A 72,089-nucleotide genomic window follows, 5' to 3' on the forward strand; every position below is an offset into this window, starting at 1 on the left:
TTGGCTTTGCGGCGATCTTTGGTTTGTGGGGAGCGAACTGGAAATTTTTACATTACGGCTCGTTGTCAGTTCTTTCTTTAAAGGGAGTGCAATTCTACAGATTGTCTTGAAGATGCGTGTATATACTATTCTCCACCACTCTCCCCCTATTCGGCTTTCCGTTTAAAAAAATTAATGTTTATGCTTAGTTTCTCTTTTCGGTGTAACAGTCGGAAACCTGATTTCCCGCACGGTACTAACGAAGATCTATTTGGTCCGAGTTTCGCGTCTTTTTGTTTGCTCGAAGACCTATCGGTTAGTAAGTTTTTAAATTTCTTCGAATTTGTTTAGGGTTTAGCTTTTTTATCCCTTTTAATTATGAACTTATCTACTTATTCTCATATTTTATCATCCTTAGCCACAAAAGACCGTGGACTACTGATCTCTCAACAAAAATAATGCCTCATCATCATATCACTTAATGATTAATATTAAACTAAATATTTAAAAGAAATATTTGATTATATTTTCCTGGGACTTATTCTAAGATTTATTAAGCTACTTTATGGAAGTCTGAATCATTTCATTTCACTGTTTCTTTGGAGAAGGGGATCTTTTTATCAATTTATTTTTAACATAAAATATATGGTGCGATTTTTTAGGTAACATCGATATGTTTATCCCATTGAGTTGGGAATATTAATCTAGATGTCCAATCAAAACGTCGGATTTCAGGATTTCGCGAAACAAGTTTAAAAAAAAAGAATACTGCCGTCTGCTCCCAAATGACGAGGAAACTTTATCATTCTACCCGTGGTGCCGTCTATCTCTCAATGGTTCGTTCAAATGAGACGCGTTTTCCGGCAAAAATATTTTTTTTTCAAAAATAATGGATGGCGCCACGGGTCATATGATAACGTTTTCTTGTCATTTTAGAGGAGACGGCACGGCACATTCGTAATTTTCAAAAACTTGTTTCGCGTTGAGCAGATTTGATTGGATCTCTAGATTAATATTCCCAACTCAATGGTTTATCCTTAAAATACAATACTGTGACCACCTTTTTAGTCAGTATCTCTTTAGGAGGAGGAGATCTTAAATAAGTTTACTTATAGGCCAGTGCAATTAGAGTTTTATACGGGGAATTTTAGGTAAAAGCTGGATTTTGGCATATAAATAGAACTTACCGTAAAAAAATATACTGAAAGTCCCAAGCTGAAGGACGCTTGTGTTCCAAGATGGCGGCCATTCAAGATGGCCGACGCGCGATTTACTTTATTGCCTATAACTTCGGTTCTAATTGTCACAATGATTCGTACTATATATAAATTAAAAGCCACTTTGGAAATTCCACGCTTTTTAAATTGACCCACCCACTTTTCTTTTGACAATTTTCAATATTATTCAAAACCCACATACAAATTAAAATATTTGTGTCGATTGACAAATATAATTAAAACATATCTTTCATTCGAGATATTGTGGAAGAAAATCCAACTAACAGGAGGAAAGATATTTGAAATTTAATGTTTCGAAATTTTAAAAACAAGCTGGTCAAGACCCAAATAAATAAAGCCGGTTGATAAATTAATTAACGAATTAATCCTCCTAGAGATAACAATGACGAAATAAATGCAAAAATTGATATATCTATGTTAAGTCTTTAGCATTCAAGTTCGCGTCGTCGCCATTTTCCAATATGGACGCCAATTTACAAAATTTTTGTAATAAATATATTTTGGCAACGAATTTGCTTAAAATACAATTTCAGCTGCAAAAGCATTTTTTTCTGATTTTTACCAGATAAAAAATATCGAAGGATTCTTGCGGCGCCATTTTCCAAAATGGCCGCCTGATATTTTTGGAAAATTGATTAAATGTATTTGTCAATAATGCAAGTTTATTGACATAAAAAACTAATTCTATAACATTTGTTTGAGTTTAAATGTTTTAAATTTCCATAACCAAAATTAGTGCACTATCTAAAATTTTGCATTATCCTCGTCGTCATAAGAAATTGAACCCGCTTTGTTGCAACTGTTCCCACGACTGTGTGCGCACAGTGCTACGCACACAAGTCCACCTTTTTTGCATATGCAATTCGTTTTGCACGATTTTTCGCAACCACAAGTAATCAGCCTCAGAAGATTGTCTGGAGCTGATGAAAGAGTGCTTACAATTGGTCTTAAGGTACCATTGGATGTCCGTTGCCATCGCCATTCTTCAGGATTTAAATCGATACCTTTCCATTTCCGTACTTGTAAATATACCCTGTAGGAGTGTTGTTGTGCTACAGCACTTGTTGGGGGTAATTTTGCTAGCTCAAACTATGATTTGAGAGCTAAGCGTGCTAAAGAACGATTATAAAGCCGCGTTCACACTAGACACTTTGGAACCGTTTTTAAATGGTTTCGAAAGATAAAATTGACCATTTTCGGTGTCAACTGTATTAATAGCCATACGATAAATACATTCGGTAGCAAAATTTTCCATTCGATCTTTTGAAACCGTTTTAAAACGGTTCCAAAGTGGCTAGTGTGAACGCGGCTTAAGTGTAGTACCTGCAGTCGTTTAAGGTGTCCAATTTTTTACCACCGTAAAACGAAACTAAAAACCTTTCTCAAGCTATGGCTATATCACTGTGTACGTAATGTGTAAATATTGAAACTGCTTTTTGTAATTCTTTGTAAATTTCCAAAGGTTTTAGAGTGGCTTTTTTTACCCTTTTCATATGAGGTAGTGTCACAACCAGTTATCGCGTGAACGAAAAGAAGATGCTCTTTAAGATTACCTAGTCGGTTTGGAAGATTATAAATTTTAATTAGTGTATTATAAATAGATATCCGAATCGGTAAGTGATACTAAAAGTACGAGCGCATCCGTGTCTTCAGAGACTATGGTGACAGTGTGTCAGAATTTATAGCCCGGTGTACCTAGCAACAGGGGCCATACCACCGGAGGCCGATCATCATAGTGCCCTACGCCAGCGTCCCCAAGCCCGGACAGGTGACAAATCCAGCATGGGTAGTAATACCCTACTACTGATGGTCACACCTTAGACGCAAGCCACTCAACCCATCAGAAGGTGCAGCAACGGGGGGAACAATCCCCACTTCGCACACAGCAGTGGGATTAAGAGTGGATGCTATAGCAACTCCAGCCGACACCCTACCTACGTAGGTAACGAGTCAAACCCTTTGGATAGAGCTCCTAAAGGGGGTTTACGGGCACACAGCGGTCCATATAACCCGGCACAGCTGGCACCGGAGATCCCAGTGGGCTCCAAAAGGCCAGGAAACAGGACCACCGTGCCCTCAAACGGAGGCCCGCCGCCCCACAGCAGGCTACCCAATCCGCCGAGGCAGCCTGTTTGCCTGGACCCTTTCCGTTAGCCTGAGTTTAAGCTCAGTTTCCAGCCCAAACCTGACCGAAGTCGGAGGTGGAGATAGGACCATTTGATCAGAGCTAACAGCTCCCAGTGAGCCACCGCCCTTATGGGTTACAAGAGCTGGACCCCGACTCCCCGGTAAAGCCACCAGTTATTGCACACTCTAACCCATTTACGGCCAGACTATGGTGACAGGAATATTTTTTTTTGCACTTCGCTAATTGCAGTAACCACAATAAGTCGGTCAGCGTCCTCTTGTGCTCCCCCCCCCTTTCGATGGCCGTTAAATTTAAATGAGGCTCTGAGCGCCAGACGTCACTAGCGTGCCGGGAAGACGTCACGAAAATCTACTCCTTTTAAAATTCATTCCCGTTAAAAATCGCAAAACCTTGGTAAAAGATACCCAGCTAGGTAACGAAAATAAAAAAATCCGTCGAAAAAATCATTCGATAGTAATTTTGCCGCTGAAATTGTATTTTAACGACTTTCGCTGCCAAATATAAGCGTAAATTACCGTCCATATTGGAAAATGGTGATGACGACGAGGATAAAGCAAAATTTTAGATAGTGCACTGCACTAATTTTGGTTATGAAAATTTAAAACATTCAAACTCATACAAATGTTATTCGCTAGCGAAACGGGTATAGGCGGCGCCACAGTCGCTACCCCTGCAGCTTGGTTTGTCTGCGTACCTTGTTGATCAAAACAAACGATTAATATGGCGGATTGTAGGCGCCGAGGTGGCATAAATTGCCTTTTTGTAGTAATACTGCCTTTAAAAATATTACAATTCGAGTAAATGGTGAGAAAAGAACGTTGGAGTTATCGTTTCACAATTTTCCGAAATGCAAAAATCTTTTTAATGTGTGGTTAACTAATATAAAATCAGGGAAGATGCCTAGTTAGTGGGCACAGATTTGCAGCGCCCATTTTAAAGATAAAGACTTTTTAGAAAGAAAGGTTGAGACACAAATTTTACTTGTTATTACTGATTTTAAAGTTAATATTATTAAATATATATCATAATAACTGTCATTTAGATGAAGATAATTCAAGAGACGCATGAAATGCAGTGCCATTCCAAGCAATAATTTACCATGTAACTAAATAAAAAGAGAGGACCCTACGTTTTGTGAATCGTTTTAAAGGTGATCTGTTTTATTATATACTGCAAAATAAGGAAATGCTAATGAATTAAATTAATTTTAGGTCAAGCCGTTCGATTGTCATTATCGCTGGAAAATATTACATTGAGGCCCACAAAATTATGCGTTAAAAGGGCATATTTTTCTATTTTGTATTGGACCCCAATTTTCCTATCTTTGCCACCCTGATGGTTCGGTATGAGTTTTGGAGTTGATTAATAACATTTCGAGCTATTGCCGCAGATCCCAATATGATTAAAAATAATACTGTAAATTCAAATGGTTTTTATTTTTAATACTTATTTGCATATGTTAACATTTTATTCACTTCTATTGTAATTTCTAATTAAGTGGTTTCTTCAATGAATTTAATTGCTTTTAACTTTGAATTAATTCTATAATACATTTGTTTTTGCCTTTTTAGTTAACATGGCTTTGAGTAGAAAATTCATAACATAAATAGTTCAGTTCATTTGTTATCTACAAATACTAACTGGCCAAAATTTAAAATAGGAACTAATTTAACATATTAAAAATATAACTTTCCTTGACTAGAAGTGTAAATTTAATTATAACTTTTCTTTAACTAAAATCTAAAATAAAAATTATATATTTGGACAACGTTTTTCTTCAAATATTGTCAGTCTCTCTTAATATCAATTAAAAATAGCCCTTGAGAGAATAGACAAAAAAATGAAAAGGCCTAGCTGAATTTTTCCATAGTAGCCTCTACAGTCGTTAGCCAGTAGATTCCTTCCGTTCCAACTTAGTTATTTTGTGCCACTGCCTCTTCAATTGATATTATCTTCGCTACAAATGGACTCTCCACAAATATTTCACCCCGACTAAAAGCTAGAAATAAATTTTTGAGACTAGCTAAGTGACCAAATAAGAGTACATAACCCTTTTTGAGCCAGCCAAATTTAACCCTCGCAACTCTAACCATTTTATTACCGTACAATACCGAAGGCACAGTTAGTTCTTTTCCTTCATTTTACCCCACTTCTAAAGTCAGAAAGTTGGGATAGCTCTCAGTATCTTTATATATAAAATAGACCAGCAATTTACTGCATGTTTGCAAAAGCCTGAATTTCTAGAATAATAAGTAAAACAGGTTACATTAAAGAATTGGGTTTTAATAAAAAATATATTTACCCACTATTGCATGAACAATGGACACTTTCAATGCTGTGTTTTCCATCACCAACTTCAAATTTTAACTTTGGTTTTAAGCATCCGCACACCTTATTCTATGGATCAAGAGTAGACTACTCTCCAATATACTTCAAAATTTCAAGCATGGAGCGATTCACTAATATACCAAATAAAATTATTTAAAATACATTATACATTATACAAAATGCTGAAGCTACTAGTCTATGAAATTAGAACAATCTGGGCTTGTTCTAATGTGAAGATAATAATAAATTTCCTACATACCTTTAAAACTTTCAAACTGATCCCGTGTATGAATTCTCCAAGGCCTACTCATAGTGTTATTAAACTCGAATATGTATACTTATATTTACGAATTCAATACCTATTGACAGTTCAAAATTAATAAATAAATGTCGTATATACACCTTTGTTAATACAAAACATTCGAACACGCTTTAAAAAATATGCTAAAATCGTTAGTAAAATGTTTTAATTGATGTTATAAAACGCGCATTTTCGCATAACGCCATTACCCGTATCACCCAAATATAGTTCTAGGCAATGTGACTAGGTGGCGCAGCTGTAGTTTTCGGTGGCGAATAGAATTAGTTTTTTATGTCAATAAACTTGCATTAATGACAAATACATTTTAATCAATTTTCCAAAAATATCAGGCGGCCATTTTGGAAAATGGCGCCGCAAAAATCCTTCGATATTTTTTATCTGGTAGAAATCAGAAAAAAAAATGCTTTTGCAGCTGAAATTGTATTTTAAGCGAATTCGTTGCCAAAATATATTTATTACAAAAATTTGTAAATTGGCGTCCATATTGGAGGATTAATTCGTTAATTAATTTATTTTGGTCTTGACCAGCTTGTTTTTGAAATTTCGAAACATTAAATTTCAAATATCTTTCCTCCTGTTAGTTGGATTTTCTTGCACAATATCTCGAATGAAAGATATGTTTTAATTATATTTGTCAATCGATACAGATATTTTAATTTGTATGTGGGTTTTGAATAATATTGAAAATTGTCAAAAGAAAAGTGGGTGGGTCAATTTAAAAAGCGTGGAATTTCCAAAGTGGCTACAGATAGGTAATACCATTATCGACAATGAAATATAGTGCATGGCTGTAGCTTTTAATTGATATATAGTAAGAATCATTGTGACAATTAGAACCGAAGTTATAGGCAATAAAGTAAATCGCGCGTCGGCCATCTTGGAACGCAAGCGTCCTTCAGCTTGGGACTTTCAGTATATTGTTTCTAATGGTAAGTACTATTTCTACTCCAAAATCCAGCTTTTACCTAAAATTCCCCGTATACGGCCCATTTTTATTTTATCTGTCCTGGCCTATTAATACAAAAATAAAAACACTATCCCTTCAGGAGGGATTTAAAAAAAAAGTTGTAATAAAAATGCTTCTCCATCGAAAAAGCTAAAAATTACGAAAAGTTAAGGGGTAACTGTCGTTTCCCAAGGCGGCTAAAATGTTAAAAATATCCAATTAAATTTTGGTTTAGAAAAGTAATTTTAAATTTTTTTACTGTACCGAAGTAGCAACAGATGGCGATAGCCCTACCACTTTAACGTTTTAAATGCGTTAGTCTATATTTATTATAAACCTTTCCGTTATTAAAGCAATTGTACAATAATATCAATGGCAATCAAGGGTACGCCGTAGGTTGAGTAGGAGTGTAGTTCCAGCTTTTAACGGGTAGTGCGCAGAGCGGCAGTTTTATACATGTACCTTGTTTAAAAAATAAATTTATACAACAATCTTGGAATTTTATTAGAAATATTTTAAAAACTTTTATTTTATAGGAAATAAAATGTTACTTGAACAACTGAACGGAATTGAATTGTTTATGCTGTTAAATTTATAACATTCAATTTCCAAAGTGTAAAATTAAAATTTGTATATAATCACGGTCAAGTTTTCAAAATTATTAAGGGTCCCATCAGCCTTCGCTTTAAACGGATAAAAAAATGTCCTTGTATATATAGGCTGAAAAGGAAAACTAATTCTAATAGGAACACTTTTGGGCATCGGGTTTGTAAACTTCATTTAAACTCTCGCTCAAATTCTTATCCATTATTGGCCGCAGCGACGAACACGTGCTTGGATACCATTTTTGTCAGTGAAACTGATCTTCAATGGCCAAGTATTTCAAGTTTCCTTGACTAATAATAATCTATTTTAAGTCAATGAATATATTTCATTTAAAAACTTAGCAGTGAAAACTCTTCTATCATTTTGCTATCTTGGATTGCGCCTTGTCGTTTTAATTAATCGTTTGTGTGGACTAGTGTTACGTAGAGACGATATTTCAGCACCGACCAGGATTTATCATAGAAAACATAAAGAGGAATCACATCTTTAGCTTTAAAGGAAATAGGTATTTGGAGCACCAACACTTTAAATATTGGCCGCTCAATTATATGGCTTCCAACAGTGGCGTAGCCCGGGGGACACGTATGGGTTGTACTTTGATATTCAATGGTGTCCCCCCCCCCGGAACAAAATCCTGGCTACGCGATTAGCTTTAGATATTTCTGGCGCTAGTTAGTGAACTCTTGCCCAAATTGTTATGGCTCTTCCATAAAGAATGCGTTGAGGTTGAGAACCTCCAACGCGTTCTTTATGGAAGACCCCATAAATTTCCTTTATTCCCTTCACGATCAGCGATTATCAGCGCCGTGGGAGGCAGCGGACAATATTGGAGCCCTCGGAGGGCGACAGAAATACCAGAGGTTATATTCCCTTTAGCAATGCTTTTAAATATATCTCTTGCTTCTAAGGCTCTGGGTTTGCGCCAAGGTTGTACATTTTAAGATACCGGAAAATAATACGTCTAAAGTATAACGAAACGAAAAATCAGCTGAATTGCTATTACTCTTCTATATTTCCTATTGATTTATGGAAAAATGAATAAATGTCTTTGACATTTCTTTAGGCGTACATATTCTCTAATATAAACCAATATTTTTTGTGTGAAGGAAATGTTACATATTTTATCGGTATTCGCTCTTAAGCGAAATGCTAAATAAGTGAAATATGAAACGCAATCTGAAGGAACGATGATGCGCTGAAGTCTCTATCTTCCTGTATCCAGTTTCCCAAAAATAATTTGAATATTCTCCCTGATTCCTGATTACGCTACTATGTTCAAAGCTGAAACAATTTATAACACTTCACAACATTATTAAATACTTAAAAAAATTCCGCGTTTTATCAATGGGTTTTAAACTAGAAAGGTAAGGTTTTCCTTTAATTTGAAAATATGGGCACTTTGTATAATAATTACTTTATGTTTAGGCCTAAGGTGGTGCCTTGAGTATTAGCCTAGCTGATTATTATTATTATTATTATTATTATTGGGTTATATAAGCGAATTAACATTACTTTAAGAAATCTTTTATTAATAATTAAATAAATAAATGACCCTGAATAGAAAGAATGAAATCTTTCGTTTGTCCAAAGATTAGAGGTCGGCGTTCGATTAACTTTTATCCATGGATAAAATAAGTTCGGCGATATTTAAATAATATTTATTTAAATAACCAATATTTGAATAATAATTGTAAAATGTTTAAATAATCGAAAGTGGATAAGCCTATTAATTAAACAAAACAAACAATTATTTAAATAAATACCATTTTAATTCAAATAAATGCTTGGTTGCGTAAAAAACATAATTAAATAAGTTAAAATTATATTCGTTTTACCAAATTTTGTTAAATAAATCGGAAATTTTGTGGATAATGAATAAACAATTCCGAGCACTACCAAAGATAATAATATCGTAGCCTAGTAGCGTAGGCAGAAATAATTGCTTCGTTAAAAAAACGGCCCTCAGAAACCGGCTTTTCGAATCTAGGGTACGAGAACTGTATTATCTTTGATTTCACGCAACAGAGACAGTTCATTTATTTTATCATAAACTGTTCCTACCAAATTTCGTCTCTTTTATAAAACTATCCCTTAAAAAAAAACAGATTTACATTTAAACAGAGGCATTTGATTGAATAGTTACCCTTTCTTTCAATTTGTAGCCTTTTCCCCGTTCAGAGAAATGATAATCATTAAACCTCTTATTTGTTTTTACACGAACAATTAGCCTTTTCAGTTTACATAGAGCAACGTAGTGGCAAATGCAAGAAGCTCATAAACTGCTGGATTTTCGTCTGCTAAGCAGACGCTTTATTGAAAAATCGTCTGGTTAGCAGACGAAAATGCAGCAGTTCATGAGCTTCTCACATTTGCCACTACGTGGCTCTATGTAAACTGAAAAGGCTAATTCATTTATCTTATAAGAGAATAACTATTGGTAGAATCTGTTTACACATTTTAGCAGAAACACTTGACATTTAGAAACAGAAAACCCGTTACCTCATATCAAACAAAAAATCGTGTACCGCCGAACAGTAACATCACCAAATAATTTTATCAGTCGGCCACAATTTTTGTGACTTCTGCAGTCTGTTATGATCTTATTTGACTTTTTTTTTTAAATTGAGTCTTCAACAAAAGGGTCTCATGGATAATATAACACTTTTTATTACAAAAAGCTGCGGCAAGCTTTCGACCGTCCCAGCGATTTTCGTCAGGCATACTAATTACAAAAACGTTTACAGAAAACGTCCCGACAATATTGGTTTTTTACATCAGCAACATTCATTTTTTTTATTATAGCTCCCCACAGTTTCGCCTCCCCGTTCCCTTCTTCTAAGTTCAACTGCCCTTCTCCCGTACAATTGTTAAAAACACCTTCGATAAATTTTCGTCTAAAATAGTCAGACTCCGAATAAAAAAGTTCTGGATTTTCCCAATCTATTGTGTGTTTAAAGTGTGTCGATGTGTCGATCGTTTTTACTACACGCGTATTTGTGCTCTGGTAATCTGATTTTTACGGACCATGAGTTTCCCCAATATACGAACCATCATTAAGTCTTACTTTTAATTTTATAAACAACATCTTTTTATCAAGTTTGTGAATTTTCGGTTTAAATTTACTTAGTTCTTTTTTTATTGTTTTATTCTTTTTACATATTAATTTATTTGACTTATAATTTATTTGACATATTAATTATTAAACTTATTAAGACCAACTTTTGACTTCAAGATACGCGTATTGACCTTAAATATTAATTTTTTAATGACGTTAAATTTCCATTGGACCCAGGCCCGTAGCCAGAAAAATTTCGTTAAGGGGGCATTAGCTGTTGGTGAGGGGGCAAATTTTTTTCGTTACCTAATTTCGAAAATTAACATAAGTGGTGCCGTGAAATGTTTTTGGTGTTCTGAAGTAGACCATTCTACAATTTGTATTTTATTAAGAAATAGTCACCTATAAATAATGATCTAAACCATAGACAAAGACAAGTGGTCCAAAAGGAGAATTTCAACGAATAGAAGTTTAAAAAACTAATAAAAATGAAGGGGCAGATAATATTCTTTGAGGGGGAATGGATTAAATTGAGGGGGCAGGTGGAAGCAAATAAAAATTTCATTTGAGGGGACAACATTTATTTTTGAGGGGGCATTGCCCCGAATCCCCCCCCCCCCGTGGCTATGGGCCTGATTGGACCGTAAGTACTGTTTTCTCGAGACCCAGGTAGCCTTCTTTGGGAAAGATGTTCAATCAGGTTCTATTCATTGAGAGGTGCAGCCCTATGGTCAGAAGCGTAGGCAGTTCCTCGTGGAAGAAAGACATTGAAGTAGAAAGCGTTGGGGAACTAATATGATTTTATGATATCCAATTATGCTTGACGAAACAAAGAAAGAACACTACGACGCTAAATCGTTTCACTCTTTGCATATAATTATACTATGTCATTTATTTATTTATTTATTTATTTATTTATTTATATTAGGGTATTTTTAAAATTAATATGCAATTCAAAATATTTATATGTAGTCAGAAGTAAATGAACTGAAGTTATCAGACTGCTATACTCCACATGTTGGAGCCGTTTTCCTTATGAAGTTACATTTTACCTCGAATTTGAAATTTTGCGCCCTCCTTGGCCGAAATAGAAACGTTTTGGTTTTTGTGAAACCATTTTTTATACATAGAAATAGCTAAACCCACAATTAAGAAGTACAATTTATCGCGTTAAAAGACAGGGATGAAAATTAGCTTTCATTTGATTCGATTTTCTCATCATTTTCAAAAGGAAAACGCCCTCCAATTCTGAGCGCTATTTCGATAACTGCAGTTCATTTACTTCTGATGTAGTACCATAAAAAAGGCGATTAATGTTCCAAAATAGCTGACCCAAAACCACACGGTGGAATTTTGTTCCCGGCCAGAGTTGCTCTGAAACAGAGAACCTTCTTTTACCTCTCCAATCTTACTTAATTTTCTCTAAATTAGTTAATTAATTTTAATTTAAATACACTTTTTTAATTTTTTACGTTCTGCTGAAGGATATCATATTGGGCAATAATTCAGTTCCTGTGGCTAGTATTGACTGCGAGCCATCACGGAGGCCTCCATGGCGTGGAAGCGGAGCAGTACGTGGACCTCTACCCGAAGCTCTTTCCGTATCGAGCCGGAAGTGGCTATCACCCGCCGAACATCCCTCCCGCTCTCTTGGATGAGACATATTCGGAAATTCTGACCACCATGAGACTGAAAGGAAATCTCGAAGAAGCTATTGCTCAGCAAAGTAAGTTCATTCACGAGTCCCCCTTCGTGGACGCGCAAAGTGTTTCTAATTGAAAAGCGTAACTGGGACATCCAATTTTAAATTTATCTGTTGCTGGTACGATTTTAAGTATATATAAGTTATATTTCGTTTAGCTTGGCGATGCTTGTTCGCGGCTACCGAATTAAGTGTTAAATTTGTTTAATTATCCAGTTTCGATTTGTTGTTAAAATACAACCATGGTTATTCAACTTTAGAAGGTTGGACTACGACGTTATACTAGTGGTAGAAACGAGTATCTGATGAAAGGAAGCATTTTATTTGTTAGCCGCTCCCTCTGTGGCAGATAAATAGAACCTCGTGAAATAAAATAAGAAAATAAGGTTGGGTAAATGTATTTTAATAAAATGTATTTACTTTTATAACTTAGAAAGTAAATAAATATTTTCACTTAAGTCTATCTTTATGTAAATAACTTAGATGGCGCTCCTGCGCAATAACAATGAAAGAAGGGTAATTTCGGGAAAGCAACTCCGATTTATAAGCGAAATTTTAATGCTACCATAATCCAACCTCCTAAGGTAATTAGAACAGTGGTTTTCAACCTTTATTTTCCGTGGAACCCTTCGTTACCAGGATCAAAATCTGCCGAACCTCTGAAATTTTAGGAAATATTATTTAGGGGGTCGGTGGGCAAAGCCTAAGAATTTTTACGAACCTTGGCAAAGCCCACAGCGTTTGGAAAACCAATTTTGAAAGGCAAAACGCCCCAGATTTCAAATATATTATTTTTTAAATAATAAAGACATATAAATGTTATTATTATAAATAATAATATTTATAAGTAAAAAATCGTCGGGTGTGAAAAGGGGTCCACTGAATAAAATATTTATGGTTGATTGGTCACCAGTTTCACCTTTCTATCCTCATTCCTCACAAGCCATCCACAATCCATACTCGAGCCAAAGTAATTCCACTAGGATGGATACTCACTTCAAAATGAGAAATGCATCGCTATAAAAATCTTCGTTAAGCTCAGTTTTCACTATCGCGCGTCATAAAGCATTTTTCTTGACGAGCTTCAAAACTTTTGTACGTCACAAAGTTGAATGACGCGCCCTTACGTGCCCTAGTGGAAACCAAAGCTTAGACTTAACACAAGTTATTCGTGTTGTCGCTCTTACCATCACGGTGATTTGCCCTTACAAGAACCATATAAAGAGTAACTTGCAAGTCCAGGTTCTCTACATTAATACTTCCTAGCGGAGCACGGATTGTGGTTTTATCGTATGGTCTTAAATGACCTCTTGACAATCATCTTGGCCACTTTATTACAGATTGGTTTCCGCCCTTTGGAAAATGGTTTCTTATCACACAGGCTTCTATTTGATTAACAAAGCGGATTGAAAAAATTGTCACGCTTTTTTTAATTAAGTCATTTGTGAGCTTAGTCACGAGAAAGTCTGAGAGATATTTCACAGTGTGAAATATTGAAGGACTTTTTTGGGAAATATTTATATTTATATTTTAGGATGGTTTTTCTCAAAAAGACCAAATTCAAAGTATTGTTTAATATTTTGTTTGTTTAACGTAATCTTGAATATTTATAGATGGATATGTCCCGTTAAATATTTTGTCAGCAACTGCGAGACACAATGCGCATTATTTAGCCAAACCTAAATATTTGTACGAGGTCGAGCAGTTTGAAGATCATCTGGAAGAACTTAGCAAAAGAATTCAAAACAAGTGCGTCTAAACAGATTTTATTAAAGAACCATAAATTGTTATTTTCTAAAAAAAATGACACTTATTAAAAGATAGTGAAGCCGTAACGTATGAAATTGACACAAAAAGAGATCCAACCAGGATATTTTGTGGAGAGGTCAGCGAACTCGATCTTCTATTTCCGACCGTAAAAAGATCTCGCTGTGCTACATAAAATAAATTATATAAAGCCAGTTATTTTATGGTATCAATATAGCAACTTTGTGCTATTAATTATTTTTATTAACATCCTAATATTTAATAAACAACTTCCACACGCGTAGTCAATAGCGTTTACCAACTTCCTGCCAGAACTCCGAAACCATTAACTCCATAGTTATTATGGGGCACGTAAAAATTCTAAGAATGCTCCCCGTGGAAGTGATAATTCTCACTTCTCAGAATTTTGACGGTCGCTCTCTCAGGACGTGACGTAATCTCTTCTCACGAGTTCTCTTGAGAAGAGTGAGAACGACTTCGAGAATTCTCACTTGGTTCTAGCTGCCATTTTGAGAAGAATGAATTATCATTTGACACTTTTTAGCGAGTTCTCGCGGGGATAAACTTTCGGAAGAACTGTTTCTTAGAATTTGAATGCACCCACGGTAACCAACTATTGATAAGCCAACAGCGCGTCATAAACGTTGACCGCGATAGGACAATACAGCGTCTGATGGAGGTCGATTTCGCGGAGGTCACGTGCCAAAAGTGGGTAAACGCTTCGTTAGAAAACTGGCAATCAGAAAGCTCTCAGAATTCGAATCTAGGGTACGGAGTTCTATATTATCTTTGGCTAGATTGAGTGACGAAACATAGGAATATTTTCCCATCTGTGTACTCCTTTTCCCCAACAGCAGCAGACTATGTTTGTGACGAACGGTATCACGACAGAGATAATCAAATATGCTCACCTCTAGATAAAAAGATACTGATTAAACTAAATTTGAAGCAAAGACTTTTTCATTAATAAATCGAATGTGTGTCTTTAGAGTTGATCTCTTTCAATGACGACGGCTAACCAATTTCTAACAAATTTTATTCATTGTACTATATTTTACTATATATATTATCATTTATTAAGAATATTACCAAGAATGTATTTATTTTTATTTAGGGAAAATGACTACGCGGAAACCATTTTGAGCGCTGCTCCAAATCTACTTCATGCCAGCTAGGAGCAACAAACACAAGGAGAACGCAGCTGGCCGTTAAACACGCTAACGCAGGGTTGTGTACAAATTTCATTGGATGAGCCTTTACTCTTAACGTTTTACGGGCGACGGGGAAGACCATTTCGGAATTTTCACCTTCCGACGACAGCAACCGCTAAAGCGTCTAACCAATGAAAAATGTACGCAAGAAAATGCGCGACTTTTGACGGTTTGCGTTCTCCTTGTGTGGGGTGCTGTGCTTGTTGCTCCTAGATGCCAGAAGAGTAAACTCCTTCTCATTATAAAAAGTGAAATTAGCCCCTTATCTCATTGGTTCCCTAAAACTGACGTTTGCACACGCCGCCGGTAACTGTTCCTCCCCCTCGTGCCGGTGAAAAATCCGACCATCATGATGCCCACGTATCATCTCAACATAGTCAATTTCCCATATTAGAAATAAAAACATTATTGATATGACTATAAGATTAAATGTGCCAATAATTGAACTTTTCAGGCTCAGCTTGAACAAAGAAGAAGTGTATTACTCACTTCCGAAATTTTCGTTGTACGGAATCCGCGGTGGCATGGCAGCGCTAGAAACGTGTCACAAAGTTCGTAGTGTCTCCTGTCAGCTGAGTAGATACAGAACGATGGACGGAACTTGTAACAACCCGAATAATCCAACTTGGGGACAAGCGTTCGCCTGTTTTCAGAGAGTTCTCGCACCCGAATACGCTGACGGTAATGTATTCAGTAACTACATTTTGAAGGCGATAAACATTTGGGTGAATCGGATTGAGCTACAGATCTGTTGAGAGTCCTAACCTTGCAAAATCATGCGTTCTAGTTATCCGGATATTCTTATCCATAAAACAAGGGCTTAGAGACGATAAAATGAATGGGGTTAAGTGTTACTTTAAAAACTGAACGCTAGTTAGGGAGGTAAAACCGGATTGGATTCTATTTGTGCATCCACAGAAACCGTTTTTTTACTGTCGCCGAAAAATAAATATCTGTGATCAACCATGGGTCAACGTAAATCACGATGACGCCATCTATGTAGGCTGACCGTCATATTTCGGAAATAAAGGTTTGAAAAAAGTTCTAACTTTGAACTAGTAAAATTAAAATTAAAATTATGAATTGAATGAAGTCGCAAAGCGATGATGATGGCAGCTATGCAGTCACGAAATATTCCCCTTTTTTCTTACCCCCAAATTCCAAGGCCGAGAAGATGTTGGAATTTATTTTACGGGCTATTTCAGTGCGTGTTTTTTAGGTTCAAATCCTGAAAATGGATATACAGGGTGTCCACTAAAAAACGATACATGGCGAATATCTCAGAAACCGTTTTCTCTAGGAATTTAAAATTTTTATGCTACGTAGCTCGTGCAGGGGGCCAAAGAAGAATGATAGACATGGTTCAAGGTCATCCAAAAACTATCTCGAGAACCGTAAGTGTTAGAAAGTTGGTTTCAATTAGAAAAGTGTTCCCCGTCACGTTTTGTGCCTACATAGCGTGAACATGATCGGATTCGACCAATAGTAAGTCGAGAAAATTTTTACCAAAATCACAAAGGTCGTAAAAGGGAAAATTGCAAGACAGCGCTAATAACTCCAAAACAAGTCGTGCTACATAATCGAAATTTGCTAGACAATCGCATCATGGTAGGATATTTTAATATTTGGAAAATTGTATGACCTTGAACCATTACCTTCAAGGTCATACTAAAATTATCTTGAGAACCATTACGTTTAGAGCAAAAATTCCAATTAGAAAGTTGTCCTTCGTCACATTTTATGTATTAATAACTTAAAATTATAATTTCTAATTGGAATTTTTGATCTAAACCTAATGGTACGCCTTTTCACAGTGGCGTAACTAGGGACCCGCAGAGCCCACGACCGCGGGGGGGGGGGGGCATGACATTGTCACAAAATAGGGGCCCCTTTCGTCTTAAGAATTAATTTTTTGCTACGAAAATTGTACTAATGCTTGGTAACCAATAAAAAAGATTTTTTTTATAAAGGGCCCTTTTGATATCCTGCGGGGGGGGAGCAAACGTTGTCGTTACGCCACTGCCTTTTCAATAACGCAAGGAATGTGGGAATTTTTATTTTTTTGGGTCCACTTATTGTATGTTTTTTGTGAAACAAAGTCCCATTTAAATTTTTTCTATGGAAAAGTTTTACAGAGGCATATTTAAATATGGTAGTAGTAAACAAAAAAGTAATTATTGTATGTTCCTCCCTTTAATGTATCAGTCAAATCATCCCGTTATCTCATTGGTTCCCTAAAACTTACATCTTCTAACAAAATTCAAACAGACTGGGGGGCCGGGTAAAAACTACCCTATTCAGTGATTTTAGTCTCACATGACCAGACGTCATCCATGCATAAAGAAAAAAAACCGCACTAAATGGTTGCCATAACCAAAGCTACGAAGTTAAATTAGTATATTACTCATGATGACCGTTGATCGTTTGAACAATTACTTTTCCCCAAGTGTAAATAAGTATATTCTTGAAAATTCAGATGATTTAAATTAATAGTAACTTGATATTTGTTAGGGTTCGGCATTGGTAGCATTTTAATTTATAAACTTGGTAGCAAACGATATTATTACCTTGTCAAAACTACCTCGCCACCTTCATTTGACTGTCTTTGCAGAGATTTTGGAAATTTTATCTAATTTGATAATAGCAGACGCTTGATCCTAAGCGCTATCTCGAAAAAGCATGATGCCCCAGCGCCACCTAGACTCGTAATTAATAATATTATTGGAAGAGTTTTTAGTGCCTCGCATGTGTAAAACAATTCAATGCAGTAGGTTAGGAACGTTTGAGAAGTGAGGAGGGGCCAAGCAGCTTAAACCCTGTGGTCTGGGGAGAACAGTCGCCTGGCGATCAGTAAATCTTTTTTAAAAATCAAATACCGGAAAAGATTTAGTATCTTTTGTATTTCAAAATTTAATAGATGGATTTCAACAAGAATTGATCTATTTATATATAGAGAGAATGTTTATATTCCTTTGATTTTTACCTTCGCTCCCGTTGCAGCTCCAGGATAAGAACCAGGCCCCTCCCCTTAAAATTCAATCAACTCCAGGCGGCGCATTATTGGCTCCCTAAATATTACATCCTCTTGACGCGATTGACATTCGCGTGAGCGACGCGTTATATAAGAACGCCTCCTTTTCAATTTCCTCCCCCCTTTGTTGATTCCCCTGGTTCATGATGCGTCGCGACTGACAGAATATAAACATTATCTCTATATATAAATAGATCAATTCTTGATTTCAGTCTATCTTTAACACAAAAATAGGAACGATTTCAGTAAGTTTCAATATATATTATGATGCTCAACCAATGTTTCTTAAAAAATTAAGAACCGTAGGTTAATATTATCTCTATTTAGCCTCTAATATTTTTATTTGGAGAATTTGTAGTTTTTAGCGACCAAAAAGTTGGAGGGGATAATTACATTATAATACTTGGTAGAGGCATTTCCTCCCTTTCATTCCCGGTTCCTACGACTCTGATCCAATGTCTGGCATTTGATTTGATAGGCGTATCAGTGATGCGTACCTCAGTGGATGGCTTTCCACTGCCAAATCCGCGTCACATTTCAACCACTCTTCACAGACATCAGGACCAACCTAACTCCATCGCAACTCATATGCTGATGCAGTGGGGTCAACTGGTGGATCACGACATTACCTTCACCAAATCGTTTCTCGCAGGTAATAATTAAAACGTTATAAGTTTAGGAATTGCGATCAATCTTAGTATTCAAAATTCAGCAGCTGCCTCTAGCAAAGATAATATAGAACTCCGTACCCCAGATTCAAATTCCTAGAGCTTTCCAATTGACGGTTTTGTAACGAAGCCATTACCCACTTCCATCACATGCCCTCCAAAAAATCGATCTCCATCGGTTGTTATAGTAGACGATTTTCATATCTAGAGTATGAGCTCTATAGTAAACTTTCCTCTAGTGAGAAGAAGTCTTTAAGACCCTTTCGGAAAGATTTGATTAGAGTAAACAGCTCTCTATTATTACTGATAACCTCAACACGTTTTCATCGAAAGGAAAAACCGAAGACCTAGAGGAAAACCCAAATAACCGGGAGTCGTTCCGAGTTTCCATCCAATGACTGTCACGCTAATTTATTCAAGTATGTTACTTACCTTGAGTTTACCCCTAGCGATATCGTTGAAGATGAAAGGTTACAGATCTCCTGAAATATTTTAGCTTAGAACTAAAGAATTATGGGTCCTCAAATTGGTACTCTCACAATATCGTGCCAATGGTCGTTTATTTCACAAAATTAACTTTAGTCACCTGACCATCGCAATCCCTTAGTCTTTACCCAAAACCCACCCACAAAGTTAGAACAGAGGAAGATAAGCGGACAGAAGGTAGCGGTAGACGTCGGCTCGAACTCAACCTTTCACACATTCACGACTCGAACGTATTCCTTTATTTCTTATTATCAGATAACTTGTAGGATGTACTACATTCACGACATTGATACGGACGTTACTTTTAAAACTGTAGCCTCCCGGGCTAAGTTTAGACTTTTTGGTCGAGTCGAGGATCTCTGCCTCCCAACTCGAGTTATTTTTGTGTCACTCTCTCAAAAAAAAGCAATGTTCTTTGATTTGGTCGTTCCAGCAGGGCCTCCAGTCACGTGGCGTCATAGGTAAGTTTTACAAAGAGGAGGAATTATTTTTAACCAATCGAAGAAGTGAGCCGGGTCGTATAGAAAGTCAATGTATGTGCTATTTTATGGTGGAATATCTAGGCTTTTACGGTAACTGACAGCGGTAATATAAGAAGAAACGACACTCTCCCACAAATACTTTTAAAGTCTTCCCCCAAAACTTTAAAATGTTCAAAACAAGGTTATAAACAGAGATTTTTTGAAAAAGAAGAAATTGGGTTCGAGCATCCCAAGGGTCATTCATTAACAGGAGGTGGGAGAAATAAGGGAACCACTTAGGACCGTGCCAACCTGAACGATTTTCATTTTATATATATCAAAAAAAAACCAACTGTGATAAAAAATAGTCGAACTAGGCATCTTTCATTGCGAGGCAAAAGCGCATTTTGAACACTTTCAACTTTTCGCTATTTAGGTGGTTCGTCTGTACTAGATTGCTGTAAGCCGTACCAAGGAACAAATTTGACATATTCCGATCCCAGTTACCCTATTCCGAACATGCTCCTGCACCCCAGATGCGCCCCGATCCTCATCCCAGCCAATGATCCATTTTACCCGAGAGTGGGTGTCAACTGCCTCAACTTCGTGAGATCCGCCTCGTGCCTATCATGCTCTTTAGGTGAGTTATCCAATTCACCCAGTTGAATTGACGCGTCATTAATGGCTGTTCCACGACAGGGGCCCGGCAACAAACGAATCAAGTCACTGCCTTTTTGGATGGCTCGGGAATTTATGGGAATTCCATCGAAGAACTCAGCTCCCTTAGAGACTACAACGATGAAGGTTGGTAACTTGGTAATATAGCAATGTTTTTCGGAAAATGATAATTGAATTATATCAAAGTCGTCTTAATCATTTCAACTTTATAGCTGGTATGTAAAATATTCGTTCATAAAAATGCTTCTAGTGAATAGGATTCTTCGTACTTCTGAAAACGTATGTTAGGTTATTCCACCAATGAAAAAGTCAATTACAAATTTTAAAGAGGAAATTTGGCTTTATTAAGCCTTAAATAATAATTGTACCAGATGTGGGGGGACGCTTACCTTACTTCCGTTTCCTGTCAATTTTAAAGATAATGCGAATTTCGTTGCGTCATAGAAGTATCTTAATTTAAGAACAAAGTTATTGTCAGGAAAATTAATTTAAGACACACTTACGAATTATTGTGTTACGTATGTTAACATAATGGACTAATGAATCAAATTATGTTAAGTAATATCTTTTTGAAACACTATTTATCACTTCTATTCACGCAGATATATTGAGAATGACAACCAGTCCCGGCTTCCAATCACACTCTTCTACTGACCAGTATTTCTAATGATATCTTTGATTTTGCAGCGAAAATGGCCGTGACTCTGACTAGCGCTGGACCCCTTCTGCCGCGATCCCGGTCTCCAAATCGAAGTCAGTGTGGAAGTAGCCATCATGCTTTTCCTTGTTTCACCGCGGGTAAAGTATCCGCATTTTACGTACCTTATGGTTGCAGTTGGGGCTAAAATTCGAGATATATTTGGAATGACAGCATAATAGATTGAAGTTTAAATTAACTAGTCTAATTTTAAATCGAAAATAATCTGAGGCTAATTTATCTTTGTTTAGCACAGGCACAGGGGTGGCGGAATGGTTAACACTTTCACCTCGCAACAAGAGGAGTCGGGTTCGAATCCAGCTTGTGGCACTGGGTGAAAACTCGAAACAACTCCTTTTGCAAGTTATCTCCCCACTGGTTTAAGGGATTGTCTCCAGAGCTCCTCAGTTTCCCCTTACATAAAAACTTGTTGAGGGTAACGGTAATAGTTAGTGTAGGGAGCTGTTGGCTCGCGTGGCATGAAGGGCTTGCCACCACCCTCCTACGCATTATAACCTGGCCACCTGAACTAATGGCTTTAAAAGTCGCTTGATTACTGAGGCCTTAGTTGGTGCCTTGGGTATTAGCCTAGCTTATTATTATTATTATTACCATTAACCAAAGTAAAAATTACCAAATTTAATTTTATAAATTCCGTTTTTTCGAAAACTTTATGAGAACAGTTGTATTCAATATTTAGAAAAGTAATACGTGTTATTTGGAAAATTGTTTAAAAAATTAAATTTCAATCCTATTTAACACACCGCCAAATATGTACTCCGGTATAGTACGATCAAACTGTTCTCCCCAGTGTACACAGTGAGTTGTTTAGTAGAATCTTCTTTTAACCACTCATTTTCGGAAAGGCACACTCATCCATATTTTGCATAAGCCGGCATGAATAGTGGCTCCAAAATACTGTTCACCCTAAAAGGTCATCAGCAGCGTTTAATTGTACTAGATTTCTAGCGAGTGTAAAAGCGCGGTCGGCGCCTAGTGTGGGTAATAAAGTAGAACTTTGGAAGATCAAATATTGAAACTGTGTGATTGGATATGGTTTCAGGTGATGTCCGAGTTAATCAACACCCCGGACTGACATCGCTAAACACTCTTTTCGTGCGCTATCACAATCTTTTGGTGGACCGTATGAGACAGGTTAATCCGCATTGGAGCAACAAACTTTTGTTCGAAGAAATAAGGTAAATAGACCCATAACGTTTAACGCTCTAACAAGGGATTACCATAGGGGGTTGGATTCCCGGAGCCAAAAAGACTTGATTTTGCCCAGTGTAGTAAAGACCTTAAAGGGATCCACTAGGCTCGTAAGGGGATGAGAGTGTGGGTGAAATTGTCCTACTTCTAATCGCGGAATCCAACATATATTTTTTGGTAAAAAGTCGTAAATCGGTCTCGTACTACAGCGCCATCTTTATACTAATGTTTTATGAAATTTTATAAAACACGTGGTGGTTCACGTGGTGGTCCGTTGTCGACGGAAATACTTTGTGCGATTATCCGCAAGTCTTTTTGGAGTATTGTATTTGCGCCATGGAAAGTTGTTCATGTACAACCAATTGCCTCAGTGGAAAGAGACGAAACGTTTGCCCTTGCCGAAAAATAAATGTTTATTGTACCCCTGCTTGTTCATGTGCGAAAAGGGTGGATTGTAACAACGGCAAAATAAAAAAACAGTGAAATAAGTTATTTGCAAGTGGAACTGCCTGCACTTAAAAAAAGCAGGATCGCTAACGAAAAACCGAGTCAAGAGAAGAAAAAGCAGTTAAATATAGCAAGAAAATTCTCAAAGAAAAGAGAGCAGATAGTCAGAACGCAGTGATCTTTGAAAACGAATCAAAGGTAAATGTAATATTTTTAAAAGCAGTAAATCAAACTCAAATGAACAAATTATTTTATTCGAATTGAAATGAAGAATGACAGTCTTCAGTTAGAAATACCGATACATAGAAATAGGCTATCATACGGTAATCAACTGACCTATGACAACTGCGTAAAAAGACCAAAGATAAGTTAAATAAACCTGCACTTAAAATGTATCGTTTATTAAATTGGCATTAATATTATATAACAGAACGAAACACTGGTTCTTGGAAATGGTGGTGAGAACGGTAACTTACCAACCAATGACAACTACATAGAAACACCGAAGGCAAGTTAAATAAACCTTCATTAAAAAATTATTAAATATTATCAGAAATTCATGAACCGAAATTATCAACGTCCTATTCCTCTAACACGGGAGGCAAGTTCCCCCCCCCCCCCTATTTAGTAAGGAGGAGAAAACACCCCTCGAAATTCAGCCTCTCTCGATTTCACCAAGGCTACTTGAGTACGCCACCTGGCTATTGATCTTTCCTCTCACTAGATGTCGAAGTAATCTACCCGTGATGCACTAGAATTTTTCCTCTCCCGCGGGCGGGCTGAAATCCGTTCGGTTTTTATTTCCTCCCTCCCCTTGTACTATGGGAAAATGCCCCCCAATAGAAAGGAGGTCGTTGATAATTTCGGTTCATGTATTTCTGATATTATATTTACGTAGCAATATGAGACAATTGTTGATGTAAAAGTCTCCGAACTGACACTGTCTGTAATGCAAAAAATATTGCATACATTACAAGAAGAAAATCCACACATTTTGCTTCGAAGCTACTGAGAAGAACAAAACGAGCAAGCTGTCAAGTCCACCAAACCAACTGCGAGCAGTGTTGAACAATGGCAAAAAGAAATGGATGAGTTCTTTAAAAGTGTGAACCACCAAGTCCACACCACTCACCAAATCCATCTGACGCTACAATAAAGTGGGTTAAATGTGAAAAATGCGTGGCTATGGACACTCTAGTTGAACGGAAATGTTGTGCAAGAAGAAGGAATACCGGCTGTATCACAGATTATAGAAATTTTGAAAACCTAATTTTAGATAAAGAAAATCTGGAAATTCAATTTATGATCAGACAATATGTGGTAAATTTGGATGACGATGAAGCTGACCGTAAGAAACGCTACCGCTATGCAGAATACAGACAATGTACTTATTGGCAGTGGCTTTAAAAATAGAAGAGTAATTCCTTCCTGTGTTGTCCACAAAATTTGATCAAGATACCCCTATTCCAATAATCACCACACTGGATACCAGGAAGGCTTAGATGAATAGTTTTTAATATTGTATTTAAAAATTTTTTGGATTAAACATGAAGTTAACAATGCAATGATGGTATTTTTCCTCACAAAATTATTTCTTCAAAATTGGAACAATTACCATATTTAGAGTGTCTTTCCCTAGCGCTAATCAGTTCTGCTCGCTCCGGGCAAAGTGTTTTGGCGATATTTTTCCTATTAGTTATATCAGCAGGATTAGGTGGGAACATTTCTTTTACTTTTCTTTAGCATGTTTGAGATCTGTTGGCACTTTAACCGGTACGATAGTCCACTTTGAAGTTACTTTAGAGTTCTTCCTTTTCATCCTAAGCAAGAATACCAAGTTTCATATTTGTGCAGAGAATAAATAATCATATCAAATCTAAATAGCTCCAAAATATACCTTGGTTCACCATTCTTATTCAAAGAAATAGGCATGAACACTTTGTTATTATAATTTAAGACAGCAAGAACATTCCTAGCTATATAGCCTTGCCATCTAAAATATAAATATTACCATTACTTTTTAAATATCATAATACGTTGATTCGTAAAATTCAGCGATGATAAATTAAGTATCTCTACGAATTGAAAACTTATTTCCCCTATATTAATAGGGGGAGGAAATTTTAAATAACTGAATTTCATAATCACCCGATTAGGTAAATACTTTCGGCATGCCACCCAAATAGTTTACAGTTATTCTGAGCTACTTTTGCTAGTGCTAAATGTAAAAATTTGATAATGGCCTATCTTTGAACAGCGTGGGGCAGGCAAATAATTTTCACCAATTGTGCATGAATAAATGCTTACGGATAAATAAAAATTTAACCTCTTAGATGCATATTTTAGGAGGAGGCTGTGGTAAGATTCAAGGGAACCAGTATGTCTGAAAGAATTGTAATTTGTCAGCAAAAAAATCTTATTGCCTAATTTAAAAAACTTATAATCACCTATAGTTCGTGTAGTAAGAAAAATCTTTAAGAAATATTTTGTCACAAATTATGGTTTGTAATTTCCGAAAACACACTTTTTCGCGATAACCATGGCTTGTTCCTTTCATCTGGCTCAAGGTCTTCATGCTTGCATGACCCAGTAGGGCATTCATGGATATTTTGCACGTGGTTCAAGTGTGAGAGCCACATCATCTACAATTAATATCAAAAGTTTAAAGAAGTATGCACTCTACAGAATGAAACGTTTTCCCAATCAGGAAACAGGTTTATTAGAAAAACGATTCTTACTCGCATTTTATTCACGTTTTTACACACAATCCTAAGGATTTGTGTGTATTAGTCTCATGTACAGTGTAGCCGTTGCCGTTGCCGCCGATGCCAATGCTGCCGTGTCGCGCATATCTCTTCAACGGTTAGGGCTAGAAGAGTAAATGATATCTCGTTCGGGTGTACATGCATCGCCATTGATAGTCGTTCATAAATTTTTGGAATCGAAGCCCAAGATGTTGGGCATTTGCCCAATTTAACGTTTCCGTTAGTTTGGCTTTGTGTGGTTGATATTTTCTTTAAAATTAAGTCCGATAACGTTAAAAAAATTATTATTGGATAGATTAGGATTCAGCGGACTTACAACTTCGGTTATATCAGTAAATATTAATGTTAAGTATGGTTTTCGGGGTAATTTAAGGGACCCCAATGTTCGTGGTTTTATATTTCCGCCTGTAAGTCGACATGACGTTCCTTAACTTAGGTCCGATTTTCATGAAAGTATTATTTTTGAAAAGCTGTGGTTTCCATATTACCTAGAATTGCAATTACGTTGCTTAATTTTAATTCTTAGTTAGGTTTTTTGGACAGCGTATACGTACCCCCCTCAACTTCCAACACTAGAAATACGCGTGGTTATAGAGACTATACGCGAATTTATCTCTGGCATTTTTCAAGGCCGTTCTAATATGACCAAAAGTAACAAATATGTGTGACACTTATCGGAGCAGTACGTGATGCTTGCAACGTATGACCTGAAGTAACAAATAACTGTGGCACTAATCGGAGCAGTACGCGATGCTTGCAACGTATGACCAGAAGTATCAAATAAGTGTGATCAGAAGAAAAAAATAAGAAAGACACTGATCGAAGGAATCTTCGATGCTTTCAAGGTATGACTAAAAGTAACAAATTAGTGTAAATACAATTATGTGTGGCCGTTGATATATATTGGTTGTGATACCGGCGTTGCAGGTTGCTGTGAATAGCTCAAACAAACTTAACACATTAAAAGGATTGTGTGTATTCTGTACGTCTTGTTATTACAGTTTTTAGCACACCACCAGAAATGAGTTACAACGTCATCAATCCAGTCACGAATATCACCACAAATTATTCTTTACTGACCTAAAATGAGTTAAAATTTATAGTTAGAAAAGTACTTTAAAGGACAAACACACTGAGTTTCGTGCCAAATATCGTGCGAGTGCTTTAACTACGGAAACTCTTTTTCTAAAACAGGATAGTTGTTCAGGAACAAAATGAAAATTTGAGAGAGGAAATTCATACTCATTATAGATTTCATCTGCATATGACCATTAGTGACTACTTCCGATATATCACAACGTTGTTGCAACTTATTTATCAAATCACTCGAAGATCTATTTGGTCCGAGTTTCACTTTTTTGTTCGCTCGAAGACCTATCGGTACGAGCTATTAGTGAGTTTTTAATTTTCTTCAAATTTATTTAGGGTTTAGCTTTACTATCCCTTTTCATTATGGACTTATCTACTTATTCGGCAATTTTATCATCCTTTACATCACCCCTGGACTTTCACGTGCTGCACTAATAAGACAATTTCAATAATTAGATATTAAAATACTCACCATTGGCATTAGCAATAAATTACTCTTACTTAGTCTGAAAACTGTGGTTTCCGACACTTTTTGGAGTAGAAAAGTTTGAAATTGGAGATATATTTACTCTAAAAATTTTAAAATAAAAATAAATAAAAGGAAGTGAGGCCACTAAATTAAATGAATTATTGAATTATTACATTGATTCTGGAAAAAAAGTTTTTTTTGTGTTAAAACCTCTAAAGTGCTTATTTTTGGAGTGCTGACCAGTTTTGAAATTCTGAAAAAATTGGTAAATATTTAAAAATCAAAAAGAGGCTTTACAAATTTGTGAATTCTTACTTTTTAAATTGCAATTCAACTGGACTAGTAAACAGCTTCCTCTTGCTTGTTGGTATAACATTTTGAACTAATTGTGATTACCGAATTATGTTTATCACTAAAATTTGCACCCGAAGCTCTCTTTGCTAAGGCCAACAGCATTTGGTTTTCAAGTTCGGTCGCTATCAAATCTAACGCAGTTGGTAAAATTTCTTCTTGAAAACTATTAGATGTTACCAGGAATTCATACCTCAAACTTGGAATGGTTATCTCGCCCGATTTCCGTCTCTATCTAGGGGACCGTTTTTTCCCCATCATTTTGACGTCAGAGCATACGTGTTTTCTCATACGATTTTCAATGGTATTAAATCCTAGTTTCAGATAATTTCATCCCCCAGTGTCGAAAAAGGGTTCAAACATCTTTTTGCTTTTCCCTTCGCTATCGCTCTATTGATAGCGACGGTCACCTCGTAATTCGGACTTCGCGGTTCTCAAGGGCATTGTAACTGCTGACAATTTTGACAGCGCTAACAATGCCGGACTTAATCCTTCCACATGGAGAGGTCGGGAGAGCGAGCTGACCCGTCGCTATCAATGGTGGGGTTTCAACCCCTAAATTTCGAAATGGCCGGATAGTCGAACAACAAAAAACTACAGTTGTAAAAACGGGAGGTTGCGCGGGGTAAAAACTCGTAAAGAGGGGAGACGCGTGCGAGGGGGAGATTTTTTTTTCTCATACACGTCACTGAAAACGGTCCCCGAGATCTTACCATAGGGAATACGGCCGGATAACCATTCCAAGTTCGAGGTATGAATTCCTGATGTTACTGGTTCTTGTAAACCATTGGTTTGAAGAAGCACCGTATTTTGCCTATTGCCTAAATTTCCAGCATTTGAATTGTGTTTAAAAGATGTTTATATTTCTGGTTTACTATATTCTTTACAATCCGAGAGTAAAATATTTGGCCCATCAGAATTAGGGTTAAATTGGTTTTGATAGCAATATTCGCAGTACTTATCATGAATATTTAATATATGTTGAATAAAATATACGTTAACCTTCGGTATATTACAATTCCTCACAGATGCCGTTTCTGCCTGCGTAGAAGACTGGAATAGTTCTATTGCTTTACGATTAAAAACCACATTGGAAATGTTTTGTTTCATTACATCCGAATCCCTAAGCCTTGGTCGAACAGGTCTTTCCACATTCCCGAATTTAACCTCAATCCAATTATATTTTACTCTTTCCCAATTGTCAAATTCGTCAAGAAGATAAACCTTTGATCTATCCCTTTTAATATTTATTTCACCTGAAGACATCGTGGCACGACTTGGCCTAACATTAATACAGATATAGAATTAAAAAAAACGGCAGAAGCATACTCCGTAGGGTGGTTAAAAAAAATGCACATATCGAAATGTTTTGGTGCACATGGATTTTCTTGTTTATTTTGATGAGAAAATTACCCACGAAAAATTTTAAGTAAATTCATTTATATTTAGGACTGCCTCAACGAGGTTAAGTTTTACCACTATAAGCAAAAATCAGTTATGTCACTCAAATACTTTACTTGAACGAAACATTTAATATTAGTTACTTATTTAAGTTTTTACAAGTTTTATTATAGAAATAAGTACCGGTACACAATAAAATATTTGCCAGAAAGCCCCACTAAACCAAGTCATAACTGCTGAAAATCACAAGTTAGGACCTGGTTTTGTGGGGATTTCTGCCAATTATTTTATTGTGTACCAGTACTTATTACTATAATAAACCCTGTGTAAACTTAAGTAAGTAATATATATTAAATATTTCGTTCAGTTAAAGTATTTGAGTGACATCATTATTTTTTGCATATAAATTGGTTTCTTTAAAATGGTAAAACTTTAGCTCGTTGAGGCAGTCCTAAATATTGATGAATTTACGTAAAATATTTCCTGGGTCATTTTCCCAACAAAATGAACAAGAAAATCAATGTGCACCAAAACATTTCGATATTTGCATTTTTTTGAAACACATTAATACTCCGTCATCGCACATTTCTTGACGAGCGGGGCGCCGCTAAAGGGAATTACTGAAAACAGAAGGCGGACTGGCTAAGGGGGGGGGTGCATGTTTCACCCCTTATGAGCCTGGTGGGACCCTTTAAAGAGCTGGAGTTTCTTAAATCCTGATAAAACGTTTACCAAAACCATCTGACTTTTGAGAATTAATTTTTCAGGCGAATCGTGATAGCTTTCATCGAAATGATCACATTTCGGGAGTACATTCATCTAGTCATTGGCCCAACAATGATGACCTACTTCGACCTTTGGCCTCATGTAGAGGGACGAACCGAGTACAATCCGATTTTGAATCCTGGAATTTTTTCAGAGTTCTCCACGGCTGCTTACAGGTTAGTCTTTTAAACACGTCGTTTCGCAGACTGATTTTTTAAAATAAGAAAAATAGTACAGGGGAAAGTATATCATAAAAGGAAACCATATTATTATTATTATAATAGCGTGCTAATAAACGGATATTATTATTATTATAATTTTATTTGAACACACTTGGGAAGGTGGGGTGGCGGAATGGTTAGCACTTTCGCCTCAGAGCAACAGGGGCCGGGGTCGATCCCAACTTGTGACATTTTGTGAAAACTTGCACCAACTCCTTCGGCGTTGAGTTTGCCAGTTCTCTCCCCACTGGTTTAAGGGGTTTTCCCCTTCCATAAAAACCTGTTGAGGTTAACGGTAATAGTAAGTGTAGGGAACTTTTGGCATGAAGGGCTGGCCACCACACTCCTAGGCATTGTAGTCGGGATAGACTATTCGAAAGTCGAGGTCACCATTTTGAAGGTCGGGATCGCTAAATTGGGCACCTTTGATATACGAATATAGTTTCCTGATCAAAATTACTTTCTATAACTATGGATAATAAGTGTTATTTGACTGTAAAACGCGGAGAGGGAACATGCAGCGTAAACAGTCTGTGCACAATTAAGCTAGGTCTACACTCACACATTTACCACCTGTATACGCAGTATCTGGCAAAGGCTTAACCTGACTATTAAAGTTAAAGTTGAGATTCAGGTTCTTTGCATTTCACCTCCCAATCAAGTTTAAAATTATATTTCCCATAAGGTTCTCAGTTCCCTACCTTATGAGTGTGAATATTTTACTGAGAGTCGATTATTATTAGAATGTTATGTCCTTTAGGCTCAGTAATTAGGCTCGGCGTCGGACCAGTGCGTTTAAGTCGCAAGTTTTTCTCGCTGGAGGAACTTATTTGCTTAGATATGACGACAATCATATGCCACTCCATTGATATCTGTTACATTTTTAGGTACGGCCATTCAATTGTTAACGGCGATTTCCTTGAAATCCTGAGCGGTGGTCAAGTGAGCACTCTTCACCTGAAGGACAATTTCTTCAATCCTCTGCCTCTCTACAACGGCAGCTTGGACTCGATTCTCCTGGGATTGAGCAACCAGCCCGCGCAAACATTCGACCCACATATGGCCATTGATCTCACACACTACCTCTACAAAGTAAGTATTCAGGAATAGGACAACCATTCTATATGGAAAGCCGCGTGAAATGTATTGAAAAAGTTCTTAAGAATTTTGCGATGAGAGCGCTCGAAACCGATCTGCCGATTTCGACAGATCAACTAATCGGTATCGCTCTCAGATCTTTTTTTTGCTTGATCCAACGCAGCAAGTTCTTTGCATGTTCCTTTCAGCTTGAGAGTAAAGCTCTCAAATTTTATGAATATGTTCCTTTTTCTTCTCAATCGGAGTGAGGTTAATTACGTCAGCGAACCTCTAGGAGGCAAATGGAAAACGCTTTAACAATCACAAGCTAGAAGGTCCATTTTTTAATATAACTAAAGGATTATTTTTCGAAATATGTTAAATTGTTAAATAAAATAATAACACAACATTGGATAGGGTCTCCCTAAATGTGGAAAGCTTTCGCCCCTTCATACTCAAAAGGGGAAAGCACCATAACAGAAGCCTATATTATCACTGTAAGAATCATAAATCACCACCCACAACCACTGCTAGCGGCCACCATGTTTTAGCGCGAAATAAAGTCTACGAATAAGGAAATAGCACAGCACCAACACTTCCAAAAATGGCCACTCCAATAAATGACTTTCTATATTTCTGGCGCTAGATAGTAAATTTTTGCTCAAATTGTTTGAGGTCTCCTATAAAAAATGAGTTCGGGTTATTTTCCTTTAAGAAATTCGATTGTTCTAAAATTTCTTGACTATTTGACGTTTTCTTTAAAGGGAGCATAAGATGTTTTGAAAATTGGCGGTTATATTTCCGGGTGGGGGGGGGGGGCAGTGACTTTATTTTAAATCGCCATTTTACACTACCCCAAATCTGGACTCTGGTATACTAAAATAGAAGTTCACCCCAAGTTTACGTAGCGAATTGCTTAACAGAATCTTTTTTGAACGAATCATCTTCTACAAAACTAGGAAGAGCGGCCACGGGAGAGGCCTCCCAATTTTGCATGAAGCTGTATAGTGGTTCCTATAGACCTTTCACCCTAAAGGTCGAACAGCGCTCCTAGTGGTTAAAACGCGAAAGTGGTTGATCGAATGTCCTAATTTATACATAATACATCCTTTAAACTCTGCTGCAAGTATTCTAATTAAATAACATCCAGTGGTTAATTTTATTCGTTAGGTTCGGGAAAAACCCAATGGGCTGGACCTAGCCGCCATTAACATCAACAGAGGCCGAGATCATGGACTGAAGAGCTATATTGACTACGTTAAATACTGCTTCAACATTCAAATATTCAATTTTGAAGATCTAGCTTCTGTTATGCCTCCGGATAATATCAACAGATTGCGAAGTGTTTACAGGTAAAAATTCAAGAAGCTTTTTTTTAAAAAGATGTTTCATACTGAATACACAGAACTGGCTAGTGGCTACACCATGATACACATTTATCTGAATAGAATCACAGTTTTGATTTCGTTTCTGTACATGTCTAAACGTTCTTTTTACTTTCACTTCCAATCTAATTCGATTTATAAATGTAATTTGTGTTTTTCCCAAAGATGTGGTTTTCCTAGAGCAACGCGAGTGGTCGGGCAGAAGGTCGCCGGAAAATTCTTCTCTACACAATGAAAGCTTCAATAAAACCTATTCGGCCAAGGAAGTAATAATAGATAGAATATGGACAGGATTATTAAAAGGGCAAAAAAGCTCCGCGATGGTGAGCGTCGACTCGAAAAACTTGCTTTAACTTGTATTACGTTCAACGCCGTTTTTGCATATCGATAAATTAAAATTATAAATTGAATGTTGAACCTATTTGACTTGGTTTAACTTGAGTATGGATTGACTAGCCAGGCAAATTGGCTATTTGACCAATCGGTAATAAAAGTAAGAGGGTTATATTGAAGCGTCTATTTCCAGTTTTTCTATATCTGTTAGACAGACATCCCTTAAACTCAAGGCAGAATTAAGACCTTTAGAGGCCCTAAACACTTTGGAGCCGCCATGTATATATATTTCAAAATATAGATAATTTGACAATGTTTCTCCTACTTTATAATACGCATGTGTTTATTTTACTTAATGGTTAATCCAGCCCTCTTTAAACTGATTCTAATAATAGTTAATATACATACACATACTTCTAAAGAGGTGACGCTTTTAACTTTTGGACGAAAGGAAATAGATAATAATTAAGTGAAAAAGCGCGTATCGGGTTCCTCGGCTTTTGAGTTGGGGTCTTGTACACTACCGCCAAATAATTTCCAGTAAAGTTTTTATACTAAGTTGGCAGCAGCTATAGAAGGTTCTCTAGAAGTCGCCACCATCATATTAACCAAAGAGCACCTCTGTTGAGTTTCCGTGTCACATATTAGCCTGCAGCCGTAATAGCCTGTGTTACAGGTATCATATTTCCCCTTCGCGAAGTAACTATTTTCTTCAAGCTAATACGTTTTGGAAAACCACATTCCTCCTAACCAAAAATCTTCTTACACCAACCATTCACGTTGCCCCTTATGTTTTACGATTACTACCTACTTAAATTTTTCCTTTCATTAATTAATTCCATTACCCTTTTCTTTTATTTGCCCAGTAATGTTAAAAAAAATTGCTTCCAAACGGTTTGTCCCACTCCAATATTAGTTATAATTTCCCACTTAAAACTTAAAATTCTCTCACCGCAGATACGTCCGAGATATCGACCTGTGGACTGGCGGTTTGCACGAGTATCACTTGAAAGACGCCATCGTCGGACCCACTTTCGGGTGCTTGATAGGGCAACAGTATTTCTACACGAAATTTGGGGACAGACATTACTTTGAACACGGAAATCAGCCTGCCTCCTTCACCGACGGTAAGCTCTTTCTCTTTACTCATGGATATTTGTACTTGGAATGTCTTAGGACCCATTGGCACCGTGCTGTCGCTCGAGAAACGGCACGGTTTAATTACTTTGAATGTAACACGTAGCGCGTTTTCTCAAATACATTAGCTGGCTGCCGTCGCTAAGAAACCGTGCCGCAAAAAGAAAATGAAGGGCACTCACTGGGAAAACAGACTTACGAGAAAATGAATTTAACAACCGTCAATTAGTTTTCACACTGAAGATCTTGGAGAATGTGTAACATTCTTCGCGAATTTTTTCTAGAGGATCTCTAGATCAGTTACGCCACTAGAAGCGAAAGTTTCTTCTAACATTCAAATTTAAGAACCATAGAATCGTTAAAATTTTTTGTAAGATGCTACAGAATCGCCTGTTTTGAGAAGCGGGTCGTCATCTTAAATCTTTTTCCATTTACTCATTTAGTTAGTACGAAGACATCATCCACCTAAAACGCTAGACGAAATAGCTGTTAAGTTAAAAGGGTCTAACTATTTTATTATCTTGGATTGCTCAAGGGGATTTGGCAAATTGAAGTTTCCGAGTAATTATCAAACGTTTGCAACACATTGGGAACGTTATAAATTTAAGAGCAAGCCGTTTGGTGTCTCATCAGCTCCGGAAGTATTTCCAGAGTTAGTACGTGGGTTACTGCAAGGCATACCGGGACGATATACTGTTATTTAATGAAACTAAAGCCTAAAGAAGCCACCTAGTAACGCGTTTTGGTAGGGTAGTAAATCCACATACACGGTACGGTTACAGTTAGTTGTTTTTTTTAAAGTTGTTGTTTCATCCGTCACGAATACCGTTGTTAATACTAAGTTCTTGTTTTGCATTCTTTGTCATTGCTAAGTCTCAAAAAATAAAATATAAAAAATTAAAATAATATTAAAAACAAAGAAAGATGTCACGATAGATGGCGCCTTACATTATAGAGGGCGCCCTACTATGTATAATATCAAAAGTGACCTAATTACGAAAACTGTGTCAATCGGACCTATTTCTTAATGAATGTTACGAGCGAAATACAAGTTGGGAGGGGAGAAAGGAAAGTATGTCTTGGGGAGGGAAGGAAGTTAAAACCAATAAATAACGCCTCGTAGTAAGGAACGGAGGGACTAAGTAGCACTGGTCATAGTTAGTGTATTTTTTTATTTTTCATCGTTCTGTGGAGATGCTATCGCCATCTACCTACGATATAATATCATAGACTAAAAAGGATCCAGAAAGGCGACAAACAAATAGTCTTTTATGTGGTCGATCTCGAGTCGAGCATTCATTAAACCTTTGGCATACGAAAGTACCGGGATTGTCACACTTTTGTTAATTATGCCACTTTTGATAATATGTACTCGTTATGTGTATAGTCAATAAACGGGAGTCTTCCCTTGGAACTCGTTATTAGACAGTCCCTTTCAAAATAAACACTACAGACAAAGGCTGGAGCATCGTTCTAATTTTTCTATGACATTCAGAACGAATACAGAGGCAACAATACTAAAATCTGCAGTTTTAGAAACCTTGATTTTTTGTGTGGTTCTCTTTCAATTTTGGTGAATATCATGAATTAATAAAGTAGTCCAGGATACTACTGATCCTTAAATGGTTCAAGCAATTAAAAAAGAGTAGTTTTTGACCACCAAACCACCCTTATTTCCGAGCCTGAACCTGACGCCTGATTTTGGTTTTTGTTCTTTCTTGTTAGGTCAACTGAAGGAGATTAGAAAAGCATGGCTATCGAAAGTCATTTGCCTCGCTGGAGATTTCATCCCACAAATGCAGCTGGACGTTTTTCAACCTGTCTCTAAAGAGTTAAGTTTCTTTTCATAGTTTTCTTAAAGCTTAGATCGGCTAATATAGTAAAAGTACTACCCTAGTAGTACCTTTTGGGAAACGTATTTGCACCGGTAAAAAAATAGATTTGGTCTATGTTTGTATTATTGTTTGAACATTTTCTAAGAGATAAGCAATTAACCTTTTCATTTAACATAAAGTGACCTAGCGACCAATGTGAGAAGTTCTCTTAGCTGCTGGAATTTCGTCTCGTAAACAGTGGGTTTCCGTTTTGAAATGGCAAACCATCTGTTTAACGGACGAAAATTAATAAGCTAAGTGAATTTATCACCGAAATGTAAACCGAAAGGGCTAATTATTGCAAATCCTGAGCTTGTATTAATTAATCCGGGACGTAAAATGTTAAACCATGGAGGAAGAAACTACTTCTGGAGAGGTAAATACGATATCTCTAGCACGGGCCGATTGTTAGAAGTGTGGCACGAAAATCCGCTAGAGGCGCCAAGCGTTACGCCTAATTCGTAGGCTTTTAGTGACTCCTATTTTTGGACAGCCATTACGGAATTTTTATAAAGTTATAGTTATTCCGTTCATCCATAAGTGGCGACACTCTACTAGGCACAATAATTGCGCAGCTTTTCGCGTGCCTGCTTTTCTTCTGCACGATAGTAGTTTTTTCCTCCATGGATAAACCAGAGATCCTGCGCTTATAGAGATTTGAAACTCCCCATAGCTCCAGCGACACACTATTTTTAGTCGACGGTGGCGCCCCTCGACGTCTGGGAGGAAGCTATTTCGTTGCCATAAGCCAAAAATGCTTGGAATTTTTCTTGACGCGTTTTCGAGAGAGTTTCATATCTCTATAAGCGCCGCGAGTAGCAGGATCTCTTGTTAAACACACTTTTTCGGATCCCTCTCCCTCGTAAAAACTGTGTAACTCACTCTGCGCATGCGCGAAAATATCACAAGAAGCAGCCTTGTTTGAATTACACGATTTGCGCTTGCTGTTTTTTAGAAAGTACGGCCGTTCCTTGTGAGACCTTCGTACTTGCGTTGTTACGCCTATTTTCCCCTATAGTCGAATTAGAAGACGCGTGTTCGCGATTAATTAAGAAATTTAGTGACCCCGTAACGGCCCTTTATTAATATTTCGACATTCAGTGCCACAAATACACCAATGCCGCCAATGACAAAATTTACGTTCCAATAGGCGCTTAAATAAAAAATCTTATAGGCAATCGCCAAGTAGAGTCAGGACCATCAAATTACTATTTATCTGGTGATGGTTGAAATAATGAAAACACCTGGCTCTTGCAATTATTACTTTTTGGCGATTTCCTTGAATATTATTTTTTTAATCGAATTTTTATTATTAAAAATTTTTTTTTGTTACGATTTTAAAAACGTATCTTCTATGTCATTCAATTATCTGGAGTTTAGCGACATAAAAAAAAGAGTTCAGCTTCACATTGTACGCCCAGACATCGGTCAATAAATGATAAATCCAGGACCCGATTTTAAAAAAATAGTCCCTGTTGACGAAAATGTTCGTGAGTGGAACTACGTCTTTTTTGGGGCAAAATTTTAAAGTCACGTGAGAGGATTCCTTAGGCGGGGGAAAGAACTATAATTTAAAAACGCGTTGCACGTATAGGTACAATAACACACGTGGTCTCTATAATTCTGATGTAAATTGAAGTAAGAACTAATTAAAAATTGCATGAATCTTTTCGTAAATAAAATAAGAAAGCTTATTTTATATTTCTTTCAGAATGTTTCGCCTAAATACTTAGGATACCTCCTGTTATTGTTTTATCTGATATTAAGTTTCAATATTTTATATTATATTAATTATTACTTTATACTAATTAGTGGTTAATCAATACAGACTCTGACTGTGATTTTGGAAATGATGGACCTTTAACAACTACTTGTGAAGTAAAATGGTATATAGTGATTTGATTAACATCTAGGTTTTCGTGATTCCTTAATATTTATTTAGGATACTTTTATCTTTAGTGAAAATACCCCTCCTAAGACTAAGAAGAAACAATGGCTGAAATCGCCTATGAAAAATATAGACCATGGGCCAATAAATTATAAATTATAATTATTTGGCCCATGCATAGACTCATTATTAAAAAAGGAAGGAACAAATAAAAGGAAAAAATAATCGAGCTAGTAAATTACGGTCTAATGTTTGTGAACGTATAAAAATTCGTAATCGGAGCTACGGAAAGAACATTAAAAGAAATGAGCTTGAAACCCGAAAAATCAGTTTTTTTATGTTGGGGCCTTGGGGGTTCAATTAAATAACCCTAAAACTATGGACGCGTTTCAAAGGAGAATTATTAACAAAAATTCCGAATGATAAATTTGTCGCAAGATAAGGAGACATAAAATTATCTACCAGCTTCATGGAAAGAATATTGGCAACAACTACTCCCATAATTGTAAGTGAAACAATTAAAATATGTCAGATAATAATCCTAATTTAGATTTTGAACTTTAAAGGAACCAAAGGTCATGATATTCAATAAAAAAGAGCTGTGCAATTTTTGTTAGGGACAATATTTTCAAGGAGCCTAAGGTACTGACAGTAAAAGTTTTAGTCCAGCTAATGTACTCCTCAAAAATGAAAACAACGGAGCTCTATATTCTGTAGTAGGGGCTACTTTAAGAACGAGCGCTATAATCAACTCCATGACGTCGCCTATATAAAGAATTCACTTGTGAAAAAACACCCAGATTGTGTTGAATTATCCACTCGGAAATGGACTGAACTACAAGATCGAAGGGAACTAAGTTACGCAACCAAAAAACTTTCAAAATGTTCGTTACGATTCATTCTGTCGTTATAGAACTCTTCTGTAAAAAATAGGCAAGGATTTGATAGGAAACAAGGCTAAAACTCTTCTAACAAACAACGAGGAAGTGAAAGCCTTTTGGATTTAAGCATTACACAAATGCTCTGTAGATTCAGCTGTAGGGGCCAAATTTTTAACAAATTGATTGACAAGTTAATTAAAACTGACGGAAATGGTCAAGTAAGAAACGAAAAAGATGATATGGAGTCAACTTAAGAGATAAAAACCAGAATGCCAGGACTAAGAAAGCATAAGAAAAGACTTCCAAGATATTAGTAATCAGGGTAACATGAAATAGTCTGTTTAAAAAAAAAAAAGATTTAAATAAAAGATTTTATGAATCCTTATTTTTTTGCTACAATTCTTTCCCTTTACAGTAATTTTCTTTTCGTCACGTTTAATAGCCCGAAGCTTGGAATTATTGTTGCATACCTGCTGGTATGTTGGATGGTGACCAGAGTTATTTGCTTGTCGTTGATGGCTAAATTCATTTTCAAGCGGATACTGATTAAAATTTGCAGTCAAAACAAACTTAGTGCCTTTGGAAAGTAAGAACTCAATCATTTCTAAAATAGCCCTGGCTGAAAATAAGAAATATTTATTAATTGTCTCATTTTTAATGGTATTCCATGGTCGCAATTAAATACGTGTTTGTTTCAATCATTTTTTGGTTCCTCGGTGGTATTTGGCTTTCCATCCATCTTCCGTCTATTTTTAACGTGTCCTCTTTCCAATCACTTAGATATTGTAAAAAGTAATTTTTTTGGAATAAAAATATTAAAAATATTTTAGATGAGTGTTAACTTATTCCAGCTTTATGGAATATTACTTAAAGTTTTCAATCGTTTAAAGTTCTGTACGGGTTCACCCACGGATTACGAGTATGGTAACATTCTTCGAAATTTCTTGCGTTCATGCCGTCGAACCACCGATTAAATGTTCTTCTGACTTTTCATCTCCAAAATCTGTATACATTGCATTTGCAACAGATTTAATCAATTTTTGTTGAGCTTGGGGGTATACATGGTCGTCAGTAAGGCGGAAAGCCTTTCTTAAGGTTGACCTACCGCACGCTCTTTCAAACAATTTTATAATGGTGTCCCACGCCATATACTGTCCATTTTTCAACATGAGTCTGAATTTACACCTATTTCCACTGTTTAAGAGGCTAGTTCGAACTGGTTTCGTCAGGTGTGGGGGTCAAATACGAAATAGATGAATCACTCTTCATATGAAGCATGTACGTGTATACACTTGTAGCATCCATCTTCGTCAACTTTTTGTGTTTTGTGAAAACTTCCCTGTTAGCTTTTAATTCTAAGAGCGTAACTGCTGAAAGTGAAGCTCATCACCACTGATAGTTTCTGTTGGAAAATGAAATATTGAAGTTTTGTGGTAGCACCTTTAATCATGAAAATCAATGCATGTGAAACTATGGGATTCTCCATTTGGCTATTTTGTCGAACGGATCTTTAATTTTGGAATACCCAACAAGATCTCCAGTTTTTACCTCTCCGAGGGGACAAAGTCCCCTAGGAGGGGTTATACAATCACCGTGTCTGTCTGTGGGTCTGTGGGTCTGTCAGGCCTGCGAACGCGTTCGCATTTTCGGGGCAAAGGGTAATCACTGCGTACGCAGTTTCTCGAGACCTCTGCGTTTGCAGTTTTTCGAAGGGTTGGCAAAACCACCGTGTGACGGTGAGCGTTAACGGATTCATTTGCGGTTTGGTTTGGTTTTTTCGCTCACCGTCGTGACGGTTGGTGTGTTACGTTTTTGTAATGTTTATGCGTAGGTTGTGAGTGTTGAGTTTGTGTTCTGATGGTTGTGCATGTTGAGTCTGTTGTGTTTGTATGGGCGTTTTCTCTCCAACTTCTTCTTAATGACTTTGGGACGGACCGAGTGCTGAGTGTAATGCTACCTCTCAACGTCCAATGGCAGGGTTTCCACCAGTTGTACACGGTATTCGTCTTAGTATCAATTTGCGATCGCATCGGGCGGGATTTGAACCCGAGACCTCCTGCTTGACAGGCGGACGTTCTACCACAGAACCACCGACACTTATTACGCCTTATTGAAAATTAGACCTTCAGCTTTATCGGAAGCTTATTTAATATTACGAAATTTTGGTTTAATTAAAATAGAATTGAAATTGAAATTTTTGCATCGAAGAAATTCTAATTTAGCGTTTCTCTATTGATTAAAAACAAATGCGCCACCCAGGTTTCGAACCCAGGCCATTCGGCTTGACAGTCGAGCGCTCTACCACAGAACCACCGATAGCTGCTTAGGTTCACTGAAATTAAGACACGCATCGTAAGCATAATAGGTAATAAAGTCTTTTTTATTAATGAATTTATGAAGGCCTAATCCGGTTTTTTTACGAATGAAATTTTAAAGGTTAAATCTTGTTTTAGCGCAGTCAGCCGAGATAAGAGGGTTAAAGGGTAGACCCTGTGGGTGGTCCACTTTGTTACTTTTTGTTATTTATTTACGGGTATTATTAACGACCTATATATAGTTGTGTTAATTCAAAGTTGATAATTTAAAGTTTATTGCTTTAAGAGCTGGCGGTTAGTCAAGTGGCTCTCTGTGCTTTGTTGATGGTAAGGTTTTTGCTTCTTGTAAATATATTTGGTGTGGATATTTGGATATCTACGATTTCTAACGCAGTCAATGATTTCCTGGGTGTGCGAGTCATTATATGATATTGGAAATTGGACGGCATTGGTCTTTTTCATGCGGTATGTGTCACAACGTCAACTGGAAGTCTACATGTACGAGTGTTGAAATAAAATGAGCGTTAAAGATGCGGCAAGTAATTCGTAAGCGAGAAAAATACAAATACCATCTGTAGATATTTCTTTCATTAAAATTTGCTTAGTATTATATTCAACTGATAAACATGTACTGCAAAAAGGGTTAAATTCAGTTGTGCATTGTTTTAGTAAGTCTAACTCGCTGTTGTAACTACTTAATTTATAATATTCTGAATAAATTAAACTCGATTGTTTCGACTCAATTATTTAAATTAAAATTAAAATTTTATACCGGGCAGGGTTTGAACCGAGAATACGTTTTTCGTAAATAACTCTGAATTGCGGAGATATCTTTGGGGGTCGTGTCGAGAAATTAATACCACTAGGGACCATTCTTCCGAGGAGAGGTATATTTTGGCTTGCCAACTTGTTTTACTGTATACAAGATTTTTAACCTTTATCTCAGCTAATAACAAGAAAAAGTATTTTTGAGGGTCTTCAAGTTAATTCAAAATTAAATCTTCAGCTAGCTGAATAAACATTTCTGGTTGAAAATTAGAAATGACTAGGCAAATTTAAAATTCCTGAACTTTCAAGAGATTTATATAAATTGGGAGCTTGATGATACAAAGATACACCAGTGTACTACTAATGGATGCCATCTTCGAAATTTTTTACTTTTTAGCTGGCTCATCTTTACTTGCGTAGCCAAGAAATGTTGTCTAGTTTGCTCAGTTCTTCATCAGATTTCAACTCAAAAGTAAATTCTTATTTTCCCACCTTGTCATTTGAGATGAGAGACAGCAGAAAGTATGACGGATAGAATCACTTATCCAACATATACTACCATTTGGAATAGTTTTTTCGTTGCCCATTTAAACTTTTTCTTGATTACCAGAACAAATTTCACCAAAAATTTACTTAAATATTCTTGGCATAAAATTTTTGAAGGGAACTTCGGGATAAGCGTGTGCTTCGTTATTGCTGATTCATTATTTTTAATGAAAAGTTGAATAATAATTATAAAAGATCTGCTACTACATTGATTAAACAATATTTATTTAAATAATTAACTCCATGTAGTAGCAGATCTTTTATAATTTTGACTAAGTTACAATTTTTAACCATGGAACAAAATTTTATTATTTATGATTAAGCGTATTTAGTTAGGAACGCTTAGAATTGCAAATCGCAGAAAACTCGAATACGGTGTCACGTTTTTTTTATTTATTTTTTGACTGCTAGGTGCTAGGGAACAATTTTCAACGATAAAGTTGTAGAACATACTTGAAAACCTACAAATAAAGTTTGTTCGATCACAAACGAATAATTTTTTCCATAGATAATGAGGTCAGCCAAATATCAAGTACGCCATAGCAGGCCTAAGGGTTGTTTTACAAAGCTTAGTTAAATTAATTGTTTTTGAGAATAACATGTCAATGTATGATAAGTTAACCACTTATTTGGTACAAACAAGTGAGAGAAAGATAAACAAGTACTTTCCAATCAACCTAAAAAAACATTTTTAATCGAAGTAACGAATTGGCGTTAGAATTTATAGCCCGGTGTACCGGTAAGATTTAAACCACACCACCGGAGTTCTATCATTATAATGCCCTACGTCAGCGTTCACAAGCCCGGACAGGTGACAAAATCCAAGATGGGCAGTAGAACCCTACTACTGATGGTCTAACCTTAGACGCAAGCCCCTCAACCCAGCAGAAGGTGAAACAATGGGACGACCAACCCCTCACTTCACACACAGCAGTGGGAACTCCAACCGACACCCTACCTACATAAGGAACGACAGGCACACAGCAGTCCGCATAACTCGGCACAACTGACACCGGAGATTCCGGTGGACTCCAAAAGACCGGGAAACGGGACCACTGCGCCTCATACAGAGACCCGCCGCCCCACAGCAGGCTACCCAATCCTCCGAGGGAGCCAGTTTGCCTGGACCCTCTCCGTTAGCTTGATCCGAAGCCCAGTTTCCAGCCCCAACCTGACCGAAATTGGAGGTGGAGATAGAACCATTTGATCAGAGCTAACATCTCCCAGTGCTTTGTAAAACAACCCTTTGGCCTGCTATGGTGTAATTGATATTTTGCTGACCTCATTATCTAAGGAAAAAATTGTTCGTTTGTGATCGAACAAACTTTATTTGTAGGTTTTCAAGTATGTTCTACAACTTTATCGTTGAAAATTGTTCCCGAGCACCTAGCGGTCAAAAAATAAATTTAAAAAAAAACGTGAAAACGGATTCGAGTTTTCTGCGATTTGCATTCAAAGCGTTCCTATACGCATACCCTGAAAATTTCAAAATTATATCTCAATAAGTTTTTGATCAAAAAGCCTGGTCAGAGCAAATCGGGCCTCCCTAAAGATATTTTTTTTAGATTAATATGTAGCATATACAAATCTGGAATTCAAATATATAACGTATATTAAGCAATAACTGTTATTTTTCAGAATTTTCAAATCTCGATAAATAATGTATAAAGGGTCGATAATTTAAAAATATATATTTTTCTTTGCAATTTTGTTTTATTTCCGATTAAAAAATATAATTATAAATTTACGTTTAACTTTACCTGTTTTATACTAAAAACCGATTAAGTTAGTGGAGAAAATGTAAGAAAGTTCTTTTACGGATGGCCCCTTAAACAAACCCCTCTCCTTCTCCGTCTTAAATCGATTTAGCATATAAAACAAGTTGGCCAGCCAAAATATACCTCTCCTCGGAAGAATTGTCCCTAGTGGTATTAATCTCTCAAGATCACCCTTAAAGATATCTCCGCAATTCAGAGTTATTTACTAAAAACCTGATCATGGTTCAATCCCGCACGGTATATAATTTAATTATAATTAAAATAATTGAGACGAAACAACCGAGTTTAATTTATTCAGAATTATAAAAGTAGTTACAACAGTGAGTTAGACGAACTAGAACAACGCACAATTGAATTTAACCCTATTTACAAAACCAGTTTATCAGTTAAATGAAATACGAAGCAAATTGTAATGAAAGAAATATCTACAGAGGGTATTTGTATTTTTCTCGCTTACGAAATAACAACACAAAAACCTTCTTTAAACCACTTCACACGAAAAAATGATAATTAAAAGCTAACAATACCGCCCAAAAGCTCAACACAATAAAAAAATTAAAATACAAAAACCCAATCGACCAAACTTTGGAGCCAAAACAACCAATAGAAAAATGTATAATAACAACCCAATCAATCAGACCAGAGCAGATCAAAAATAATTAATAGAAAAATATATAATAACAACCCAATCGATAAGGCTTCAGAGCCAGAATAGCAAATGAAAAAAAATATAATAATAACCCAATCGATCAGGCTTCAGAGCCAGAATAACAAATAGAAAAATAAATAATAACAACCCAAACGATCAGGCTTCAGAGCCAGAATAACAAATAGAAAAATTAATAATAACAACCTAATAGATCGGGCTTCAGAGAATCAATCCAAACACCAACACCAATAAAAAAATTAATGGCAAAAAACTAAACACACCTTACCTTTGACAAAGCACAGAACAGGCACTTAACTTAATTTTAAATATTAAACGCCAAACCAACACCACCGCAATAATACAACAATATCACAAATTTTAAGAATAAGCATTAATAAATTACGAACTTTCGACCTAGTTATAATCAAACCGCAGAAGTTGGAAAATACGACGTATACACTTTGAAGGTTCCATCAAAAATGATTCTTTCCGAAAACGTAAATGTTCTCAAAACATTAATAGACAAAAAATAAGTGACAAAAAGGTTCCTCCAAAAAAAATTAACCATTTCGCGGTAGAAGTAAATAATTTTAAAAGAATAAAAGATAAAAAATATACAACAGCAAAAATAAAACGTCAAATAATAGAAGAAAAAAATCTTTAACTCCATTCATTAAAAAAACACTAAACAAAAGTACCAAATGGAAATTAAGCAACTTATTATATTAAACAAAAAATTCAAGACTTTATTAACTATTATGCTTACGATGAGTGTCATATTTGAAGTATAGCTAAGGAGTTATCGTTGGTTCTGTGGTAGAGCGCTCAACTGCCTAACTGAACGGCCCGTTTTCAAAACCTGGGTGGCACTTTTGTTTTTAATCAACAGAGAAGACGCTACATTAAAATATCTTCGATGCAAAAATTTAAATCGCACACGAAATTTCATTCTATACAGGGTGTCTCAATTTGCTCGATCAGGCTATTTTTCTCAAAATGTATTTATGCTAGGGTTCTGAAATTATCAGGGTTTATTTGTTAGGTATGGATGGCTTTGGTTACTAAATTTCAGAAAAATCCAACGATTTTGTGCCGTTTTGGAAAATTTATTTTTTCACCGGTAGGTGTCAAGCAAAATGTTTCAATAGAAAGGTTGTAGGGCATAGTCGAAAGTGTAAAAATAATTTTGGTTCGGTTGAAAAAGACCTATTTTTCACTGAGTTTGGAAGTCGGGGGAAAACAAGTCGTACTAGCAGGCAATAGCCTTTAACGAATTGTAGGTAACATGCATTTCAGTTATAAGATTTCGAAAAATAAACAAATAATAATAAGCCCAAGTGACAAATGTTTTTTAATGACTTCTACAAAATGTTTTAAAAAATGCCACCTTCTGATGCAATGCACAAATATGCACGATGTTGCATATTGCGAAATGCTCCCCGAACCATTTCTGGAGTCACCCGGCGACATGCTTCGATGATTCTTTGTCGTAAATCTTCAACGCTCGTCACAAATGTTTGGTATGCGTAGTCCTTTACGAATCCCCAAAGAAAAAAGTCGGATGGTGTTAGATCAGGGGATCTTGCAGGCCAACGAACAGGACCAGTTCTTCCGATCCATCTTCCAGGAAACTCGTCGTTTAGATATGCAACCACGTCACGATATTGGTGAGGTGGCGCCCTATCTTGCTGGAACCAGATGCGTCTGTACTCGGTAAGAGGAATGTCGTCCAACACGCTGGATATTTCATTTTGAAGGAACTCCAATTAGTTTTGACCGTTCAGACGATTTGGCAGGAAGAACCGGCCAATTATTCTGTCACCTAACAGACCAGCCCACACATTTAAGCGAAACTGCACTTGGTGGCGGTGAGGAAATCCCCAGTGTGGATTCTCGTATTCCCACATATGTTGGTTTTGACGGTTGAAAGGCCCATCTCTTCAGAATGAACATTCGTCAGACATCAGTAGTTGATCGTAAAATCCTGGTGTGCGTCAGCCATGAGGCAAAACCAATTGCAGAAGTCGAGTCGGCGCTGTCTATCACCGTCATCCAGTCCTTGGTGAAGTGTCGCACGATAAGGATGAAAATGGTGTCTTTTGAGTGTTCTCCAAACGTAGTTTCGATCCATCCCTAAGTCAAAGCTGGCAGTCCTGACGCTCGCTCGAGGATAGGCGACGAAGTAGGCTAGTATGGTGTTTTCCATGTCGATGTCCTGGAGACCACGACCACGAAACTTTGGATTGATATTACCCCAGTTGTCGAAGTCGCGGACCACTCTAAGAACCGTCGTATGACTTGGTCTGCAATTGGGAAATCTTCGTCTAAATAACTGACTTACTAGAGTAGCATTACGACGACCTTCTCCGTAAAATAATTCTAGCATATGAGCGCGCTGATCTCGAGTGTAAAGAGGCATACTGGACAACAATCGGCCAGGCTGATATAATGTTTTAGCCAGTGGCGTCACCAGGATTTCAAAACTGGTGGCGCTTAAGCCATTAGCACTGATCAGGGGCGTCCTATAGTGAGTGATATGGGGGAGGGGGGGAGCTCCCAAAAAGGTTTTTAAAGTTGAAATATTGAGGCCGACTATGAAAAATTAAATTTTTGATGCCCATTTTTAAGTTCGAAGAAACTTTTCGACAAGTGAATTGGAAAAATTGGGAATTTTAGGTGGCGCTTCAGAAATTTGACAGGTGGCTCAAGCGCCGCCTAAAACACCCTAGCGACGCCACTGGACTTTTAGCTTTGAAATGTAAACGCTTTAAATACTACTCGGACAATTGATATTTCACGTTAAAAAACAAAAAAAAAATAAGCGTAATTTTTGGTCTACAAATCTTTGTTTGATGATCTTACTCGTAACCACGTCGAAATGGAAGACGCGGTCTTTGTCTACTTTGTCTAATTAGGTGTTGAACGTAATAATTTTCTTTAACAATAACTTTTTTTCCCCGACTTCCAAACTCACTGAAAAATAGGTCTTTTTCAACCGAACCAAAATTATTTTTACATTTTCGACTATGTCCTACAACATTTCCATTGAAACATTTTGCGTGACACCTACCGGTGAAAAAATACATTTTCCAAAACGGCACAAAATCGTTCGATTTTTCTGAAATTTAATAACCAAAGCCTTCCATACCTAACAAATAAACCCTGAAAATTTCAGAACCCTAGCATAAATATATTTTGAGAAAAATAGCCTGATCGAGCAAATTGAGACACCCTGTATAAATAAACACCGAAATTTAATTCTGTATTAATTAGTAATATACACTTCCGATAAATCTGAAAGTCTAATTTCCGACGAAGCGTAATAAGGATCGGTGGTTCTGTGGTAGAACGTCCGCCTGTCACACAGAAGGTTTTGGGTTCAAATCCCGCTCGATACGATCGCAAATTGACACTTAGACAAATATCGTGAACAATTGGTGGAAACCCTGCCATTGGATGTTGAGAGGTTGCTATAACACTTAGCACTCGATCCGTCCCAAAAGAATAAGGAGAAGTTGGTGAAAAAACACAAACACAACAAACACAACCGTCATAACACAAACTCAATATTCCCACTCAATACATAAACATTACAAAAAATATCTAAACAAACTGAGTTAAAACTCCCGCGACAGTGAGCGTTAACGAAAAGCAACAACCAAACCCAACCGCAAATTTATCCGTAAACGATCACCGTCACACGGTGGTTTTGCCAATCTTTCGACTTCGTTCCCTAATTCCAAGCAATTGCGAACGCGGATTTCGAGAAACTGCGTACGCAATGATTAACCTTTGCCCCGAAAATGCGAACGCGTTCGCAGGCCAGACAGACTTTGTCCCCTCGGAGAGGTAAAAATGTATGTATACAGATTTTCATGCTTTTATCACAAAACGCATGATTTTTTCAATTTGCGAACTGACTATCTCCGTAAAATTTTCTGGTGGCGCATCCCGCTGCCTTCAAACCGGATTACGGAGCACGAAGCGTTCACCGCCTCGGAAAGGGGGATGAAAAATGAAGGGAGACTGCGATTTTGTGGCCGAAATTCGCGGATTTTCTCCGCTTGGTGGTGTTTTGGCGTGGACAATTCATAAAATGCGGAATAGCGTTACCTCTCCAGTCCATGTGTAAATGGTCTTAAATATAGTCTTAGTCGATAATTCAAAATAACGGTAAAAAACGCCGCCGATCAGTTTAGAAAATTCTTTTCGGCGGCGTATTCGTCGGCCATTTTTGGTATGGAGATACAGGCCGGAAGGCAGGCAAAGCTGCCAGATTTCGATAGACCGAAAACGGCCAACTCTCTCAAATGTTTTCGTTTTCAAAACGAAAATTTTGCGGCGTAACTATCGACTAAGACTATTGGCACAGTATATTTTTGAGAGTTATAAAATTTTTATTTTTAATTTTTTGTTTCTATATATATCTCCGTATATACAGGGTGTTTAGAGAAGTCTGGAACAAATTTACATGAGTGAAAATGGTCTGAAGAAACGTTTTCCTAAATTGAACCGTATCCGAGTAATTGGCCGTCAAAAATCGGCTCCAGAACGTAGAAAAACGCAAATTTGCAGTTTCTATTATTCCTTCGACCCGATCGTTACCTGTTACTAAGCATTTGGTTTTTTATCGAAAAAGGTAAAAAAAGAACACTAGTATCAGAAGTTTAAAAATAAATCAATATCAAAGGAGCTGATACTTCATGGATGTTTAAAATATATTTATTAAAATTTTCGGGAGCTTTCAGGAGGCCCAGCTGTTTGCCACAAGGGGATTTTAGGCCGTTATTGCCGCCAAGTATTTTCTTTCCTATAACGCATAGCTCGCGAAGGGGCTAGTAACGCAGAACAAACCCTCTACATATTTTCTATCTCTATGGAATTTGTCCCCTATTTTTGTTAATCAGAATTTCATTCCCTTCGCCTAATTTGCCATCCCCCTTATTACAACTATAGTTAGTGCATGCCAAGGTACCGCAGTCATGTCGTGGATTTATCATTTATAGGCCCATAATAACTATGAACTGAAATAATTTCGCCATTAGAAAGCCGATAAAATAAAAGCTAAAAACACCTCTCAGAGATCAATGTTCAAAATATGACAACTGAAGAGCACGATGGTTAAGTTAATGGAAGACGTTTTATCAAAAATCTAGGCTTAATCGCGCGCGGGTATTATAAGATAAAGGGCAACAAAAGCGGAAATGGAGAAAACAATATGGCAGCTGTGAGCAACAAACACAGCACCCCACATAAGGAGAACGCAACCCGCCAAAAATCGTGCATTTTCTTGCGTACAATTTTCATTGGTTAGACGCTTTAGCTCCTGCAACCGTCGGAAGGGGAAAATTCGGAAATTGTCTTTCTCCCGCCCGTAAAACGTTCAGCGTAAAGGCTCGTCCAATGAAATTTGTACACAACACTGAGTGTTTAAAGGCTAGCTGTGTTCTCCTTGTGTTTGTTGCTCCTAGGTGGTAGCATCCGCTGAAACTGCACCGTGTTTGGTCATAAGCACGCCAACGGCACAGGTGGACTCCAGTGGAGTAAATAGTGCCCCCGCGGGGGGGGGGGCAAGAACTAGGGGGCCCCCAAACGTCTATGATTAAAATTCGTGCTATTTAAAAGGGCCCCCGAGTCGTTATTCGCGGGGGGGCGGGGTTCCCAGTTACGCCACTGGTTGACTCCCTTTGACTGTGTTTGGGTGGCGTGCGTCGAAGATTTAACTGTCAGCAGGAAGGTTCTCCCGTGATTTTTGGTCACGAGTCCGGGCTGTGAACGCTTGCGCAGGGCATTATGTTGAGACTATTCGTGATGTAGGATAATATGATATCCCATGTGCAGTGGTGTATTAGCTCCTGCTCTTTCTCTCGACGCTACTTTTGTTACTTTTTAACACTTACATTGCAATATTAATAACATTAATGCGTATCTTACAAATATTTTACTTTTATACTATTTGTATTTTATTTTAGCAACCCGTATCTGCCGTGTGACGAAATTCCAGATATCGACTTTGCTCACTGGAAGGACACCCCCAGAACATGATGAGGTTACAACTAAAAACACGCAAAAAGTTGTTAAATATTAAAAAAATAAATAAACTAGAAAATTACTGTCAGCCAGTTTTGCTTTATTAGTAAAACAATAGGTACTTACAGGTCCAAAGCATCGTTTTAAAAATTTCGGCCGCATTTCATATAGTTCCTCGCCTTCCGTAAAGTGACCCAGCCATAACGTTTCGCGTCCCAAATCAGATGATTATGAGACCCACCTTCAAAATGTACACAATTTTGTTGCCGTTTAAAGTTGCACGTGCCAGTGGCCGTGCACAGGGGCACGCGAGTCGTTGTTGTCGGTGGGAGAAAATTGCCGGGAGGGGAGCGACAAAGCCTCCCCCTTTCATAGGGTAAGGGGAAGACAAAAATGAAGATAAAATTGACCACGTTTAGGCATAAAATAATCATTTTAAAATAAATGATGAAATGATGGATGTATTCATTTCAACCATGAATGCCCCTCCAATCCCAGCGACTGAAGTTAGACTAGCTAATGCAGTTCGATATTCATTGTTGAAAGGTATACATTCGTGGTTTAGGGTCAGTTATGGCCCATGAGGTAGAATAAATAGATATCCAAATTTGCCTTCCAGGACCTACCGTTTCGCGGGACAGTATTTGTTCAGTTGGAGAGTTAGGCCTAGTAAATGAACTTAATCGAACCGTGTTGGCGCCATCTATGGTGTTATTGGAAAACTAAACCATAATATATTTTGATAAAGTTTCTGCTTATAGAAACAGATGGCGCCAACACAATTGGATTAAGTTGAAACTTGAGCCTAAGTCTCCTACTCATATAAAACGTGTCCCGCGAATCCCAGATTTGTTTGGACCTCTATTTATTCTCCCTCACACATCGCCATCTATCTATCGTTGGAGGTGCATGAAAACCTCGAAGCTTAGTAGAGGGGAAATTATAAGCATGGCCAACTTTGATTAATGATTAACCGCTACTCGCACTAGAAGGCCCCCCAGCTCTATGTTAACGAGCGTATGAGGAAAAGCCGATTTACGCGGGAATATTCGGCTTGGCGCGCTGAAAACCGGGACAACCCTTTTAATGTTATCCTACTGGGAAAACTTTTCGAAAGAGTCCCACTTTTAAGAACCTTTTCCGTTATCTTTGCGATTTTTGTCAACGCTGAGATTTTAATATGATTTGAAGTACTATATTGGCTTTATTCTAAGCCTATATGTTTGTAATTTTCCGATCTTAAAAAATCAACCAAAATTTCAAGGCGAGGAATTGACTCCGTATCGAAAATAAGCCTCGGCGTCATCTTGCGCGGCGCGAGATTTAAAAATGTAAAACTAAGAACACTAAATAAAATATCTGTCAATTCATTTTTTGTTATATTTTTTACTTTAGTTATTATGTTATTACTTTAATTATTACGTTTTATTATTATTGAACTGTTCAAAACAGTATTTAAAAGGGTTGGCTCAAAAATACCTTTATTAACTATTATCAAAAGTCTGATAAAACTTCGTACAAAAAGTCTCTAACTAGGGCTAAGCTGCACAACTTCACGTGTTATTTCTTGAGCAGACGATGCTTTTTAAATTTCTCATTCAAAATAAGCCAATAGGTTAACAGAATAGCTGTGACGTAATTAAAGTAGTACCTAGATCGAATTCTAGTTCCTTATTGATCATTCAAACCTAGTTCAAACACTGTCGAAGGAAAATATTATTTCGAGAACTCGGAAACGTTAAATGTTTAAGATTGAAATATAAAAGTAATTTTAGGCCTTTACACAACATTTATTGATGTCAGGTAAATAATTTTAATTTGAAACTTTTTATAAAATTGTTTTATATTAAACCATAGGCCTTTCTTTATAGATGTTTAAGCTTTAAGCCTTGGCCATGCCTCCCCGCAAAACTAAACGACCCTCAACCTCACTTCTTGAAAAGTAACTTTTTCGTTGTTAGTCATTTTATCTGCACAACAAACATTTTAAAATAGTGATTATGATTATATATAATTCCTGTTCAAGAAAAATAAATTTACTTACAAGTGTATTGACAGGGCCGTGCTTCGAGGTCTCGCGGCCCCGGACGAAATGCATTGGCGAAACTGACAGCGGCACTCCGGTATATATATCCCTACGGTCAAATTTTAGAGGCCCTGTTCGCCCCCCCCCCCCCCCCCCACTAAGCACGGCCCTGTGTATTGAGGATAAATTACGCGTGGTGTTAAGCCACGTTCTGAACTCAACCAAAACAAACTAGCAGACGATAGTTTACACAAATCGCTGGCGAGTCACATGCCCAATTCTAGCCAACAACCGTATCCATTTTCAAACATTTTCATTTTCGAAATAAAATTCCATTATGTGGTTAGCTTTATTTACCTCATTTCCTTATTGTTTTATTACATTAGTCTTAATATTATACCATATGCAACATAATTACTCCTAAGTATGCCACTGTACCTTTATTCCATTCAAAAATCTTCACTAACGGTTTGTTTCACCACGAACCAGTAAAAAGGTGGACTACGTTAGCTTTTAACCTTTTTATTCATCCTAGTAATTTTGGGAGTCAAACTATTGGCAACTAAACATATTTATTTAAGCCAATTAAAAACCTCTAAATTGAGAAGGAATTTTTGCATCGGAATTTTAGTCAGCCCAATCATGACCCAATGTAGCTTTAATGCTTTATTGAAATTTATACACTCGCTCGGTTTGTGCGGATGAAGTTAAATAATGAGAAGTTTAGAAAAAGAAATGGTTGGGGAAAATGACCAATACGGTTCGGTTCAGAGATCACTTTCCGAAAATGAAACAAGTCGTCGAAGTGGGATATTCCACCAGCGTTTTTAAAACCCATACCAAGCCTAGAAGAGTTAGGCCTAGGCTCAAAAGAATCTGCAAAGACTCCAACCTTGTAGATGCCCCAAAAAAGCTCAACCTGAATTTTGACTATTTTTTCAATAAACCTGCTTCTTTTATTTGACAATGCAAATTTATTTTATAACCTGAGTCTCCGAAAACTATATTAATTGCATTAACAGCACTTGACAGTATATTGTAGTTCATTTTAGCTCCTAAGCCTTGGTTGTACAAACCGGTTTGTTTACTAAAATAATGGCCGTCGGTTTATCAGAAGTAGAGCTAATTGAGCGACGGCATAATCGGCATTTGAGAATCGATGACGTCAAATATGACATCAAATATGACGTGAAATATTACGTAGGGTACGGATGACGCAATATCTTCGAAACAAACCGATAGTGAAGAAATAGAGCTTATGGCATACTTATTCAATCGCTTTAAATCGCGATTTAATAATTTAAATCACGATTTAATCAATATATTCGGTCAAATCGAGATTGTATAATTAAAATCAAAACTAAAGTACGATAATTTAATATTAATTATTAATATTGATGGTTCTATCGCAATTGTGTTTGATTCTCGTTCTAATTTCTAACCGCGATAGTAGGGTGAAAGTGCCGATTCTGAAACATACAGCCAAAATCTACCTTCTTGTTGTACAGTCAAAGGCCACCACATTTGTTGTACACCACCTGTATGAAGCGCGTACGTTTCTACGTTCATACCCGCGGAAAAAATACTGATTGACAACCCCCAATTTTCATTGGGCGTGAAAGGTTTATGCATAGTAGCAGTGTTTATTTGTATTAATGGTTGACGGTCGACTATTTCACGGAGAAGAAGGGCTATAATCCTCATTGACAGACCCCGCTTTTTCACCACCTGCATGAAGCGCGTACGTTTCTCCGATACTTTTGTACACGTTATACCGTACGAAGACCGTGTAAATTACGAATTAAGAAATAAACAACATTTCATAATGTTAATTAAATTTAAATTTGAACCACTGATTTCCCCTGTAATATTAAAGTGGCGAATGGGGTGTAGAACGCGTAAAGGCTGATGGTGTACAATGTGATATATATATAAATAGCCGAACACAGAGAAAAAATAAATAATTCTAACTTAAAGTAGTTACCAACAAGTATCAAGGAACAAACATTAAGGAACCAGCAGGAACTATGTAAGTATGTTTAATATTTTCTGGACAGAAATTAAAGTATTATTCTAAAAGGCCGAAATTAAAGTCTTATTCTTAAAGACAGAAACTTTTCGTCTTATTCTAAAAATAATTTTGTTTAGGGACAAAAAATCCGTCATCATCGATTTGGAGTTTAGGGTCGGCCCTGCGAGGGTAGATGGTACCCACAATATAGTGAAGAAGTTAGCTGCTACTTCGGCCACTGCATCTTCGCGCGTGACTTCATGGGTGTTTACCCCACCGCACGGAGAAAGTGAGCTTTCATTCCGTACATTCACGGTCTTCCCTGGGACTATGGATTCACGCCGTACAAAAGTTGGAGGATTGTATCACGTTGGCCGTGCAGGGGTACGATTGAATTTTCTGTAAAGGCCAAGAAAAATGTTTTTTTCTCTTGGAATTGATACACCGCGAGGTGATAGATGTAAACGGAGTGGGTTGTCCGAAAGCTGAAGAGTTGGACAGAAGTGAAGAGGGACCCATGTTCTCGTACTTATATGATCATAAAACTATACATTTAAATAAGAAATATTCTTGCGCTTTGTAGAAAAGTGTTATTTTCTCAGACTGGGTCTATAAGCACCAAGACCATGTAAATAACCATTTGTCTGAATAAAACACACTGTTAAACGAAAGATTTATTTTTTTTGGTACTTCATACAACACAAAATTAAATTGAGGAAAAAAATTAAATTCGAGATGCCACACTAAATTTTTCTACAATTTCTTTTACAATAATTATATTTAAATAATTAAATATTTTTTCCCAATCTGACATAAACAGTTCAGTACCTCCCGGTAAAATGTCGCCGATTCGCAGCCTAAAATCCCTCCTCCAGATAATATAAAATGCGTATAGGGCGGCTTGTATTCTATTAAAAAAAATTAATTAAAGGGTAAACTGATGTTAATAAACACAATAATTCTTACGCAAACCTATCTGAATTTAGATTTGAACAATCATCCAGTATTTCAATGTTCCCATCACTATTTCTAGTACACCTAAATAGGTAATTCGTAAGAATAAGGAAATTACAGGAAATGATTAATACATTATATTCAATAATATTAAAGCCCATATACCTCGGATACATTTTGCATGCAATTACATCTTCTATCTGATTTAAAATGTAATCAAAATCATCACCGAATTATTCTTCGACGTATGGTGAAAAAAAAACACGCGGATAGAACTGATCAGGCTAAATTATGGATAGATGGTAATGGTGGCGGAGTGGTTAGCACTTTCGCCTCGCAGCAAGAGGAGCCGGGTTCGATCCCAACTTGTGGCACTGGGTGAAAACTCGGAACAACTCCTTCCGCGTTGAGTTTGCAAGTTTTCTCCCCACTGGTTTAAGGGGTTTTCCCTCGAGTTCTTCGGTTTCCCCTTCCATTAAAACTTGTCTAGGTTAACGGTAATAGTTAGTGTAGGGAGCTGTTGGCTCGATCTCGTGGCATGCAGGGCTTGCCACCACCCTCCTACGCATTGTAACCCGGCCACCTGATTTAAGGGCTTCAAAAGTCGCATGATGACTTAGGCCTAAGGTGGTGCCTTGGGTATTAGCCTAGCTGATTATTATTATTATTATTATTATTTATTATTATTAATACAAACGTGGGATAAAAAAAATTGAAATTTCTTACATAAATCCGTTGACATTGAAAAAAATCGGGGGATTATTTCCTCTAAAACCGATAATGAAGATCCACCATCGTCCCTAAGCATGAAAAAAAAACAAATTGGTTAAATCGCCGTAACATAGAGAGATAGAGAGTGAGAGATATATAAATAAATATACTCACAAGTCGCTTTGACCACTTAAGGGTAGAGTTTCTTGTGAATCAATAGACTCTGGGATTGACATATCGTCGCCTTCCGATTCCGATACGATATTTTCCTCTTCAGAAGAAGAAGGGAGCTCATCAAATATCTCAGAATAAATTGGGATTAAATGAGGGAGTATGTAGTACATTTGTATTTATACCTTTGGTTCAAACTATGAATGGGTTTTTACATAGTAAGAAAATATTAAGCAACCCCATGATTTTCCAACTGACAAAGATAAATATAGAAACTTTCACGCTAAATCAGTGAGAAATCTACTGTATTTGTAAATACCCAGAAATCGTATTTGTAGATCCCCAGAAATCACTCCGAAATCAGATGTTCCATTAGTGGCGATTTAGCTAGAGCATATCGAATTTAAGAAAGCGAAAACTACTGAATTTGTAAGATTGTCCCTGTCCCCGGGGAATTACCCGAAAATTGAATGTTCCATTAGTTAAAAAAAAGCGCTAATACCGTTCCGCTGGCAATCATATACAGGGTGTTTTTCCATAAATTTCAATTTGGGCGCTTGAATGTTTGGATTGGTCTTGTTGGAAACCGGTTAATTGGTCCAGTATTCTTACCGCAAAATCTAAATGGCCAGAGTTATTTAGCTTTCTTGAGAAATGAGCTAGAACAACAATTTGACGAACTGCCCTTGGCGCAACGAGCAAGACTGTGGTTTCAGCAAGATGGTGCCCCAACTCATTACCACAGAGCCGTGAAAGATTACCTAAACAACGAATTTCCACAACGATGGATAGGGAGAAACGGTCCCGTACACTGGCCAGCAAGGTCGCCCGATCTGACTCCGTTGGATTTCTTTCTATTGGGCTTCGTCAAGGACAAGGTGTGCGCCACTCCGGTTGAGACCCTTGAAAAGCTGCGTCAACGAATTGTAAGCGCTTGCCGGGAAGTAACCCCGGAAATGATTCGAGCCGCCTTCGACAATATGATTGTTCGCGCCCAAGCCTGCATCGCAGCCGAAGGTGGTATTTTCGAAACGTATTTATAAATTTTGTTTGTAAGTAGATAAATAAATGTCTCTTTGTTTTTTCAACTTGTCACTTTTTAAGGCTATTTGTACGTTTTCGGTGACGCTCTACAATTTTCTCATTGACATTTTTCTTATAGCACTTGGCGGTTAAAATTTAAATTTTCAAAAAACGTCCAAATATTTTTCGATTTAGATTCAATTTTGGTAGAAAGTGTACCCCGGCACGTATAACGTACAGTACAAATTTCAACTTTCTAGAAAGCATAGTTTTTGAAAAAAATCACTTTTTCGAAAATAAAAAACACCCTGTATACAATGGCAATCAAAGATTGCTTCACATTGTGTTAGAGTCACGTTATTGAAAAATACATAGGTGGTGATGGTTAGTGGCCGTTAAAAGGAAAGCTGACTACCGACCTTTTGTATTACACCACACACACGCTGTATGCGTCATTTACATCTGATATGGAAAGGGATGTCAGTAAAAAAAGCCTATGTAAGACCCCTTAAGGACGCATTAGACTTCACGATGTTTGCTTGTAGAACGTGTTTGAAACAATTCACCGAAAAACGTAGTCATACCACAACGTACGCAACCTGAGTTTTCTCCAAGTGGAGCGATCCCTGGTACCCGTCCCGCAGCCAGGATCGTCTCATCGGATTTTCCCTCGAAAGAGGACTGCCTCCCCAGACTCATCTATTCCAAAAAGTGTTAGATATGAAAATGGTAAGTTTATATACATGTATTCATTTTGAGCAGATATTTAAAGTATGAAAAATGTATAATTTTTATAGATTACCATGCCGACATTTCACTCAACGGACTTATCGACAGGGTGGTTGTAAGTGGAAATAACAAAGAGTCCGTTATGGAGGCTTCTTACAACTTATTTTTAAGTGACATATTTACCGATCAAGAACAGAGCGCTGACCCGTTTAGCGAACTTTTGCTTACGCAAGATGGGGACGGTCAAATGGGGGAATATATGTACAACTTGTCTCAGAAGCAAACTCCACTCATTGAAATTACAAACATTGAATATGACCGAGCGATTGACGCTCTTGGAGTCATGTTTCTTAACACCCACAAAGACGATGCACCTATATCTAACGATAACGAGGGGGGTGGGTTAAACGGGACCATGGACGAGCATGAAAATTGTGTCGCTGCCGGGTTTAATAATGACGAATTGTTGTCTGATGATGACGAGGGGATGGTTGAATTTATGTAGGCCCAAGAAGTTGATGGTGCAATAGACCCATTAAATGATCTGTTGAATACTCAGGTAGAAGACCAACATCTTGGGGAACATTTTGAAAATCAGCACGTTGTCGTCGCCCCTGCAGTCAAACATGAAAATTGTGTCGCTGCCGGATTAAATAGTGACGATTTGTTGTCCGATGATGACGAGGGGATGGCTGAATTTATGTAGGCCCAAGAAGGTGGTGGTGCAAAAGACCCATTAAATGATCTGTTGAATACCCAGGAAGAAGACCATAATCTTGGGCAACTTCTTGAAAATCATCCCGCCGCCGTCGTACATGCAGTCGAACAACCAGATGGCGCCCCTGTACCCCGACAGGATTTTTTCGCGAGTAGGCACTGCGTGATTAAGAGGCCCTCATAAAAAACTCCTTTGTAATTTTTGTTGTTCTTTAACTAGCCAAATTGTATATAATTATTTAAAAATTTTATTATTATTAAATCAATAAATTTTTTTATTATTATTAAATTAATAAAAATTTTATTATTATTAAATTAATAAAAATGTTATCATTATTAAATTAATAAAAATGTTATCATTATTAAATTAATAAAAATGTTATTATTATTAAATTAATAAAAAATTTATCATTATTAAATTAATAAAAATGTTATTATTATTAAATTAATAACAGTTTTATTATTATTAAATTAATAAATTTTTTATTATTAAGTATATTATTTACAAATAAATATTACCAACTTTACTTTTAATCGAAGAATTCCACCCTACGATTACCTCTTTACCCAAATTCATCAACTACTTATTTAGGCTTGTCTCCCCCATTGTTAAGGGGGAAGACTACAGTGGCCATTGTCTAGTTTCGCGCTATTTCAAGCTGAACTGTTTTATTGTTGTGTTTTAACTTATTAAATTAATAATGATGTGTAAATAAATATCTAATATTGCAATAAAGTGTTCCCCGGAAGTGCTAAATCTTGTTGGGCACATAAAATAATCACTTCCCCGTGTGTAGATAGGACCTCTCTGTTTCTAATAACGTCTAGTCTATGGTGGTCGTTAACCTGGCAAACTATTGATCCACGGGATTTGGATTCCATGTAGTCTAAGTACATTTTGTAGGCTAGTTGGTGAGAAGATTTGTTGGAAGTGAAGTGTTCTTCGAATTGTGTAACCATGTTTTTCCAATCCGAAAATATCTTTAGAAATGCAGTGTTTCTACTGCCTAAAAAATGACGGCAACAAAAACAATACACTGCATCCTTTGCAACTGAATATTCAATCATTTGATATTTGTCATACCAAGAAGAATTGAAACCTCGATTTTTACCGCCAATTAATCTTTTAGGAAAAGGATTTAGTTTAGGCTGAACTGGAAGTCAATCTTTATCTAGACTAATATCCAAGTTATTCAACGCGTGTAAGCCCATTTATTTTGAATTGGACACGTTGTTTGATGTATTTTTGCATGGTTAGAGTTGGGGTTTGCAATTACTTCTGCAATTTCTCTTTCATGAGTCAGTTCCATTTCCATATCACTACTGACGTTTGGAAGAACTTCAGCAGTATTACTAAAACAGTGACTGTTATCAGTCTCCAAGGATTCTAAACCCTTTCCCAATTCTTTGACTAGGTTTTTCTCAGAACTATAGTTATGGCTTTGCGCCGACGATTTCAAAAAACGTGCCATTGCACCTTTCTGATTACGAACGAAACTATCTTCCCTTTTCCATTTTTCTTATTTTTGGAACCCAGATAAAAATTTTCTGGTACTCATATTTGAAAATGCTACTATTATATACTAATAGCGAAATAACCTTAAAAAGGTTTATGAAAATAAAGCTTAGTTAAAGCTATGTAGTCTTCAAACAGACTTTTTAATAATACCAGCTATATCAAAGCCCTGAAAAATGCGGTTTGAATATTTTTCTAGAATAGCTAATTAGCCTTGAAAAAGGCTTTTTGAATAATTTAGCTAGAATAGCTAATTAGCCTTGAAAAAGGCTTTTTGAATAATTTAGCTAGAACAGCTAATTAGCCTTGAAAAGGACTTTTTGAATAATTTAGCTAGAGTAGCTAATTAGCCTTGAAAAAGGCTGTTTAAAAATTAGCTTAAAACAGCTAAATAGCCTTTAAAAAGGCTGTATTGGCAAAGTTAGTCTCGGAAGAGACTTAGAAAAAATTTGACTGGGAGAGAATCGAAATTGAGAACTACCTGTTTGTTCAGGAGCAGAAAAAGAAATGAAGAAACGCGCGTTATCTGGGACAAGTCCGACCACCGAAGGTCTAGGTCCTTTCTCTACGATCAGTGGTCACTGATATCACGTGATTTCGCAAATGGGACAAGGAGTAAAAAAGAAAAAACCCTAATCCCCAGGACGCTCTCTATTCAAAGTAGTGACTGGTACGATGCTTTACGCTTCGACTTCAGCTCCGCTGGGATTTCCCTTCGTTTAAGCGTTGCAACGGTTTAAGTCGTATTAAAGAAATCCAGTTTCTCACTTTATGCCCCCTTTTGTAGAATTCCTATAAACTAAGCTTATGTTTATTGTGTTGGTTGGATCTAAGTTTTCACTGAGGCGAACAGGTGGTTTTTTTTGCTGCTTTCCTTGCACGACGGACTTCCCCGTCCCGGGCCAGTCTTTTGTCATATACTCTATATCAATGTTAACAGAGTACACTACCAAAAGCAGAAACCACAGAGTTCGCTGCCTTTGTTTGTGTACTCAAGTAATATTGATTTCGAGTATAGGTGGTTCAAAAGGGAACGTTTCGTTAGGGCCATTTAGGACTCTTGGAAATTGGAATTGAATGGGAGTTCTTTTTTTAGGGGGCTAGATGACCAATTTTTAAAAATAAATAAAATTTAAAAATCAGATTTGGAGGCCCCAGAGGCAATTTTTTTAAACTTTTAGAGGCCCCTTAAATAGGCCTAAAATTTTTGAACATAGGCACGTGCCTACTTGTGCCTACTGCTGGCGGGGGCACTGACCCTGTGGTTGTACAACCAGTCTCCGATCTTCAAGTCGAACCTCACGCTAACCCACCCGTTATCCTACCCGTTGACCCACCCGTTGCCCCACAAGTTGATCAACCAGCAGTCAATCAAATTGAGGAAATTCAAGCGCTGGGTGACGCGATTTTTTTCGGCACGCATAACGGCTCCTTAAGGTGTTACCGATCTTGTGTTGTTCATTCCATTGTGATGTCATAAAGTCGCAGTATCCTGAGAAGGCCACACTACTTTTCACCGATACTGGTATGTAACCAAATACTTTTATGTATTATAGCCTCATACTAACGTGTTTTAATATTTACAGTCAGTCTTACATATCAAATCGAAACACCTGATATGTATGAAGATTTCGCGCAAATGAAGGACATGTTTGATTTTTCAGGATATCCCGAAAACCATGCATTCTACGACGAATCTAACAAAAAGCGATTGGTAAATTCAAAGATGAGCTTAACGGGATTCCCATTGAAGAATTTTGCGGATTTCGTCCGAAAATGTACTCTATCCTTTCCGTGAAGGGTGAAAAGAAAACACGCAAGGGTGTGTGCAAACGCGTGGTTCAGAAGCGCGCCCGGCACGCGGAGTACCGCGAGTGTCTGCTTAACCGCAAACTCACAGTTGCCGATATGAAAAGAATTGTCAGCCACTAACACATAGTGACAACTGTGCGGCAAAACAAATTGTTTTTAAATCCTTGCGACGATAAACGATATATTTTAGACGACGCGATTTCAACCCTTGCTCATGGACATTACAAAACCAAATAAAATACATTTTTATGTCACATTTATTGAGTATTTCTTATACATAAATTCAGATATCATACAATCGTTTACATTTTTGTTTACAGAAAATCGCTGCAATATACAAAACAATTTTATTCCCCGACATAAATTTATAGCAAAACACACGCAATAACCACCGCAAGTCTTACTATAATTTCCTTGTAATTGAGCGGAATTATACGTCACAGTTAAGCTGTTTCGCTCTATAAAATAGTTAAATTTAAACAAATCAGGACTGTTTCCGTAACTTTCGAAGAATGTACAATTAGGTGACCTTGAGACATATATCATACACCAGTGAGTCCCTATTTCTTAGGACGAATCAGTGTTCACAATGTAAAGTGAAGGATAAACTCCTCGAAATATATATTTGGTAATACGAAAAGGGCGTTTCAATTGGCGAATTCATCACGGTCGATGAAATTTCCTTCGTCAATATTCCATTGACCAGTTTGAAGAAGGAGGTTAGCGTAGGATCGCATAAACAACTTATCTTTGAAGCTTGGATTTAAAGGCTTTGCCGGGGCGCTATATCCGTCAAGATATAAAGCGATTTAAAGTTAAAAGGTGACATTTTGTAGTCCCCCAAATATGCATTCTGGTCTACAAATCCGATCACCACCTTACTCGGTATTTGACCATTATATAAGTTGTCTTTGACGCATATTTTGTTCCCTTGTGAAAGTGAAAATGAATTACATTCCGTACGGGTGATAGGATATTTCATTGTGGCCAATTCTTAAGTTTTAGCGTGGGATAACATAAGCTCTGGCGTCAATCTAACTTTTCTGACAAACATTGATGCATGGGTGAAAACCACTTTGCATTTTTCACCGTCTAGGTGTAAACAAAACTCGTTTGAGCTTTTGATAAACTTGAAATTTAGGTCTATCAGGTTAGGAATAAACCGATTTTGTTGACAAATATCGGCTCGTACAATTCCTATCATGTCAATAACACCTTCTTGGGCAAATTTTGCACGTTTCTTAAATCCGTCGTTATTGAAAAATTCGTCAAATTTCCCGGATTTGTTTTTATAGAATAGAGAAGCTGTTAAGAAACTTTCCTTGGCTGGTCCGCCATATGTCAAGGATACTGTTGAGGGCATGATGTAACTGATCTATCACCCAATGATACGTAAACTTCGCCAAAGAGACTGTGTAAAAACAAATTTTCTGGTCCAACTTGGTCCGCAGACGTGGTTGTTTTAGATACAGCGTCAGGAATCTCGGGTTTTGGATAACACCCATCTAGTTTCACAATTTTCACTTGAACTTGAATTACAGTGTTTTTCAAATCAATGTACGTCTCCGAGTTTCCAGCGATACTAAAGATAATTGCTTGGTTTTCATTTATGTTCGATGTTGGATTATATTGAACCCATTGACTTCCTATTATGCCAGATTGAGTATAAGGTACGTGAAATAAATCGAGTTCCGAGCTAATGCTGTTCTGCGAACTGGGGGGGGCTAGCGACATTGATGATTATGAGAATATATCAGACTGTAACAGAGAACGTCTTTTCTTCCTGGTTCGAACCGAACTGATGATGGGAGACGTTTTACATTTCCTTTTACGGCCGTTTCCACTAAGTTTACTCACTGCTTCGGTGGCTTTTCTTAAGGTTTCTTTCCCCCGAGCCAAATGAAATATCGCAGATTTGTCACGGGGAGTTTTGAAAATTATCAGATAGTGCGCATTTAAATTTAAAGTTATAATTTCCTTCCTCGTATAATATAAATTTTGCATGAGTACGAAGACTGACGTGTTTTTATGATGAGAACCTCTTATAAACAAATTCGTTACGTCCTTGTTATTTGATATTTCGCAAAGTAAATCATAAAGAATAACAAAATTCTTAACATTTGGGTCCAAAATTTTCACGTCTAATAATCCTTCGTGAAATTCAACTATGAGTGTATCATCTAATACCGAATTAAACAGTTTGGGCTGATATTCCGTATAGCACCATATAATTCTCTCTGGTGGGGGCGAAATACACGTATCTTTATATTTGATAAGGCTAGCTACGAAAACGGATTTCCCAGACTGAGTCGCACTGGCTATAAGCCCATTAAATGGATGTTGCAGGGTTAAGTTCATTTTACAGAATGATACAATTTATTGAAATAATGGAATATTTAAATACAAATACTGCTTAGCGTTAGAAACAATTTGTGCGACTAAGCACTACTAAATTCGTCACCTAAACAGGATTTTAAAGCAAAAATTTGATAATCGCGGTATAATAGAGATTTCTTAACGCTGATTCATAGCTCATATCCACACGCATTTCCCAGTCTTCTAAACAATTGTGTTGGGTCTGGGATGGGTGGTCGACACTACACCCGTATAACAGCATTTTTTAATACATTCTTTTAATTGTACGAGAATTTTAACAAAGAATCAACACGTTTTGCCTCATTCAAGTACGTCTGAACACTATCGTGCATATCCATCAGAGTCTTGGTGAGACTGAATCCAATAACGATACCCTTTTTAGACGGTAAGAACTTTCCGTAAATCTTCCCGTAACCTGGAATCATTTCCCGGTTATCCAATATTTTGTGGTCTTGGTTCGTACGGAGCTCGAATCTTTTCGTTTCGGATCCGGTAAAGAACCATGATCTGCTCGGTGCATCAGCTCTCTCGAAGAATGATAAAATCTCATTCCTATTTTGGTAAAGCTCGTTGAAATCTAACTCGTGTAAGACGATCCCCGTAGTACCATCTCTCTGTCCGAGGCGAATGTCTAGCTTCGGCGTGATCTCAACAAATTTGTCCGACGAAGGTGCAAATAGTAATTTAGCAGACATTCTGTATAAAAAAATAAATAAATGTGCTCTTAAATACAAATATTCCAAATATTTTCTAAGTAAAAAAACAGTCTTATACTTACATAGTTATTGCTGGTTTCTTATTGATTCTTGTTAGCACCTTAGATTTGGGATACGATATTTTCTCTCGGGTGTGGTTCAGCTATTTATACATATCACATTTTTCACCACCAGTCTTTACACGTTCACCTTAAAATCACCATGACTGTGCACCTCGGTGCTGGTGGCCTTTGACTGTACAACAAATTCGGGCACCATCGAAATTTTATTCATTAGGAAAAGATAAAAAATGTGATGATGATACAATGGAACTAAAACTAAATAAAAAAATAACTGTATAAGTATAAATATATAATATTTATAATAATATACTCCTTTGAGGTGTCTACTGACATCGGCAATTCGCCAAAACGATTACCTCCATACACATATTGAATACCGCAGGCCTGGTGGCGGGAACAAAAAGGCTACATGAAGTGTTTTGACTATACTAAATATACTAAAGTCACGTATTTTGGTAAAATTTTTATTTATTAAAACTCACAGTTCAGTAAATACATTTAACTCTGAAAACATTTTGAAATAATGGTAGTCTGGCATCATCTATTATACTTTAGTATAGTCAAAACATTTCGTGTTACCATTTTGTTATCGCCACCAGTTTTGCGGTATCCAATATATTTATAGAGGTACTGAGGTAGTCGTTTTGGCGAATGGCCGATGTCAGCTGAAGACGCTTCGCCTTATCTCAGTGGCGGATTTACCATAAAATTTAGTTTAAAAAATATAAAAATTTATCCTACAAAATGTATCTCATACACGTTAAAAAATTAAGTTACGGAGTAAAATATAAATAAAATATAAATGCATCTGTATAAGTATTATCCAAGATTCCAAATAAGAATTTTGTTTTCCTGAGTCCGGCGTCTACTAACTAATGAGGGGGGGGGGGCATCAAAATTCTTAAATTGCTTAGGGCAGATATTGGGGTTAATCCGGCCGTGTGTCAATCTGATCAGTTTTATCATCACATGTGACAGTACTTGAATAAACTTTCACAAAAATACGATTTAACTCTTGGTTTGGAACCATATAGTGCTTTTCTTTTACGAATCTTGGTTTGGAACTATGTTTTCTTCTACAAGTCGTAAGTAAGGATTTTATACAGCGCGTAAACTTATTATCCTTGGTGTAGCTACGTGGTGCAATTTCGCTATCATTCGTGAATTTTTCGATTTTCTTAGCTCACCAACAACGAATCCAGGATTTTAGGCTTACCCTAATTTATTTTTTTTATTATGGAGAAAAGAACTGAGTTAGTTTCCGAGAATTTGACGTTGATATTTTCGATTTAACAATGTTTTGGAATAAAATTATTTGGCAGTATAATATTTTCATTAGGCCTTGGATGCGGTAAATCTCGTCATTTCCCAATCATTACACACCCCAACAGAATATTTCTTTGTTTTATTACGTTTATTTTATATAAAGGATCCGATTTTTCGGTAAGCTCGGAAACTTCACTTTCCTCGGCCATTTTCGCTACTAAAGAATGCATGGATTTTGCATAAAAACCGCGAGAGGCGCATTTATACAAAATAAATTCGGGAAATAAATGGTTCTGTTTTTTTACATTGGGATAGGCTATGGTAGATAGCGCATGCGAAGTCTCTTTTTATCTATAAGATAATTGACCCCCCTGCATGGCCACTTGCGTTTCCCTTTAAGTTTTATCAAAATACAATTGAATACTTAACCAACCTTTAATCCTTAAATGTTTTCCACATTTATAAACCATAACGAACCTCACGTTTATACATGGCCGTTTTAACCTTTCCGTAGGCCTTAGGCAAAAATTTCTTATTTACCGACTTTTTGGACCTTTGTAGGCCCTATTATCTGGAATCGTAGGACCTAATGTCCCCTAAAATTTTCGTAGGTCCTAGGCACTTTGCCTAGTCTGCTTTATGGATAAGACGGCCTTCCGTTTATAGTCCCTTCCAACCTTGTTCGGATGCATTTTCTTTTGTTTAACGTTACTTTCACTTTTCAAGGTCCACCACCGTATCTAGCTTACTTTCTATTGGCTAATACTATGGCCCCAAGATTCACACGTTAAAACCACAAAATACTTTCGCTTTTAAGTATTTAAACAAGTCAAGTAATTAACCAGAAAAAATAATTAAACAGGCACAAATAATCTTACATGGCTCTTGGATTCAGTGGCGGATCTAGGGGTAGGCAAGGTAGGCTACAGCCTACCCGTAATTTTCTAGGGGGCCCCGTCGCCCAAAATCATTTCCATCTACAATACGGTTAAGTGTTTTATGAAAATTTTGTAAAATGGATATCAAAATTTTAACTTATAAAAAAACATCAAATTCAATTTATCGGAACGTTTTTTAACGTAAAGTGTGGGGAAGGGGGCGGGCCCGCGGGGCAGAGTGTAACGCGACGGGCCGGGACTATTTGTGTTACAAAACACGCGGAAGGGACCAAATATTTTTGGTCGGCTCCCCCGATATAGAATAGAAGAGGTGGGCAAAAATTGTGAGCGAATTCCGAAATGAACGCTCAGACGTTTTTAATTTGAGTGATCAAGGGAGCGAGTCCTCAATACAGGTGACGCTATTTTATCTTTCTTCAACTGAGCCAGCTCAGGCCGAGCGCCAAAAAGTTATCTCAATCACAGATCGTTCAGGGCTCTTTGAGCGAGATCGGCCGATCGACGCGCTAGCATGCTCAATTCTGAGCACCGCGTCGTCTAGCGGCCAAATAGTTCGTTCAATAAAAAGCGCTGCCGTAAAGTCGAGAGAGATCTACCCGAGCGATTGAATTCATTTTTTAAGGCTGACGGATCTCAATCACGGTGAGCGACCGGATGGTTTTTTCAACCACAACCGCTCACTCGGCGGGAGGTCAACGTGTCCAAATTATTAATTTTTTATCATCATAACTTATTTTTTAATTGTTATAATCAGTGACGGGATGAATATTTTTCTTTAATTTCTCATCGATTTGTGCGTTCTAAAAATTAAATAAAAGAGGGTGCCCAATACTACCCGCAAAAATTAAAAAATATTATAAAGGAATGCGAAAAACAATTAGATAAAATAAAACGCAAAGTTTCGTATCTATATTGCACTCTTTTATTATGAAAATATATCATCCGTCGATATATTGAACGACGAAACTCCTTCCAGATTGAATTTTACCACTGTAGGTAAGGGCGATTGCAGCAAACATTTTTCTCTCGCTATTAGTAAATGCTAGTTTACTTCATATCACTAGTGTTTTATTCAATGGCGGTGTAAGGGGGGGCGAGGGGGGCGGCCTGCCCTGGGTAGCAGGGTAGCCAGGGGTGCCATCGGATAAGCTCAAGGGGGGTGCAAATCAGAACGATTAAACTTGAAGAATTATTTTGGGCTCGAGGGGGGGGGGGTGCAGTGTGTCAGAATTTATAGCCCGGTGTACCTAGTAACAGAGACCATACTACCGGAGGCCTATCATCATAGTGCCCTACGCCAGCGTCCGCCTAGCCCGGACAGGTGACAAATCCAGCATGGGTAGCAGAACCCTACTACTGATGGTCGCACCTTTGACGCAAGCCACTCAACCCAGCAGAAGGTGCAGCAATGGGTGAACCAATCCCCACTTCGTACACAGCAGTGGGATTAAGAATGGATGCTGTAGCAACTCCAGCCGACACCCTACCTATGGAGGTAAAGAGTCAAACCCTTTGGAGAGAGCTCCTAAAGGGGAACGACGAGCACACAGCAGCCCAAGTAACCCGGCACAGCTGGCACCGGAAATCCCGGTGTGACTCCAAAAGGCCGGGAAAAAGGACCGCCGTGCCCTCATACGGAGGCCCGCCACCCCACAGCAGGCTACCCAATCCGCCGAGGCAGCCAGTTTGCATGGACCCTCTCCGTTTGCCTGAGCCGAAGCTCAGTATCCAGCCCAAACCTGACCGAAGTCGGTGGAGATAGGACCATTTGGTCAGAGCTAACATCCCCCAGTGCGCCACCGCCCTTATGGGTTACAAGAGCCGGACCCCGACTCCCCGGTAAAGCCACCAGTTATTGCACACTCTAACCCAGCCTTCTTAAACCGCCACTGGTTTTATCGTCTACGAATGTAATCAGTGGTCGGATTGGGAGGAGAGTAGCGGTTTTACCTCAGTTTACCGACTATCCAAAACTTTGGGGGGAGCCTCCCACATCCCCTAAGGGACGCCTCTGGAAATAAAGATTATAATATAATAACTTATTTTAAGGCGTTTGCAATTGTTTAAAGCCTTCAATATGTTTTCCCAATTCTAATACGTTAAGTCTAGCAGGCTGCCCACAAAGTTGAAATGTCTGGTTTCAACGTTTTATATAATAATAATAATAATCAGCTAGGCTAATACCCAAGGCACCACCTTCGGCCCAAGTCATCTAGCGACTTATAATGCCTTTAAACAGGTAGCCTATATGGAGAGATGACCCTAAAAAATAGTTAACAATTAAGGAAGATGGTGTCAACGGTCACCGTCGAGCTGAGGCAGGGGAGTATTAACCATTAGGCAGAGTAGGCAGGTGCCTAGGGCGCCATTTTTCTAGGGGCGCCAAAACTTTGATAAAGCCGCACGGTCGAAGTACTTGGCTTTCCCCGACTTAGCTGACCAACCCGTTAGACAATGCCCAGGGGCGGAAAATTATTCTGTGATTAAAGGCGCCGAAAGGGTTAATCCGCCCCTGAGCTGAGGATGTGGCGGACGACCACCCACTGGATAGTCGGAGTACAAACACCTCTTATTTCTTTGGGGAAAAAGGGGATATAAAATCTTACGGTTAGCTGAGGTATTTTTAGTAGTGAATTCACTTTTCGGAATACTAAAAACGCTGTTTATTAACCGTTGATAAGCAGATTTTTAGCAGTGCTTATACTGTAGGCTGCTGTTTTATTATCTTATTTTGTATGGCTAAAGTTGGGCACTATCAAACACGAGTTTTGACCACAATCAAAAACGTCGTGTGTTCCGTCGTCTAACCTTAAGCTTGCTATCATTGAAACCATTACATTTACACTGTTTTGGACGGTGCTATTAGAGTGTAATCATTTATTATAATTGAGCAAGAAAACATTAATATTCTCAAGTTCTCAATACCATAGCAGAGCCTAAGTCTTAGCGCCAGTTCCGGATAAAGACGATGGAAACTGGTCATTCTCTCTACGATGTTAAGTAGCAACGACATTTATTGAAATTGAAAACTTAGCTTCTGATTTTCGGCAAAGGATGTTCGTTCAGCTATTCTTTCGAACGAGTTCTCCCTTTCACCTTCATTTTGGTATTTAGTGTAAACATAAATCTATAATATTGTTGACTAAGTATGTATAGTTAAAAATGGGAATATAAATATACGAATTGTGCAATAACAATACTAACCTAGTATATTGTTTGCTAATGTAGGATGTATAATTAAATTTATTTTTGAGTTTTCAATCGTTTAACTTTCGTTTACATTTAGAACTTAACAATGTAGTTTCACTCGTCTTGGAAAAAAGTGTAAAATACATTTCAGAAGAACAAATTCATTGCTCAATATTTCTACCCTATTGCGGAAAGTACCTTAGGTAACACGTGAAAGATTAGGCCCTCCTCAGTTCTAATGTCGAAGTGGTCGAAGGGCCGCCTCAATGTCTGGAGACCCCCCGTGTTGAGATATGAAAAAACCTCGAGAAAAGTGGACCACTGAATTGGAATGCATTGGGTAGGTGCAAGGTGCGTTAGGGGGTACAGACAATCAGCGAGTGAAGCGTCCGGAGGGAAAGCGTTTAATACTGAGGCCGCATTGCCTCTCTGCACCGCCATGGCAATCCGTTGTCATGTTCCTAAAAACTTGAGAATGGTTAGCTCTATAGAGATTTGAAATTTTAACTCAATGTTCCGGGCCTGATTTCCAATTAAACGCGCCTAATTCCAAATAGTGATCAATTACTATTTGTTTACTCGACTTTGGACTTTCACCTCTTTGCTTCTCTTATCTATTTTTTTTACGGCTGGTCTCGGCGGTATTTTCCTGGGCGCGTCCAGGTTTGGTTTTCCCCCTTTCAGCCCCATCCTCCATTACGGACACCCAAAGAGTGGATGCGGCTAGACTCCCCGCTGCTTCCGACTTGCACCTCTTTACTTCCCTTATCCATTTTTCAGATCTATTTTATTTTGGAAAAATGTCGCGACAGGACCCGACCCGAAAAACCGCCACAACCCATAGCACGAAGCTTTTTTCATTTTATTATATAGTGTAGGTGTAGATATGCATTATAAAATATAACAAGAAGCATTTATTTATTTAAACAATTTTTGTGAAGAAAAGTTAGTTGCGAAACAGTTGAAATTTGTTCTTCGAGGACCAAGTGTCAGTCCCGTGCTGGAAAATACGCGTTCGTAACTCATTTGTGACGCGGGAATATCTAGAATTCTTCTAGCTATATTTTTTCAAAGTGCGACGAGACACGCGACTTGCAAATTCGCAATTTAACGCCGGGAAATCGAAAGTAAAACCAAAACTAAACGTAAGAGAAGTTTAAACGAATCGGACGACTGAGACGACCTTGAATTGATAGTCAATAGACG

At 37.3% G+C, this 72,089-nt stretch overlaps 2 protein-coding genes across 2 annotated transcripts; both read left to right on the forward strand.

Moving 5' to 3' along the window:
• Positions 1 to 11,249: 11,249 nt before the first annotated feature.
• Positions 11,250 to 14,084, forward strand: LOC149959050 (uncharacterized). The gene is made up of 3 exons (XM_090167329.1): positions 11,250 to 11,266; positions 12,108 to 12,349; positions 13,939 to 14,084. Exons 1-3 carry the CDS (start codon positions 11,250 to 11,252, stop codon positions 14,082 to 14,084), a joined length of 405 nt encoding a protein of 134 aa, XP_090023455.1.
• Positions 14,085 to 15,769: 1,685 nt separating this feature from the next.
• Positions 15,770 to 50,740, forward strand: LOC149959051 (peroxidase-like). Its single transcript, XM_090165128.1, has 12 exons — positions 15,770 to 15,984; positions 18,813 to 18,986; positions 20,386 to 20,589; positions 20,649 to 20,753; positions 21,315 to 21,425; positions 22,388 to 22,523; positions 29,826 to 29,999; positions 30,932 to 31,136; positions 32,292 to 32,473; positions 33,797 to 33,966; positions 35,702 to 35,807; positions 50,648 to 50,740. Exons 1-12 carry the CDS (start codon positions 15,828 to 15,830, stop codon positions 50,718 to 50,720), a joined length of 1,797 nt encoding a protein of 598 aa, XP_090021254.1. The 5' UTR covers positions 15,770 to 15,827; the 3' UTR covers positions 50,721 to 50,740.
• The last annotated feature ends 21,349 nt before the right edge of the window (positions 50,741 to 72,089 follow it).

Source organism: Leiobunum rupestre, chromosome 2 (genome assembly GCF_980474605.1).
Source record: "Leiobunum rupestre chromosome 2, qqLeiRupe1.1.hap1, whole genome shotgun sequence".
NCBI classification, from domain to species: domain Eukaryota; kingdom Metazoa; phylum Arthropoda; class Arachnida; order Opiliones; family Sclerosomatidae; genus Leiobunum; species Leiobunum rupestre.

What these genes read in the sequence shown, in the direction of transcription:
- LOC149959051 (XM_090165128.1), top strand. Translation starts at nt 15,828, where the DNA reads ATGGCAGCGCTAGAAACGTGTCACAAAGTTCGTAGTGTCTCCTGTCAG. An exon ending in AGATTGCGAAGTGTTTACAG is followed by an intron (nt 32,474 to 33,796) that starts GTAAAAATTCAA and finishes CTCTCACCGCAG; the next exon opens with ATACGTCCGAGATATCGACC. An exon ending in TTTCAACCTGTCTCTAAAGA is followed by an intron (nt 35,808 to 50,647) that starts GTTAAGTTTCTT and finishes ATTTTATTTTAG; the next exon opens with CAACCCGTATCTGCCGTGTG.
- LOC149959050 (XM_090167329.1), top strand. An exon ending in AGAAGCTATTGCTCAGCAAA is followed by an intron (nt 12,350 to 13,938) that starts GTAAGTTCATTC and finishes GAATATTTATAG; the next exon opens with ATGGATATGTCCCGTTAAAT.